Here is a 72,089-nt window from a genome sequence, read left to right on the forward strand (position 1 = left end):
AAAAGGAGGAGCCGGTGTGCTTTGTAACTTTGTCAACGTCGTAAGTGGCCACTATTTATATAGATTGGGTATACAAGCAAAGAATTTCACTGTGCGTAGTCACATGTGACAATAAAGTATTCCATTCCAAATTAACTTTTTGGGAGTCCTGCACCAGCACTCCCAAGTCTCTTTGCATCTCTGATTTCTGGATTCTCTCTCCATTTAGAAAATAATCTGTGTTATGTTTCAATACCAACTTTTGACATATTGAAAGAGTCATGGTGTCTAATATAAGTTGACATCCAACAAACATAAAGTGCTGGAGTCACTCAGCGGGACAGGGAGCATCTGTGGAGTACATGGATAGGTGATGTTTCAGATCAGCACCCTTCTTCATTGACATCCAGCAGGATCCTCGGCTCTAAGCGGAGTGTTTTCCCAATCCCAGTCCCAATAAGGACTTTTCTTGGACTTAGAAGATGGCATCAGAGGGTGGCAACACTCTGTGTGTGATTCTAGATGAGGATCTACTGTTCTCATGTATAGTATGATTTGGCTAGGTAGCATGCAAAATAAACATTTCATTATGTCTGTACACATGACAATTAATAAACTGATTAACCAATCATGCTTGTCCGAGAAGACATGGGCCGGTTTGATGAGGAATCACAAGTTTTACAAGTGGAGACAGATATTGTACCCTTCTGAAAAATAAATACCTAAAACACAAAGTTAGAGGCAGAATAGAAACTACAGAAACGTTATCTAATTATATTATGATGACCTTCAACTCATTCCTCTTAATAATGGGACATTAGACATATGTATTTTATTGTTCAATACTAGTGTTCCCCAACTTTATTATAAAGACTATAAAAGGCTTCAAATATTAGACAAAATGATATTATCTCTTCTATTAGCCAAATTTAAACAGCAGTGAGCTAATTAAATAATTTATTTCAATTTTGCTGATCCAGTACATCAAAATATTGAGATTTGATTTTTTATCAAATAAACATTGCACTAAGAATTCAATATAAAACAAATGATTTTCAATGAGAGATTCATAGCTTAAAACTGAAAATAACATGATGCTTATTAAGCTTATGTACTCTCTCTGTTACTTTCACAACTGAATGAATACCTTTATATTGCAATGCACTGTGTAATTTTAATAGAGCACTGAAATTTGAATATAGAATCAGTCCGAATTATTTTTCAGAATCTATTTTCACTTGATTCCTGTAGATAACTAGGATTATATAACTTTTATAAGGCTCTTCTAACCCCAAATATTTTCGGGATCAACACTCCATTTAATGGTTTGCATGTTATCTCGCCGTTGCTTGGTGTAAACGTTGGCTTCTCCCTTTTGTAAACGTCTTCTGGAGGCACACTTTTGCTGCTTGGTGAGCTGTTGTTTTATTTTTCGTTTGATCACATCCTAAAACACACAAAAGCTCAATAAATACAAACCAGAATAAGTGGCATTCATATTATAGTTAGAAATGTTATCTACATTGATATATGATATAAAAATATTTCAAATGAAATAAACAATGCAATGTTCATTATAAACTAAACATTGCATTACTCTACCCAACATATTTTTGCCCAGTCACAATTAACAGTTAATTCCCAAGAGTGAGTATTTGAATACAAACTTACTGATGGGATCGTTGAAGTACTCCAAAAGCTGCCTGTAGAACTCACACTGGTTGTTCTCTGTCTGTGGTCATGGGAATCCAGCAATTCATCCCTGAAGAAAGGGGAAATCTTCATCGTCAAAAGTAGAACAGTGTAACTGCATTTCATGACACACAAATAAATCTATAAATGTGAAATTTGTTTTTAAAAATGTTAAACTCAATGTGGTTGAAACGTGTTCTGGATTACTTGCGGTGTCAATGAAACTGCATAGCCCCACTAGTATGTAATGTTTAATGCAACAGAGCAGTGACAAATTCTATTGCGATAAGGTCAGACAGGAACTTCTGTTTGCTCAAACATTCAATATTTCATTTTTGCACTTCTAATGATGGTAAATGTCACTTGCTCCTCCTGAAATTCCCTTTAGATTTCTTACGCCACAATATTTGCTGGTAATCAACTTCATATACCATACTTTAGATAGGCAAATATACCAAACAGTTTAAAAAAAAAGCATCAGAAATATTGTGAAAATTTTAGTAATCATCTCCAAGACCTCTCGTCAAGCCAGCGAGTCCATTTGGTCCATGCTGCGCCTAACAGAGCAATCCTATCAGATTCACTCCTTCGCTCCGTTTAACATATACATGATAATATTCTCAATCACATTTCAGCTTCTTGTATATCCTCAAATAATAGTGCTTCTATTTTTCTCCTCGAACTGATAGATATTTTTAAATCAAGATATACTGACATTCATCATTTGCCCTCAGTTTCCATTTGAATTTAGGAGATTGAGGGGGGGATCTTATAGAAACTTACAAAATTCTTAAGGGGTTGGACAGGCTAGATGCAGGAAGATTGTTCCCGATGTTGGGGAAGTCCAGGACAAGGGGTCACAGCTTAAGGATAGAAGGGAAATCCTTTAGGACCGAGATGAGAAGAGAGTGGTGAATCTCTGGAACTCTCTGCCACAGAAGGTAGTTGAGGCCAGTTCATTGGCTATATTTAAGAGGGAGTTAGATGTGGCCCTTGTGGCTAAAGGGATCAGGGGGTATGGCGAGAAGGCAGGCACGGGATACTGAGTTGGATGATCAGCCATGATCATATTGAATGGCGGTGCAGGCTCGAAGGGCCGAATGGCCTACTCCTGCACCTATTTTCTATGTCTATGTATCTATGATACTGAATCTAATTTTTTTGAAGAAAATACTCCTCTAATTTAAAAATCATTGCATATCAAGATCACAAGATTCCACTTTGAACATCAGTACTCACAATAAGGTGGTACACATGTGGGCAGGGTAGAGCAAACAGAAAATATATGTCTGGTTGTAATCATGTAATTAGTAACTCCTGCTACATGCATCAAAATTAAGAATACGATTGTGTTCACAGAACATCCTTTACAAGCACAGAGATAAATGTAAAATCCAATGTGTGTGTAAAAAATTGAATGGCAGAAATAATTACAGAAAACTACAATTTCAAAACAAATGTTATCATATCACTAGTTTCTTTGCCCTTCAAAGTATTTGCAATTTCAGTCTTTCAGAGACTATCTGACGACTTCAGTAATGCAATGATTTGCTAAATGGTCTGCAGTTCACTTATAAGGCCGAAGTCAAAAGAACAATTCAGAATCAACTGCACGAACAATTCATAAGAGAATCATGGAGTTATTACAACATAAGTGGTCATTACATGACCATCGAGTCTATGCTGCTCTTTCCAACAACCCCATCAATCTCATTCCTCAATTCTTTCTTCATTGCTCAAATTTATTTGTCATTTGGAATAGGAGTAGAATTAGGCCATTTGGCCCATCAAGTCTACTCCGTCATTCAATCAATGCTGATCTATCTTATCCTCCTAACCCTATTCTCCTGCCTTCTCCCCATAACCTCTGATACCTGTACTTATCAAATTTACTCACAAATGCCTATCCAAATTCTCATCGTAAGCACTAATTAATTGTATTCTACAACCCATTATAAACACGTTTCTAATTATATTCCAAAGTAAAAAAAAGTCTCTTCATATTCCTCTCATAAATGAGTTTAAATCTGTGCCTACTGATTCTTGAAACTTCCTTTGGAAAAGTTTCCCTTTATTTAATTTAGACATTCTAATCAAGAACTTGCAGCCTCTATCAAAACTCCTTACAATATATTTTCCTTCAAGGACATCAATTTCTCAATTCCAACATACAGCAGAAATTCTTCACCTCTGGAGCTATTCTAGTAAATCCTTTAATTACCAGCTTTAGCACCTTCAGTTTTCCTAAAGTTTGATGACTATAATTGAATCGGTACTCCAACTGTGGAATGTTTATTATTTGGGTTCAGAGTTTTCTACTCTGTCTCTGCTGATGAATCCCAGGATTCTACAGGCTTTGCCAACCATTCTCTCAAGATGTCTTTTAACTTTCAAGATCTGCACAATGTACACCCAGGTCCATTTTCTCTTTAAATCCTTCAAAACTATGACAATTAGTCTATAATGTGAAAGTGTATCAATTAACACTTCTCTGGTTCTTCCACTTATCTGTCCATTCAACTAACCTATGTCTTCTTGCAGGCTATTGCTACCCGCCTCATAGTTTACTATAGTGCCAAACTTGGGAGTCATTCATAAATTTTGAACATTTCAAAATGCACACCCATATTCAAGTCATAAATATAAATAAGCACATCCCTGCGTTGACACTGAGAAAACACTGTTCATCATTATCCAATCTGGAAAGCAGACAATTACTCCCTTTAAACCCATTTCTTATTCCTGCTGAAAATGACAATTTAAATACTTTTAAACTGAATTTGTGTGTGGGATGTCATCATATGCCTTCTTAAAATGTACACTGATGATATCCACTGCTGTGGTTTGATCATCCTTCTATAATACTTCATTAAAAAACCTATATAGAAAGTTAATGCCAATTAGATATTGCTAAATTACTACCTGAAAGGTTTAAATTCCTTGTTTTGAGTGGATAGATCAATTAAGTCAGGGCATTCTTCCTTATCCTTTAGAACATCATCATTCTGGTCTGTTTGTTCTGTTTCAGTCACACATCCAAGATCATGTGTTTTACCATCTCCAGCAAGTTCAACACTACCAGCCACTTCATCTTCCTCGACATTTATTTTCAGTGTGACCAGATTAATACTTTCAATGTCATTATTGTCAGTATCATCACTAGAGGTAGAACCTTCAGAATGTGTTTCATTGTTGGCAAGCAAATCCTTGCTTTCAGTTGTTTCGTTTACATATTTAACTTCTTCATCCAGATTATTTTCTGAAAGTTCATTCTCAGAATCTTCTTCTTCAGAGATTGAAGCATCTAGCAGTGCGGCATTTTCTTGGAGCTCTTTAGTGTATCCACTAACTTCTACCTCCACATCCAATGAAGCCTCCTTCCTAAACATGACGGAGAAGAATCTTTTTAACGTAAAATATGTTCACAATGCAATATTACATCTGTTTTCCATTACAAGATAAGGCAGGACCATGGAGTTGTGTGGAGGGCAGAATGGTGAAAGAAAAAGAAATGAGTGGAATACAAAACAACGATGCCGCCTCAACTGAAGTATTATGTTCACTTCTGGTCACCTTATCATAAGGACGTGAAGGTTTTAGAGAGGGTCAAGAGAAAATTTACAAGAACAGTTCCTGGGATGAGGGACCAGCTACAACGATAGATTAGAGAGGCTGGATCAGTTTTCTTTAAAGAAATGGTAAAGGAGAGATATAACAGTATATAAAATGATATGCATGCCCAGAGCAGATCATGAAAGGGTGTTCCTCGCCCACTCCATCCCCCCCCCCCCCACTTTACCTCCCTCTCCCTAACCATCTCACCCCCCCCCCACATCTACCCCATCCCCCTCCCTCTCTACCCCCCCCCCCCGAGGGGCACTCCAGCACTCCCCCCCCACTCTACCCCCTTCCCCGATTTTACCTCCCTCTTTCTAACCCCCTCCCTCTCTACCCCTCCCCCTCCCACTCTACCCCTCCCTTTCCCACTCTATTCCCCTCACCTCCCTCTCTACCCCACTCACCCTCTCTACCCCCTCCCCCTCCCTATCCTCCTCCCCTTTCTACCCCCTCCCCCTCACTTTCTACCCCACTCCCTCTCCACCCCCTCCCCCTCTAGCCGCGCCTGTGCAGTTGGTGGATATGCGTGTGGATAGGACGGGGGATGGGGGGAAAAGAGCGAATGAAAGCATTACTTGAAATTAAAGAACACTCAAATCCTGGGTTGTAAGTTGCCCAAGAGAAATAAAAGGTGCTGCTCCTCCAATTTGCATTTGGCCTCACACTGACAGTGGAGCAGGCCCGAGACAAATAGGTCAGTTTTGGAATGGGAAGGGGTGTTAATTCATTGACCTGCTCCATTATAATACATTTGACATCAGCACTACATTTGTAAAGGTCCCAGAACCTGTCTGCTGTTAGACAATGCTCCCAGGTTTAATATATTTAGATGAATAATCTGCAGACTTCAATTTGGATTTGTGTCATGATTATAAAACAAGAAATGGAAAATCAGTTTGAAGAGAACCATAGACCAGGTTCCAGAATGTGAATGGAAGCAAGCAGATGGGGAACTGATTTCTTATACTACAAACCTTTAATATACTATCAAGGGGGGGGGTGTTAGTGTGTGTGGGGTGGTTAGTGTTAGTCACGCCGCAGGTTGCCCCCCCCACTCCCCCCGCAACCGCGTGTTGTGCGGACGGGACCCAACGGGTCCCACGGTCTAGTAATTAATTAAAAATAATTTCTGATGATCTAGTGCTGGAAATTGGAAAAAATAGTAACAAATTCAGAATTATGCTATTCTGGATGGAGGTAAAATTTAGTGGTTTCAATGGACGCATTGAGCATGATACAATGGAACACTATCAGCAAAGGACAACCTGTAGCTAAAAGAGGAGGTCAAAGATATATTCCAGTAAACTGTGTTGATACTGCCGTAGGAATCGAGAATTGACATATGGAGGCATTCCCTAATCAATGGCTAGAAGATGAATCAGGAACATCACTCCCACTCAGCTGAGCAACAAACGAGGTTGACAAATTGAGACGGATGAAGGAAAAAAGTTCATTACAATGTCATTTATGACTCCGACAGTTTTGTCATTTCGAACAAGTTAGCCACATCATTCTACGATTAAATTGAATAACAGAAGTATGATCCACAGCTGCTGCTTAACCCAGTTAAAGGACAAATTTGGGAGATATAACAAAGCAAAATATACAATGCAATAATTGTATGGAAAATGTAATCACCGAATAAACAGGAAGACTCCTAGTATTATTAGACCAATGGTTGGTGGGGGTGTGGAAAAGGTAGAGAATAAAGTCCTTTCCACTAAAATCCTTTTGTAGAGGATAGAATGGAGACAATCTATGATATCCCAGTGGGGATTAAATAGCTATACTCATCTATCTATGTTTACACAATTGGCTGTGCAACAATATCAGTAGTAGGGTGATAAAAAACCTTTCAAAAATAAAATGCAAAGAAAAAGTTTGGGAAGCATCCTTAAGGATAGCATGGGCTGGATTAGGCCTCAGTCCACCAAGGCCTACTGGATCACCAAGTTGCTAACCGTTATGACTCCCCTTCCTGAGTGTCCTCCATTGCCGGAGCGAGGCAAACTGGAGGAATAGAACATTATATTCTGCTTGGATAGCTCACAACCTAAAATGTATGAACATTGAATTCATCAATTTTAGATAACCAACCTACAAACAACACACCTCCCCTCTCTTCCCTGGACTCTAGCTGTAGATTCTCACCCATTTCTTCCCTCTCCCTCTATTTCTTGCTCTGGCTTCACAATTTTCAACTCTTCTCTGCTTCTCAATTTTTTGCCTTTCCATCTCTGCCCTTTGTCCAGCCATCTGCCTATCAACCCCCCCCCCCCCCCCCCCCCCCCCCTTCAGCAGTATCCATCTATCACTCGCTAGGCTTTGTCCTGCTCCTCCTTTCTTCCCTCCCCCCCCCACTAAATCTGGTCTGAAGGGTCATGACCCGAAACATCACCTAACCATGTTCACCAGAGACGACGCCTGACCCGCTGAGCTCTTTTTGCTAATCAGTTTACTGAAATATTGATATGTTGAAAAGATATATTCTATTTTATCATGCCAACTGCTCTATATTGAAGTCCCTTAACCCTGTCAGTTTCTGCTTCACGATCTTATTCACTTCAAATAATTTAATAGACTATTCTAAAACTGCATTGTTGTCGAGCAGAAAGGATCATCCTTTGAACAAACAATGAGCATGGTAATGATCAATAATTTACAAATGAAGAACATTACATATCTATATTAAATATGATTTGTACAAATAATGCTAACCTGATGTCATTAAACGTTGGATAAAGCTCACTTTCGTAGTTATAACGCCTGATGAAAAAATCACGGATACACTTCACATCTCTGTTAAAATACCTGGTAGAATAAAGAGTCAGATGTTTATTCATTGAAACATTTTTAACTGATGCAAAGCTGATCTTAAAGCCATATTTTCTCAAAATCTCTTCAAAGATTTTCTTCATAGCAGGAGGAATATCCAAGTTTACAAGATCCAGATTAGTTGGAAAGATGGGCCAAGGAATGGCAAATAAAATGTTACTTTGACAAGTTGAGATGCTGCATTTTGGGATGTCAAACCAGAGAAGGATCTATAAATTAATGGTAGAACTCTAGAGAGCATTTTAGAACAGAAAGATCTGAGGATAGAGGTGCATGGATCCATTAAGAGTATTCAGAAAAGTTGGCACATTATGATGCAGCTGCGTAAGTCGTTGGTGGGGCCACACTTTAGAACTGTGGGAAGTTCTTGTTGCCCATTTGTAGGAAGAATGTCATTAAACATGGAAACATAGAAAATAGGTGCAGGAGTAGGCCATTCGGCCCTTCGAGCCAGCACCGCCATTCAATATGATCATGGCTGATCATCCAAAATCAGTACCCCGTTCCTGCTTTCTCCCCATATCCCTTGATTCCGTTAGCCTTAAGAGCTATATCTAACTCTCACTTGAAAACATCCAGTGAATTGGCCTCCACTGCCTTCTGTGGCAGAGAATTCCACAGATTCACAACTCTCTGGGTGAAAACATTTTTCCTCATCTCAGTCCTAAATGGCCTACCCCTTATTCTTAAACTGTGCCCCCTGGTTCTGGACTCCACCAACATTGGGAACATTTATCCTGCATCTAGCCTGTTCAATCCCTTACAGGTTTTATATGTTTCTATAAGAATTCCTCTCATCCTTCCAAATGCCACTGAATACAAGCACAGTCGATCCATTCTTTCATCATATGTCAGTCCCGCCATCCCGGGAATTAACCTGGTGAACCTATGTTGCACTCCCTCAATAGCAATATTCCTCAAATTAGGAGACCAAAACTGCACACAATACTCCAGGTGTGGTCTCACCAGGGCCCTGTGCAACTGCAGTAGGACCTCCTCCTTGCTCTTATACTCAAATCCTCTTCCTATGAAGGCCAACATGCCATTAGCTTTCCTCACTGCCTGCTGTCGGTGACTGATGTACAAGGACAACCAAGTCTCATTGCACCTCCCCTTTTCCTACTCTGATGCCATTCAGGTAATAATCTGCCTTCTTGTTCTTGCCATCAAAGTAGATAATCTCACATTTATCCACATTATATTGCATCTGGCCACTCACCCAACCTATCCAAGTCACCCTGCATCCTCCTCGCAGCTCACCCTGCCACCCAGCTTTGTATCATCCGATAACTTGGAGATGTTACATTTATTTCCTTTGTCCAAATCATTAATATATATTGTAAATAACTGGGGTCCCAGTATTAAGCCTTGCGGCACCCCACTAGTCACTGCCTGCCATTCTGACAAGGACCTGTTAATTCCTATTCTTTGCTTCCTGTCTGCCAACCAGTTTTCTATCCATATCAATACCCTACCCCCAAAACATGTGCATCAGGATGTTACCTGAGCCAGTGGGTTTGAGTTATGGGGAGAGGATGGATAGGCTGAGTTTTTTCAATGGCGTGTAGAAGGCCGAGGGGTGACTTCATTGAGGTGTACAAGATCATGAAGAGCATGGTTAAACTGCACACTCATGGGTCTTTTTCTCAGGATTGTGGATTCTAAAACTAGAGGGCACAGGCTTAGGTGAGAAGGGAGATATTTAAGAGTGATCACAGAGGCAACCTTTTCACTCAATGGATACTCCATATCTGGATCGAGTTGGCAGAGGAAGCTATATAGGCAGATGTTCAAGTCATATGGATAGGAAAGGTTTAGAGGGCTGGGGTCAAATGCAGGCAGATGGGACTAGCCCAATATGTCAACTTGGATAGCAAGGACAAGGTGGAGTAAACGAGCCTAACTCTATGACCCTATAGTTATGCATTTCTCACATATATAATTTCCCTTCTGAGAAAATGATAAAAAATATTTCTTACAGACACCAAGCTATAACGCATGCTTAATTTAATGAAAAAATTGCTCCCGAGTATTACTTTGATGAAGTGCCTCGATAAGATTACAGAAACAACTGCAAATATATGAATGACCAAAAAATGCAGGTTAGAATATTGTTGTATCTTATTCCAGTGAATCATCACAATTTAAGTGGATAAAACATTCCAGCTCCATAAAGGGAAAATAAATACCTATTTTTAGTTTTGTATTTACCATTCAGCATTTAGATGAGATGTAGATACCATTTGTGGAAAATCAATCATTGTGACACGATCGTCATCATTTAACATCAAATTGAATTCATTGAAGTCACCATGAATTAAACCATGATTAGCAAGCTTCACAATAAGTTCCATTAACTCATTATATGTTTCTCCAGGATTATTAAGTCGATGAACTTGGCACCTGAGGAAAAATACAACAAATTGTGATTTTTAAATGCCGAAATACTTATTCACCATAGTTCATTTTGGAAGTTTCACTTTTGCAGATCAAAATGCCTTGTTTTAGTAACAAATCGGGACCCGCTCCAATCATGACCATTTTATTCTTTGTTCTCTCAATAGTTGTTTGAAACATATTTGACATGTTACTGTAATAAAAACATCAGAACTTTATGCATGTGCCATGTAAGGCATTGATAATGAATTGATTTTTTTGTGATTATTGAAATTTGCCTTTAACCTCGATTTTACATTAGGACTTGAAGCACATGTAGACCATTTGGCTCCTTGCACTGGCTCCACAATCAGTAGGTTCATGGCTGATCTTTTCTTTAGCATATTCTTGATATATCTACATTATCACCTCAGGTTTCTTAATATGCAAAAATCTATCAATCTGTCTTGAATTTATTCAAGATCTGAATCTTTAAAACCCTTTTGTTAAGAATCACCACAATTCCCTGCCCCACTTTGGTGAAGGAACCTCTTGTTTAAGTCCTGAAAAAACTAACTGTGATCCCTAATCCTAGAAACCTAACCAAGAGAAACATCAATGCTATACTTAATGTTGCATTTAACCACTTCAAATACCTAACCTATCCTGGTTGTTTCAGAAGGTCATTAGCATTAAATGTTAACTCTCGTTCATTTCCTTACAGATAATGCCATAGCTGCTGAATATTTCTAGTGTTTCTTTTATATTTCAGATTTCCAGCATCTGTAGTATTTCTTTTATATCCCTGCAGCTATCCTGTGTTAGAATTGTATGCTTCAGTAAGATTACCATTCATTCTTCTAAACGTCAGTAAGTATAGCCCAGTCTGGGTAATCTCTCTTCATGGAACAATTCCCAATGCACCCACCTGGCAAAGCTTTATAGTGTTCCCTCAATTGTAAGTATATTCTTTCTTTGGCACGGAGTCCAGATTCAACATTATCACGGAAAACATTTTTTAAACCAAAGTTCCCAAATTCTCCCACAATAAGGGCTGAAGAAAGGTTCTGACATGAAACGTTAGCTGACTATTTCCCCCCACAGATACAGCTTGTTTTGCTGAGTTCCTCTTGCAGTTTGTTTTTGGTTTCATATTTACCTTCCCACTTATTTGTTGTGCCTACCTATCAAATTTCAGCAATGACTATATCAGTCCCCCTGAACACCAACATTTTCATTGCCTTACTATTTAAATAATGTTTTTTTAATTGCTAATAAACTGAGTAACTTCAAATGCGTTTCACATGATATACATCATTTCCTCACTACTCACATAGATTGTCTATGTAACTTTAAAATGTCCCTGTATCCTACACTGCCCTGTTTTTCAGAGGGTGGTACATAAATGGAACATGCTGTCAAAGGAAGCAGCAGAGGCTGATATAATGACAACATTTGACAATCACTTGGACAAGGATAGGAAAAGTTTGGAGGAATGTGGGCAAGTCACAGGCAAGTAGGACTAGGCCCCATCACCTTGGGCTTGCCACTCCTGCCATCGAGAAAATATAGGAGCCTGAAAACTGTAACGACCAGGTTCAGGAACAACTTCTTCCCAACAACCATTAGGCTATCGAACACTACAAACTCCAACTAAACTCGAACTATGAATTTCTCGGGTTGTATTAGGAATATTGGGAATGGTTTTGTCATTGCACTATAATTTTTATTTATTTATCTTTTTTTTGTTTATTATATTATCTATTACGTACTGTGTTTATAAACCTGCTGTGCTGCAAGCATAATTTTTTTTTACAATTCGTTTCACAATCAAAATCAATTTAGATGAGGGGACTAAGGTCTCCACACCAATTTCTGGGCAATGAAGCAGTGGACACTTTCAGTGCAAAACAGAACTTGCATTCCTACTCTGAGTTTTGTCTGTTATTCAGTCTGAATCCATGGCAGTATATTACTGCCAAAGGCTATGGATGTAGGTCTTTGGATCCCAGAGATTTACTGGCATTCCAATTAATTTCACTGATCTTTCTAATGACAACTTCTTTCAGCTCCTTATTGGTGCAGGCAGGTAATTCACTGCAGGTAGCCTTCACGTCAATAAAAAACAGACATTCACCTTCTTATCCTGCAACTTCCTATGGATTCCATGGGGTTTTATTTTTCTAATATCAAAATTAAACCTCGTATATATCTGAAAAAAAGCATGGCTAAAATCCAAGACGATTAATCAACCTATCCCTTTCTCTGACCCAAGCAGTATTTCTGTTATTATAGCTGTAGCTAGAGGGGTTTGGAAAATCTCTCTAGCTATTGGTAGTTAATGCCTCTACTATTCCCTCCCTTATTTCTTTTAACACACGCGAATACATTTGTTTTTAGCATAGAAGGTAGACAAAAATGCTGGAGGAACTCAGCGGGTGAGGCAGCATCTATGGAGAGAAGAAATAGGTGATGTTTCGGGTCGAGACCCTTCTTCAGACTGAAGGGACCCTTCTTCAGACATGTTTTTAGCATGATGTTACCTAATTTAAAAGATGTTATTTACATTCTCTTTTTATATTTGCCTGATCCAATATTTCACAATTCTCTTCAATTACAATGAAGGTACAATCCCCTATTTTCAGAACACATACGTAAAGTATTCAATAAAAATATTATCTACCTTTTGTCCATATAGATTACCTTTTAAGTCTCTAATAGACTCTATCCTCTTCATCCATGTATTTACACTGATCAACAAAATATTTTAAAATTACCGTAACTCCACATAAATCTCAGACTGACTTTTAGATTTTAGCTACATAGATTACTTACTTGAATCAAGTTTTTGAATAACATTACATGGTGTACCAACTAGTATTTTGAAAATAGCATGAAAAATAATTGTTAACAATGAACACGAGTCTGACCTTGGAGATTAGAAAGCAAGGTTAAGATTACTCGGTAAAGTTTGAAAATCAGGTATTAAGCATCTGAAAACAATTCTTGCACTTACGAGGATGCTGCCAGGACTTGAGGGCCTGAGCTATAGGGAGAGGTTAAGCAAGCAGGGACTCAAGAGCTCAGGAGGGTGAGGGGTGATATTATAGATGTGTCCAAAATCATTAGAACAATACATCGGAGAGTCTCTTGCCCAGAGTAGGGGAATCGAGAACCAGAGGACATGGGTTTAAGGTGTTGGGAAAAATATTTAATGGGAACCTGAGGGGTAACTTTTTCAGGTAAAGGGTGGTAGGTGTATGGAATGAGCTGCAGGAGGACTACCACAACATTTAAGAAACATTTAGACAGGTACATGGATAGGACAGGTTAAGAGGGATATGGGCCAAATGCAGGCAGGTGAGACGAATGTAGATGGGGCATGTTGGCCTATTTGGGCAAATTGGGCCGAAGAGCCTTTTTCCACACTGTAAAACTCTTTGACAAAGCCAAGTATGTTCTTAAAAAAAAAAAAATAATACTCACAGGGGATAAGCATTTAAGAGCTCCATGATTATTGCGTGCCTATTGAAATCCACTGGCTTCGGAACAGGGAATCCTCGATCATATAATGCCTTGACATAAATATATCAGCATATCAGAGTAAAATATATCTTTTTTTACACGCCGGCATAATCCGTATAACTCCAATAATCAAATAACAAATTGATTGGAAATGCAGATGGTTCAGCATCTGGTTTAGAATATTATTCATCTTGTTTCCTGCTCTCCCTTTAAATTCAAAAGGCCTCAATTTTCCATGTTCACATTAAACTTGCCAGATTAATGGGAAATTTTATTATACTACCATGTATCATACAAAAGGCGAATTAAACGTATTGTGGTATTAATAGGAATAATGCCCACTCATCAGGAAAATCTGCTGCTCCAGTATCAAAGTCCCAAAAGTGTCAGATTACCAGGTTTTCTGTGGCTAGATATTCATGAAAAATAACCATCCATCACAAGCAAGTGAGCGTTTTAATGAGATTTACTTAAATCATCTATTTCAGGATGATTGATGAAGGCAGGATGGTGGATGTTGGCTACATGGAATTTAATACAGCATTCAATAAGGTCTCACATGGCAGGCTGATACAAAAGGTTAAAGCACATAGGATCAATAAAGATTTTGCAGATTAGATTCAAAATCGGTTTGGCTATAGAATACAGAGAGTAGGAATGGAGACATGTTATACTGATTGAAGGCCTGTGACCAGTGGAGTTCTACAGGATTCAATGCTGGGACCTCTATTGTTTATACCATATAGAAATGATTTGCAGGTTGAGCGATTAGCAAGTTTGCAGATGACATGAGAATTGACAGAGTTGGGAATCATGAAGAAGTTTGTGAAATGCCACAACAGAACATAGATCAGTTTGAAACCTAAGTGGATAAATAGCAAATGGAGTTTAATCTAGACAAATAGGAAGTGCTGCACTTTGGAGCTCCAATATATGAGGAAAGTAAAATGTAAATCTCAGGAACCATAGGAGTAGTGATGTGGAGAGGGACCTGAAAGTAGCATCACAAACAGACAGGGTGGTTAACAAATTGTATATAGTGCACGTGCCTTTATTGGTAGGGCTATGGAGTATAAAAGTTGGAAAGACATGTTGCAGCTGTATGAAACCCTTGGAGTATTGCGTGCATTCTGGCCATCCTTCCCTTACAAGAAGGGTGCTGATGCTTTGGAGAGGGTGCAAAAGAGATTCGCTGGGATATTGCGTGGATTAGAGAGCTGCAAGGAGAGATCGCAAAACTTTAATTATTTTTGCTGGATTTGCAGAGACTAAGGAGTGATTTGATAAAAATATGTATTATGAGAGACATGGCTAGGGTAGGTAGTCAGTCTTTTACCAGGGGTGGAAATCTCAAATATTAGGGTACAAGGTGTGAGTGGTAGCATTTAAAAGAGATTGGAGACAAAGTTTTCTTTTACATAGAGAGTGTTAGATTCCTGAAATGGACAGAAGAGGAAATGTAGCTATCATTTCTGCTTCCACCAACTGTACCATATTCATCAGGTTGTTAGAATATGACATATTCTAAATTCCTGAACTAGTCTAGATAACATAATGACAGGGAGAGAGAAAAGGAGAGATTAATTTAGTCAACTGCAATTAAGAGACATTAAGACAGATGATACACTTGTGTCAATGAAATAAACTGATTCTTCTTGCATTGGTGGCATGGGATTTACATTCAGCTCAGAGATCGAAAATGGGATTATTGACATGAATCATGATTATTGACATGCATCAATTCTACCTGCCTAGATTATGCACTCAAATCTCTGGAATGGATCTTAATTCTGCAAGATTCTGAGTGACCAGCAAAACTGCTGTCAGTGAACAGGCTTACATCTAGAATGCAAGGCCTTCCACATAAAAACTTTAAACAAGGACATATGAATGTGAAACAACAATTCAACTGATCAACTTAATAATGGTAATGTGAAATAAATAATTTTGATTTCTATTTTGGGAATTAAAGTTGCATGGGTAAAAGCAACTTGAACAATTATACATGTAAAATAATGACAACATGAATCTGGGGGTAGTCGAGGGGATATGGGGTGTATAAAGTGTGATCAGTGTACAATTAATGTAAATAGATGATTAATGATTAAGGCACATTCAGTGATGTATGATTCTTTATTTGTGGATGCAACATTTAAAAAAGATTTCAAATAAATAATTTGGGAAAAACATTTATTAAAAATCCTAGCAACACTGGAAGATATTAAATAAAATAATTTGTTATTTAACTGTATTTTGAACAAACCACATTACATGTACAAGTATGCTAGTATTTTGGATAAAATACACTTTACTTTAATGCAATGAGGCAAATTATTTACACATTAGTAGGACATTTTTAAAAATAGGTCAGTCTTTAAAAAGATCAACTACCTTCATATACGCATATTCCTTCATTGCTGCAAGGCGGGAAAGATAAAGCCAGGACATTTTTTGTCTATGTTTGTGGTAGTCACGTTTATTCTTCAAATTCCGAAATGATGTGCGACCCAATCTATGGAGCTTTAAAGCAAGCTGCTGCTCTTCTTCATTTGCAACTATATAAATATCTGTAATAAATCAATGTTACATAAATTATGTTACTGGTGCATCTTCTTCAAACCATGTTTAAAATTTCTGAGCATCAAAATAGTGTGTTTGTAGTACTCATGGGAACTTCATAAATTGGCCATGATTCCAAACAGTATTTCTACCATTTACTATGAGAGCTGCATGTGAAAAAGGAATTTTATTGGACCCTAGCGTAATCTGACAATAAATTAATCTGAATCTGACTACATTGTTACATTATAGGTAATGTTAAATCCAGCCACAGGAGAGTCTCTCCTCAGAGGTCTTGAACTTCTGCAAACCAGATGCAGTCCTGGTACATATTCCAAATTTATACCGAGAACTCCATCATTGGTTAAAAAAGTTTAATTTATGATGTTTTTATTAGATTTAACTGCACAAAAATTGAGGGGGATGTCGGAGGGTAAGGTGTAAGGGAAAACCAAGTTACAATGAGGCTGGTTTGCAGGGCAGAAACAAGATACATAATCATGCATGGACAAAAACTAAAATATTGTACATCACTATGCATGCTCGGTTTCATCCCCCTTTTGGTGCACCTGACACACATAGAACCTGGAAAGAAATTAATGTACAGGTACACCTTCGATTTTCTGGCACCCTTGTTTCCAGAGCCTTGCCAGATTATCAATTTTGCCAGACCTACAGAGGTCACGTAATAATAATTCAACAATACACCTCTGACCCACTAATTATACCCCTCCCATGTCTCTAAAGCATATTGGACGGCTGGAAACTTAAATAAAGAATGAACAATTAACAGAGTAAATAATTAACCATTTCAAGATGGAAGCACTCGTCCCAAAACAGCATGCATCAAACGCAATGCTCTTGTAATTTTGGCCAGATTAATGGAGGTGCCAAATCATCAGTTGCTGGAAATCTGTGGTGGACCTGTACTTTGTTCAATTCAGGCTGAACTCACTGTTTCTGTTTTATTTTTTGTTCAAATCATTCTGTGGCACAAAACAAGATCCAATTTCTAGGCAAGCTGTTGCAGAAGGATGGATGGATGGATAAATAGACAAATTGATAAAGCATCCTAAAGTTGTTTCCAAAATATTGTAAGATAGTTATGGACATTAATAGCTTGCAAATAAAACAAAATGAATCCTTAATTATAAATCAAGATAATGACTTATCATGCAAGATAAACATCAAACTCCATAAATCTATCGTGAATTTGGTAGTGCTGGACTAGATTTTCGGGGTGGAAGATTGCAACCTTCACGTGGTCTGCCCCGTTTCGACTAATGCAATCGACTCGGCGTGCACAAACGGAAGATCAAATAGAACAAGTTGTCCAACAACTTTAGACTGTGCATGCCACACGAAAGAAGAAGACTAGATTTTCCAGCCTTTTGGATGTCATTCCTACTCCCACCCAAACACTTTTATTTCACTTTTTCTACATTTTACATAGCATTATTCTATCTGGTCTCCAGCTGCAAACCTACCCACTTTTGTGACTCCATTACTCCAGACCCAACTCAGGCTCCAGTCTCACGCCCAGCTCAGGGTGCATCAGGATTCTGGGCTTCGGCCGCTTACCCTGCTTACGTCAACTCTATTACAAATGAGCAGGCCATTTGGGGTTTCTGAACAACTGAATGCCAGATTATCAGAACTTTAATGGAGTTATTTTCTTACCTGATTCTTTGCCAACACCCATTTGGTTCCCAACCGAATTAAGAACATTTCGAGCAGAGAGTGTTTTCAGGGCCAGGTAATCATATCCAGTATTTGTCAAGCGATAACCCTGTACCGCTAAAGAAAGAGTCTGAGATTAATTAAAAAGGACAAGGGACAGACAGAATGTAGAAGGGACTGGTTTATCTATTTCTCGTTCTATCCTTCCACTGGTATACAAGAGAAAATTTGAGCTATTGGTCATTTGAATGTTCCAACACATTCAATATTGACTGCCTACCCTGCTCTAATGAAACTTAATGCCAAGTCTACATCATACCTTTTCTTTTAGGTTCTTTATTGCATTTCATCCCAACCAGAAAGCCCAACAACCGTATTTTCCAATGAATAGCAGTTGCCAGGTTTTGAGAATTTATACAACAAAACCTCTAATTTTGCATTGGCAGAAAGGTCAGTCATATTAGAGAATAGGACACGAGGTCACACAGGGGCACTTTACTCTATACTCAACTGATACCAGCTAAACAAAAAACAAAATATTGCAAGATAAAATGGGAAACATTTTGTTTGTGCATCCATTCATCAATATGGATTATCCAAAACCGTACCAGACATTATAAACCGAATCAGAAATAAAAATAATTTGATTAAGTCAAAAGCAATACTGCATGAACATGAAAAATGTCAACACTGAGTGTTTTGGAAAATATCAATGTGATGATTATAGTAGATTGCAAGTCAAGTGATTACTTCTGTTACTTACTTTTTGTTCGCTCATAAGCTAATAGTTTATGTTTTACCAGTTCAAGCAGGATCTTGTTGCATCCACCATGTTTAAGGTTTGCAATTGAAGCAATAAGACTGGGTGGAACAATTTCATGATTTTTCATTCCCATTTCAACCTGTATATTGAAAGGAAAAGCAAGATGAAAAATATAGTTTTAAAATGCTGTGATTAAAATTAAAAAATAATTTAATGTATTATTGAATAGAAATAATTAAGAGCAAGGTGACAATCAATCCCACCCATCATGACACCTACACATTGAAGGGGAATAAGGGAAAGAAACAGGCCAAATTCGTTAACTAGTAATCTCCCAACTCTGAAAGAAATTAAACAAATCCTGCCATATTATCACCAAGTTGCAGCAATCTTAAATCCAACTTTTATGTGTAGGAAGAAACTGCAGATGCTGGCTTCACACAAAATGTCGGAGTAACTTAGCGGGTCAGGCAGCATTTCTGGAGAAATGGAATAGGTGACGTTTCGGGTCGAAACCCTTCTTCAAACCGAGAGTCAGGGGAGAGGGGAATCTGGATATATCAAAAGGTACATTACAGATCAGAGCCAGCATCTGCTTTTATTACTTGTTATGGTCTCAAGAACTTAAACCAGCTTTCTTCTTAAGCTTTGCAGAGAATTTATAAGGGTCTTTCCTAATTATTCCCAAAAGTTAAGCTCCCATTAGAAGTGGAGACCAATAGCAAAATATTTCACTCCAAGTATAGCCATAATATGGCCTAGAGAAATTCAAACAGTATTACTTGAATTATCTATTACAACACTATGTATTTTTTTAATTTTTAATTTTTCTTTGGCTCATCACATTGCTTGTTAACTTTCAAAATTCCAGTTCTTTGTCTCTTTTCAGTTCTGCAGCCTTTGTAGGAATTACACATGGTGCAGTAAAATATCAAATAATCCAGGAAACAATTGCTCAAAAATCCCAATGATTCAGCATTTGTCTCAAACATTTGTTTGGAGTGTGATCCAGGGGTCTGGACTGCATGCTGATACTTGTCCAGGGCTGGAAACACTGCAACATGGATAGAAAGAGCTGAGGTCGAGTGCTTATTTGTTTCAGTTTGACTTGACGACCGGAAACATGCAAATGGAAACTGTCTCGGTTCTCTTTCTGTTCCCGTTAAACTCATTATGTTTCATATTTCGACTAGGAAAAGGGGAGATGCAGCGAGACCTGGGTGTCATGGTACACCAGTCATTGAAAGTGGGCATGCAGTTGCAGCAGGCAGTGAAGAAAGCGAATGGTATGTTAGCTTTCATAGCAAAAGGATTTGAGTACAGGAGCAGGGAGGTTCTACTGCAGTTGTTCAGGGTCTTGGTGAGACCACACCTGGAGTATTGCATACAGTTTTGGTCTCCAAATCTGAGGAAGGACATTATTGCCATAGAGGGAGTGCAGAGAAGGTTCACCAGACTGATTCCTGGGATGTCAGGACTGTCTTATGAAGAAAGACTGGATAGACTTGGTTTATACTCTCTAGAATTTAGGAGATTGAGAGGGGATCTTATAGAAACTTACAAAATTCTTAAGGGGTTGGACAGGCTAGATGCAGGAAGATTGCTCCCGATGTTGGGGAAGTCCAGGACAAGGGGTCACAGCTTAAGGATAAGGGGGAAATCCTTTAAAACCGAGATGAGAAGAACTTTTTTCACACAGAGAGTGGTGAATCTCTGGAACTCCCTGCCACAGAGGGTAGTCGAGGCCAGTTCATTGGCTATATTTAAGAGGGAGTTAGATGTGGCCCTTGTGGCTAAGGGGATCAGAGGGTATGGAGAGAAGGCAGGTACGGGATACTGAGTTGGATGATCAGCCATGATCATATTGAATGGCGGTGCAGGCTCGAAGGGCCGAATGGCCTACTCCTGCACCTAATTTCTATGTTTCTATATAATGAAAATTTATACATGAAAATGTAATAAAAAAGTGAAATAAACATTCTGTTGTGATGTTAACAATAGTGTGGATATTAGCAGATGAAACCAAAATTAGTGGGATAGTGAGGATGGTATCCTAGATTAGAACAGGATCAGATGAACTGGGAAAGTGGACAGAAAAAGGCCATGGGAATTTGACTTTGGCAAGTGTGAAATTATGCATGTTGGGAAGGTAAACCAGGGCTGGATGTACACAGTGAATAGCAAGGCTCTGTGGGGCGTGGTAGAATAGAGATCCAGTGCTTCTTAAACGGGTGAATGGTTCACCCAAGGGCGAATGAAATTATTTTGGGATGAATGAAAGTAAAGGGGTGAATGAATTAATTTATTCAGATTTTTTTCTCTCTATATACAGGTGCACAACCTTTTATCCGAAGATCCAAATAACGAAAACCTCCGAATAGCGGCCATTTTTTCGGTCCTTGAAGAAAGGTCCTTGAAAACGTTCACCGAGGGCGGCCCGCAGAGGTGACAGCGGAACCTCCGGTCGGTCCTCGAAGAAAGGGGAACTAAATCCCCATTCATAAAAGAGAAGGTGAGGGTATATTGCGCGGGAGGGTTAATAATTGACAATCTGTTGCTGCCTGCCCGCTGAGTTAAAAAGTTCCCACGGTAGACTCACGATATACAGTGTATCGTGAGTCTTGCGTGGGAACTTTTTAACTCAGCGGGGCAGGCAGCAGCAGATTGTCGCTCGCTTCAGTATCACCCCACCTACACCCCTCTGCTTCCCGGCCATGTGTGTGACCCCTTCCCTCCCCTCTCCAGCTCCCCGCCCATTGCACCGGCGCGGGGGCTTTGCACTGTCTTCATGTCGGCGATAACAGCAGGTCAGTGAGTCACCGGAGGCGTCAGGATCAACGGGACACCGACCCCCAGGCCCACTGCAAGCACGGAGATCCCAGAGACCCACAGCCAGCAGCAGCCCAGCCCCGTTCCAACTCCAGAGGAAAACTGCAAACTGGCCGGAGACATCAGGACCACCAGAAGCCGTTCCCCGAGCTGCGCCCCCTCATCGGGACACCGACCCCCAGGCCCACTGCAAGCACGGAGATCCTAGAGACCCACAGCCAACAGCAGCCCAGCCCAGCCCCGCTCCAACTACAGAGGAACCTGGGTTGCGGATGACGGGGCGCAGCTCGGGGCGTCGTAGGGGCCCATCGGGGAGCGGGTTCCTGTTGGTCCTGACGTCTCCGGCCACCTGCCATCCTCCGGGAACTGTACCTCCCTTGCAGGAGAGTGGGGTTGTTTGCAGTTGCAGAGGGAGGGGGCAAGGGCGGTACAGTTTCCAGTCTCAGCTCCAGTCCAGGGGGGTTGCCGGAGACGTCAGGACCAACGGGACACCGACCCCCAGGCCCACTGCAAGCATGGAGATCCCAGAGACCCACAGCCAGCAGCAACTCCAGCCCAGCCCCGCTCCAACTCCAGAGGAACACGTACGGGCAGAAGCTGATGGTGTGCAAGGTACGTCTTGTTCTTGGGGTGGCGGATGAGGGGGCGCAGCTCGGGCTGTGGGCAAACTGCCACTTGTCGCTGTAGCGGCCCATTGGGGAGCGGATTCCTCTGGAGTTGGAGGGGGAGGGGGGTATTGTGCTGTTTGATCGCCCCCTGCTATCCCAGGGACAGGGAGACACAGCGGCTTTTTAGACTGGTGGGCAATCACTTCCAAAGTTCTGCCCACACAGTCAGTACACCTCTCCTACACTGCATTTCATACAAACATTTATTCTGCAAGAAAAAACTACATTGAAGACTCAAACTCGCGACCGAGTTTACTGCCGGGATCAAGGCGCAAACTCGCGACCTTGCGGATATGAGCCGAGCACTCTACCACTGAGCCAGCCATTAAAATCTACGCTAAAAAAATTCCATTCCGAAGACCGACAAATTCTGAATTACGAAAAGTGTCTGGTCCCAAGGCTTTCGGATAAAAGGTTGTGCACCTGTACTTAAAAAAGGCATTGCCATTAAAGTGGTTAGTAAGCTCCTATTGGTTTTAATGGCAGTGGAACTGGAAATTTGGTATGTTTTTTTCTCTCTACCTATGGTTTTCTAATTTAAAAGTTGCATTTATTGTTCCTTTGTTAAAAGCTAAGATTATTTTGTTGTTTTTATTGCTTTATGATTTGGTGAGTGAGCGTGATCGTGCTTGTCCGTGGTCAGTGTCGGGTCCGGGTCTGTTGAGTTGCTGCTGGGCCGTCCGCGTCCTCTCCGGTGTCCGGGGGCGGCTGGAGGTGCGGGCCGGGCTTGCAGCCAGCGCGGAGAGAAGGCTGAGTTGCTGCAGCACTTTGTGTGTATGGCTGATGCACCGTTGGCAGCTGGCGGTTCCCGGCCTGTCGGGAAGCGGGGTTGGGTTGGAGTTGCCGCTTCTTCTCCGCGCTGGCTGTGACCACCGACACCAGCGCCAGAGTTGAACGATGTGTGTCCCGGGTGCTTGCCAAGCCAGGCAAAATGACACAGCTTTTAGGTTGACCGGCGGGACTTTAGGTGGCCATTTGCACCCGGGCAACCAGTAATTTCGAGCCCCGAATGCGTTGCAGCAACTCAGTCTTCACCCCGCGCCGGCTGCAAACTCGGCCCGACACCTCTGGCTTCCCCGGACAAGGACGAGACACCCAGGAGGGGATGGGGACAGCCCAGCTGCAACTCAACAGACCCGGATCCGACACCGACCACGGACGAGCACAATCTCGCTCACTCACCAAAGCATAAAGCAATAAAAACAAAAAAATCTTAGCTTTTAACAAGGGAAAAATAAATACTTTATAAATAAAAAATTTCATAGTTTGAAGCAGTTCTTACCTAGAAGAGTCAAAGCTGGAAAAATCAGAAGAAATGAAGGTCCACTGCTTCACTGCTTTCCAGCAATGTTATGCATAGTGACCTTTAACCTGGGCATACGCAGTCGGAATACTGAACTCGCTTATTGGGTAGAAGCAAATCGGACAGTACCCTTATTAATGGTAGTGTTGTTCAGAAGCCTGATAATAGAGGGAACCTAAGTCTGGTGGTGCATAAGCTTCTGTACCTTCTGCCAGAGTGAACGGGAGAAGGAAGAATGACTGGGTGATTTTGTTGGCTGCTTTTCCGAGACATCATGAAATGTAGATGGAGTGAAGGATGTCAAGTCTCGTCTGTGTGAATAACTGGGATACATCCACAACTCTGCAAGTTCTTGGGCAGGATAGGATTTGTGTACATCTGGAAACTGAGGTAGACAAAATTGCTCGAGAAACAGGTGAGGCAGCATCTATGGAGCGAAGGAATAGGTGACGTTTCGGGTTGAGACCCTTCTTCAGACTGATGAGGGGGGGGGGGGGGCGGCGGGAAGAAGAAAGGATGAGGCGGAGACAGTGGGCTGTGGGAGAGCTGGGAAGGGGAGGGGAAGGAGGGAGAAAGCAAGGATTACCTGAAATTGGAGGTCAATGTTCATACGGCTGGAGTGTAAACTACCCAAGCAAAATATGAGGTGCTGCTCCTCCAATTTGCGGCGGGGCTCACTCTGGCCATGGAGGAGGCCCAGGACAGAAAGGTCGGATTCGGAATGGAAGAGGGAGTTGAAATGCTAAGCCACCGGGAGATCAGGTTGGTTAGTGCAAACTGAGTGGAGATGTTGGGCGAAGCGATCGCAAGCCTGCGCTTGGTCTCACCGATGTAGAGCAGTTGACACCTAGAGCAGCGGATTCAATAGATGAGGTTGGAGGAGGTGAAGGTGAATCTCTGCCTCACCTGGAAAGACTGCTTAGGTCCTTGGATCGAGTCAAGGGGTGAGGTAAAGCGACAAGTGTAGCATTTCCTGAGATTGCAAGGGAAAGTACCAGGGGAGGGGGTGGTCTGGGATAAATTGACCAGGGAGTTATAGAGGGAGCGGTCTCTGTGGAAAGGGGAGGAGATGGGAAGATGATGTCAGTGGTGGATCCTGTTGGAGGTGGCAAAAATGTCTGAGGATTATCTGTTGTATGTGACGGCTGGTAGGGTGGAAGGTGAGGACAAGGGGGGTCTCTGCCCTTGTTGCGAGTGGGGGGATGGGGAGTGAGAGCGGAGTTACGGGATATAGAAGAGACCCTGGTGAGAGCCTCATCTATAGTCGAAGTGGGGAACCCCTTGTTCCCTTCTTCTTCTTGCGTATGGCGTGCACAGCCTAAAGTTGTAGCACAACTTGTTCTATTTAATTGTGCACACCGGGCTGATTGCATTCGTCGAAACAGGGCAGACCACGTTGCAATCTTCCACCCCCCCCAGTTCCCTAAAGAATGAGGACATTTCCGATGCCCTGGTTTGGAACACCTCATCCTGGGTGCAGATGCGGCGTAGACGGAGGATTTGGGAGTTGGGGATAGAGTCCTTACAGGAAGCAGGGTGGGAAAAAGTGTAGTCCAGATAGCCATGGGAGTCAGTGGGTTTGTAGTAGATGTTGGTCAGTAGTCTGTTACCTGCGATGGAGATAGTGAGGTCTAGAAACGGTAGGGAGATGTCGGAAATGGTCCAGGTGAATTTGAGTGCCGGATGGAAGTTAGTGGTGAAATGGATGAAGTCAGTGAGTTCTGCATGAGTGCAGGAGGTAGCACCAATGCAGTCATCAATGAAGCGGAGGTAGAGTTCAGGGATAGGGCCACGAACAAGGATTGTTTGACGTACCCTACAAACAGGTAGGCAGAGTTGGGGCCCATGCGCTTGCCCATAGCTTTGCCTTAGATTTGGAGGAAATGGGAGGAGTCAAAGGAAAAGTTGTTGAGGGTAAGGACCAGCTCCGCTAGGTGGAGGAGAGTATCGGTAGATGGGGATTGGTTGGTTTTGCGGTCGAGGAAGAAACGGAGGGCTTTAAGACCCTCCTGGTGGGGGATGTAGGTGTAGACTGACTGTACATCCATGGTGAAGATGAGGGAATGGGGGCCTGGAAAACGAAAGTCAAGGAGACGAAAAGCGTGTGAGGTGCCTGGAAACGGAGGAGTAATCAGGGATAGTCAGCATGGCTTTGTGCAGGGGAAATCCTGTCTCACACGTTTACTAGTTATAAGAGTAGAATTAGCCCATTCGGCCCATCGAGTCTACTCCGTCATTCAGTCATGGCTGATCTCTGCTTCCCACTCCCATTTTCCTGCCTTCTCCCCATAACCCTTGACACCCGTTCTAATCAAGAATTTGTCTATCTCTTTGTCTCCCTAATTGGATCCAATGGTACCATGGTAATTGAAGGCGGAGCGTAGTAATTGATGGATGCTCAACTGGAACTCTGTGTACCTCAGATATTTCTGGACTTTTGTTGTTTGTGATATATTAATGAGTTGGATGTTAATGTAGGGAGGAATGATTAAAAAGTATTCAGATGACACAAAGATTGCTGGTGTTGTGGATAACAAGGAGTTGTTTAAGACGGCAACAGGATATAGATCAGATGAAAATTTGGGCAGAGTTGATCAATGGAATTTAAACAACAAGAACTACCCCTTTGGGAGAAGCCAAATAGGGGTAGAACACATACAGTAGACTTGATGGGCCCCAATCTACAATGCCACCTGTCCATTTCTCTCGACAGATGCTGCTTGATCTGGCAAGGTCCTCCAACAGTTTATTTATTGCTCGACAATAAACGTAGGCCGAAGGAATGTTGAAGAAGTTTGGGTTTCAGGTCTAGCATTCTCTGAAAGTGGCAACACCAGTAGAAAGGGTGGTGAAGAAGGCATGTGGCATACTTGTCTTCGGAGGTCAAGGCACACAAATATAAAAGTTGGGACATTACATTGCAACTTTAGAAAAACAATGATCAGCCCACACTTGGAGAATTGTGTGCTGTCCTGGCTACACACTATAAAAAGGATGTGGTTGTGCTAGACATGATGCAAAGGGATTTCATCAGGATGCTGCCTAACTTGGTGGACTTTAATTGTTGTTTAGACTATCTCCAGGTTGTTTTCCTTAGAGAAAGGTGGCTGAAGGGGTAACATGATAGGTCACAATTTACATAAAAATGGAGAGCTAAAATAACTGTACTGGCAGTTGTCTTTCAGTTCTTGCATAAAATGCGATAATGAAGCCACTGAAATTTACCAATATTTTGTACTCCATGTCACTGGATCCTGACCCAGATCTGTCAAGGACCGTGTGGTGACTGTCTGTGCACCAGTCTCCCCACGTGAAACATAGACACACACACAGGCGGCCTCCATGAGAGGACAGACATACCGTTTCGAGTGACCGCCGAAGAACTGCTCATTACAGCGACAAAGAGCCGAGAGCGATGGGGGGGGGGGGGGGGGGGGGAGATGCCAGACAGGCCTCGATCACTCAGCACGACAAGAGGTTACAGAGAGAGAGAGACCAGATTGAGACTTACCCCGATCAGCACCCGGAAATCATCTCTGCTCATATACCTGAGCAGCACCACATTGAGTTTGCCCATGGCGCCGGCGGCCCTGGAGCGGTGATCCCTGGAACGGAGGCCGTGGAGCGGAGATCCCTGGAGCAGAGGCCGTGGAGCGGAGATCCCTGGAGCAGAGGCCCTGGAACGGAGGCCCTGGAACGGAGGCCGTGGAGCGGAGATCCCTGGAACGGAGATCCCTGGAACGGAGGCCCTGGTCCGCAGCCCCGCGAGTCCCAACCAAAGATCTGGTCCCAACCGCAGCCGCACGCGCCCAGGTCCGGGCCGCCGCACAACTGCGCACGCGCCGACAGCAACGCCGCACAACTGCGCACGCGCCACCCGCGCCGACAGCAACGCCGCACAACTGCGCACGCGCCGACAGCAACGCCGCACAACTGCGCACGCGCCGACAGCAACGCCGCACAACTGCGCACGCGCCGACAGCAACGCCGCACAACTGCGCACGCGCCGACAGCAACGCCGCACAACTGCGCACGCGCCACCCCGCTCCCAGGTCCTCACTCACAAGAGGAGCAAGATAGACCACTCCTCCGAAATCCAATGGACTGACGTGTAGTACGTGACGGAACGTCACGGCCGCCATTTCTTTAAGCGACACGCGACTTCCGGTATGTAATCCACCCGCTGTGATCCAAAGCAAAGTTTATAGAGCTCCTCTATAACCTTTGATCCAAAGCAAAGATCCTCGAGTATCTTGTAGCGGGAACAGCCCCCTCCTTTGCGTTGTATTGTGCAGTTTCCCTTTAACACACACTGCACAAAATTAAATTTAACGTATATATATTTTATATATTTATATGAATGTGTGTCTGTGTGTGAGAGGCAAGTTAGAGATAATAAAGTTTATTCTCATGGATCAGAAGCAACTTTGATTTAAATAATCACTATTAATTTATTTGTCTTGTAAGATGATGTGCATAAACCATAAAGGCAATTATATATATAATTATATAGTAATAATAAATATATGCATATATATATATTTATACACATACATATATATACACACATACATACACACACACGTATACACATACAAATGCACACATACATATGGATACATTTATATGCATACATACACACATATATAAACATATATATACATACATATATACACACATATACATATATATGCATATATACACATACATGCATATATACACATACATATATATTTATACACATGATCATTTTCCAACAATCAATAGATTTACGATCAGTTCCTGTGGATTGGAGGATAGCTAATGCTATCCCACTTTTCAAGAAAGGAGGGTGAGAGAAAACGGGGAATTACAGACCAGTTAGCCCGACTTTGGTGGTGTGAAAGATGCTGGAGTCAATTATTAAAGATGTAATAATGGGGCATTTGGATAGCAGTAAAAGAATTAGTCCAAGTCAACATGGATTTATGAAAGGGAAATCATGTTTGACTAATCTTCTGGATTTTTTTGCCGCAAGGCTTGGTGTTGGGGCCGCAACTGTTTACCATATATATTAATGATTTGGAAAAGGGAATTAGGAGCAAAACTAATGCATACATACCTACATATTTAAATTCATCTGATAAGTTGGTCAAATAACATGGGCACCTTCTTGCTTTTTTTGAGACATGGATTTTTCAAATGTGAATGTCTCATAGCAACACATTTGTGGCTCACAAGCAAGGATCCTACAGCGAGCTAAGCTACACAAAAATGCTGGAGAAACTCGGCGGGTGCAGCAGCATCTATGGAGCGAAGGAAATAGGCGACGTTTCGGGCCGAAACCCTTCTTCAGACCCTCCTCCTATAGCGAGCTCTCGCTTTTGGATCTTTGCTCAATGACGCTTGAGAATTCAAGTTTCAGTTAGTTAATTTCAACTCAATTATAACGTCCGTCAGTTTCCAAAGATGTGTGTGTGTGCGCGTGTAGAACAGTGCATTGAATTAGACTTTTTGTCTTTAATAAACAAATGACGATGCAATGTTTTACTGCAGTTTGCGTCAAAGGTCTTATAGCGGAGCTTTGTGCTGTGACGGTTGGGCCGAGAGCGCCGCCCGGCGGTGGGGGGCGGAATAGCAGCCTCCGCCTGCAGCCCCGGACACAGCGTCCTCTGCTGGAGACCACCCACCGGTACACACTGCGCCTTATTATTATCACCAGGAACAGAGTCCAGTGGGGAGAGGATGAAACGTTTCAGGTCGTTAATTTCCGGCAGAATCCTAGATAACTAGTCTGAAGAAGGGTCTCGACCTGAAACCTCACCCATTCCTTCTCTCCAGAGTTGTTGCCTGTCCCCCTGAGTTACTCCAGCATTTTGTGTCAATCTTCGATTAAAAACAGCATCTGCAGTTCTTTCTTTCCTACACATCCTAGATAATCCGATAGCATTCCCAGAATTTCATGTTTGATTCCCACAATTCAGGATTTTACTAGTACGACTCTTCAACTAAATCACAAAGGAGATCCTGTATTTCCATGATAAACTACCCTTTCTGGTTCTGGCTGTGGCTTTTATAACATGGTTGATCACATTATAGAGTCATAGAGTGATACAGTGTGGAAACAGGCCCTTCGGCACACTTGTCCACACCGGCCAACAATGTCCCAGCTCCACTAGTCCCACCTGCCTGCGGTTGGTTCATATCCCTCCAAACCTTTATCCATGTAGACACAAAATGCTGGAGTAACTCAGTGGGACAGGCAGCATCTCTGGAGAGAAGGAATGGGTGACGTTTCGGGTCGCGACCCTTCTTCAGACCTTTCTTCTATCCATTTGGACCCTTCTTCTATCCATGTACCTGTCTAACTATCCTCAAACACATTTGTCATTTATCCTTTCCAAATATCTTGAACAGCGGCACGGTGGCGCAGTCGTGGATTTGCTGCCTTGCAGCGTCAGGGATACGGGTTTGATCCTGATGACGGGTGCTGTATGTGTGGAGTTTGCCCGTACACCCTGAGACCGCGTGGGTCTTCTCCGGGTGCCCGGGTTTCCTCGCACATTCCGAGGACTTCCAGAATTTTGGGTTGATTGGCTTCTGTGGAGGATGGAACTGGTGCGCAGGTGATCGCTGGTCGGTGTGGACACAGTAGGCCGAAGGGCCTGTTTCCACACTGTATCTCTAAAGCAAAAACTAAAACTAAAACTGACTTTTACCTTCAAAGACCTTTAAACTATTTCTTCACTGTGAACCACTGCCTCCTGTTACCGTGTTGATGTTATGGCCAGCTTCAGAGCTGTTCAGAAGACTGATTACGTTGGGCAAAATCATGAGTCGCTGGAACTGCGACAATGCCTCGCTCCATTCTCTGTTATTTGCCTGTACAACATGAAGCTTTGGCCATTTTCCCAACTCTCTCCACAGCTGTATCTGATTCTTCTCCTCTCCAGTTTTTACAACACCATTTCCATCTCTGAACTGTGGTGACAGCAAGAGGCCTAGCAGTAGTCTGGGGCTCCCCTGGATTGTGTACCGCTCCAGGAGTGCATGGACTAGACTGGATTTAGGAAATGGCGCCAAAACCTGGCGACTCTTGCATGCGGTCTCAGCGGACTATTTCTGTACACTTTGTATTAATTGGGGATTGTGCTTAGGTATGACAATACCTTACTGAATTACCATGCAAAAAAAGAATTTCACTGTACGTATGTACATGTGACAATAAAAAGCCATTAACCATTTCCTTTTTCATCCATTTGGGTGGAATTGCATTTGGGTGGTTACATTAACTCATCATATGTAACTAATGGATCAACTATAATGGAGTTTCTTCCGGTATGTCCTAATATTCATTCCTATCATATTTTTCATTGACATGTTGTGGCCTCAATTACATCACTTACACGTAACTATTTCCATACATTACATTACATTCCGTTTATACAATTCACTTAACCTAGTGAAAACATCCCAAGGCACTTCATATTCAAGGTCTAGTCTGATATAAAACTAAAACCTGATACAAACTCTACCTGACCACAACAAATCCAAATTCGATCAGAGCACTTACAATTTTTTTTTCTTTACCCACGTTGATTCAACCTTTGCCATAAATATAACAATCTTAAAAATGCTATTGATCTTTTAAGGATGAAACGCCAAATATTGGTCAAGAACAGAATACTGTACATGCAATAATACCAAGCTTATCTTCTGTACTTGGATAGACTAACAAACTGTCAGCAGAGTGCAGCGTAGTTCAGTTCAAAGCTAACTTTTTACTCAAAAAAAAAATGTTTTAAAGGAATATACATCTGACCCAACTTGATGTACGTAGAAGATAGACACAAGAAGCTGGAATAACTCTGGGGAAAAGAAATAGGTGACACTTTGGGCCGAAACTCTTCTTCAGACTGAGAGTAGGGGGCGCCGGAGGAGGAAGATGGCAGCCCTGCCAACAGTCTGTTTGTTTTTTTTCCCTCCTTTTTGTTATTTTTAGCGTTTGTTTAAAGTTTGTTTTAATGTTCTTCTGTTTGTTTTATGTGGGGGTCGGGGGGGGGGGGGGGGGGGGGGGGGGGGGGGGGGGGGGGGGGGGGGGGGGGGGGGGGGGTGGTCGGTGGAAACTTTTTTTTTTCTTCAGGTTCTTACCTTCCCGGAGATGTGATTGATTTTCGGATCACATTCTCCGGGCTCTGCGGCCTACCATCGCTGGAGCTGGTTTCGCCTTCCATCACAGTGAGGAATGTGTAGAAGTCACTGTGGTGGATGTTTATGTTAAATGTGTTTTTTGAGTCTGATGCTTTTAAAAAATTTTTATGACTGACCTGGCCAGTGAATTTCACTACACCAATTGGTGTATGTGACAATAAATGAACTTATGAACTTACGTCGTCGCATGGCGCGAGATACAGATGCATTCGGAAATGCTCCGTCAGGTAAGGTGTTTTTATTGCAGGAACAGTGCAGTGGGTTCGGAGATGCTGACAGGTGCGACCTGTACAGCAACCACCGTTAAAGCTCCAGAAGGGAGCAGGTGGCCCCGCCTGGTCTCGGAGTAACTGGCAGGCGTGACCTGCCCAGTAATCTCCTCCAAGGCTCCGAAATGGAGCAGTCTGTCGAACCGGGCTCGGAGACGCTGGCAGGGGCGATCTGCACAGCAACCTACATTTAAAGCTCCGAAAGGGAGCAGTTTGTCGAGTGTGGGGCCAAAGAGGTGAACAGGCGCGGCCTACACAAGTAACTGCACTGAAGCTCCGATAAGGAGCAGCTGGTTGACCCGGGCTCGGAGACACTGGCAGGTGAGATCTGCATACAAACCTCTGTGGAAGCTCCGAAATGGAGCAGCATGGCGACCCGGGCTCGGAGACACGGGCAGCATAGGCTGTACAGTAATCTCCGCTAGCTCTGAAAAAGAGCAGGTTGGCGACCCGGGCGCAGAGACGCTGGCAGGGTGGCCTGCACAGCAACCTGTGAAAGCTCCGAAAAGGAGCAGCTTGTCGACCCCGGTTCAGGGAAGACCAACTTGGAACTGGCTGTCCAAAAGGACCATATTGGCCAGGGAAGCACTGCCTCAACATCTAAGATTGAGGTTATCAGGCTGCTCACAAGAGTGAGGATAACTGAGTAAGAGGGGGAGGTGCACTGCACTGATCCAGGTAGTTAAATTCAGATATTTGAGGATATCTCCTGCTCAGAGGCAGGGAGTTTGAGGATTCCCTCAACACATGCAAACTACTTTCAGCTCACGGCTAAAAAAGAGCTGCCAGCACTCTGGAACATAATTTGCCATCCTCTTGGGGATAGGTAAACCAGTAAAGGCCAAACTGGCAAGTAGCAGGTCTATGATGTAAAAATAAATAAATAAATGAATAAATAGACAAATGAATAAATAGATAAATAAATTAAAAAAGCTCCGAAAGGGAGCAGTTTGGCGACCCAAGTTCGGGGAAGGCCAAGGCCAAAACGGCAAAATATGTCCAAAAGGACAATACTGGGCAGGAAGGTACTGCCTCAACATCCATTGAGGATATCATCTGTCGGCTCGCAAAACTGGAAAACTTGATTGAGAGGCTGGTCGAAGGGAATGTGCTCTACACACTGGCGACCGATACAGGTAGTTCCAGACAGATGTCTGTGGCAGCAATACCTGGTTCAGGGTTGCATTATGATATCTCCCGCTCAGAGGAGGGGTGTTTTGAGGAGTATTACGTGGTAGACTCTGACTGTGGGGAAGTCGACAGTGAACTCAAATTCCCTCATCAAGTGGATGATATGCTTCAACTCAAGTCTAAAAAGGAGCTGCCGGCATATGTGACTAAATTTGCCATTCCTCGGGGATAGGAGAACCGTTAGAGGAAGAACTGGCAAGTAGCATTGGTTACTTGACTTATCATCAGCTGAATGAGAAGAACATGCAGGAAGTTCACGTTCAAGTTCAAGTGAGTTTATTGTCATGTGTACCTGATAGGACAAGGAAATTCTTTCTTTGCTTCAGCACACAATACACAATACAAATTTATTGTCATTTGAGCCCCAGTGAGACTCAAACGAAATTTTGTTTCCACAGCCATACAAACAAAAACAATGTCCTACAGACATACACACAATTAAGTTCACACAAACATCCATCACAGTGAACCCACTGTGATGGAAGGCAAAGTCTTTTCTCTCCCCTGCTCTCAATTTCTCTCCCGATGTCCAAGCTCCAGGCGGGTGATGGATAAGTCCCACGGACATTTTAGGCCGCGCGGGGCGATTTACGGCCCCGCTCCCGGTCTGAAAGTACAAGGTCGGAGCCCCAGCGTGCGATGGTGAGTCCCACGGCCATGAAGCCGTGCCAGGTGATGTACAGTCCCGGTCCGGGTCGTTCCAACCCCGCGACACGGGCTGGAGAAGTCGCGTTGCGGGAGCACCGGGAAGCGGTCTCTCTCTCCCCCCGGACCCGCGAGCTCCCGATGTCCCAGTCCACCGGACCTGCGGCTGCGTTGCTGGAGCCTCCGAGCCCCAGGAGTCGAGTCGCAGCAGCGAGTCACCACCGCTCCCCACGCACCGAGGCCGGCCAGCCCCACGATGGTGAGTAGTCCGCAGGTCCGCAGTCTCCCGAGCCCCCGGGTCGTTCAGGTTGGAGGCCGCTCCACGGTGCTAGGCCCCAACGACAACGGAGACCCGACAGGGAAAAAGTCGGGTCTCCCGAACAGGGAAGAGATTTAAAACGGTTTCCCCCTCCCCCCCACCCCCGCCCCCCACATATACACATTTAAAACCAAGCTTAAAAAAAACACAAACACTACATTTAACTAGACAAAAATAAAAAAAAGACAGACAGGCTGTAGGAGCCGCTGCAACGAGTCGCGCCGCCACCAGGAATGCGATGGCGTTCCAGGACTAGGACTAGCAAAGTATGCTAGCCCTGGTAACTGCCAGACACTGGAGGTTCCGAAGGTTAATGCCACCATTTGGGGCAATCTGAATGGCAAAACAGTCAAAAGACTTATAACTCCAGCGAGTTCAGAGATTTCTCACAAGAAGGGTTACGGCCTTTGCAAGGTCGGTGCAGGAGACGCCATAGCACTTCTGTGTAATGCACAGTTTGAGCTCAATTGTGTTGCAAAGGATAGTATAAGGTCTGAGATCAACCCAATATGTGCTCATTAGTGTAAAGAAGAGTCACCAACACTCTGTGACTTTACTCCAGTTTATTCATACTGTACATACATTACTGCACTAGCTGTACGTGGTCTGTCACGGGAACTAGAGAGAGATCAGTGTGTGGGGAGGTTGTAATTATACTTGTGATATGGGGAGTGGTTAGTAGTGGTGAGGTCACTATGTTAAAGGTGCATGCACATATCATCTACATCCTTCCCCTTAGACACAAGAGGCAACAAGGTAGTGACAGGGCGACCACGTCTCATGCGCTACGAACAGTTACGCAAAGTCGCCATAACGGACGGGCGGCTTGACAACGTGCCCCGACCGGGTTCGCATCTCGCCATCTCCCCTCCCTGCAGGAAGAAGAGGAACCGGCGCAGGGGCAGGAGACCGAACCGGAACGGGGGACCCGGGAGGAGAGGGAGAAGACGGAGAAGGAGGAGGGGAAACGGGTGCAGCAGCGGGCAGACGGGCAGGTGAGGGAGGATGAGCCGGAGGAGACTTTGGCTGGTAGAGCTGAGAAGGCAGGGTCCGAGGCATGCGGGGGGCGGCGGGTGGTATAGGAGACTGCACCGGAGGAGCAAAAGGGTCAGCGGGTGGTGGTGGAGGCTCGTTGACGAGCCGCAGGTGTTGGCGGGACCGGCGGTAAACGGTGCCGTCATGGTCGACTAGATAGGAACGCGGCGAGCCCGCGGTACCGACGACGGTGGCGAGCCTGGAGTGGCCGGAGGGGGACTGCATTCGATCGACTTGACCGGGGAATAGACGCGGGAGGGGGCGGCAGGACTTATCGTGGGAGCGCTTCTGGATCTCGTGCTTAAGGGCAATGCGCTCCTGGCAGCAGCGGGCTTGAGGACGGAGGGCACGAGGGAGAGCAGGGCCACCGGGATGGGGGGCCTTGTGGTGCGAGACATGAGTCGCTGTGCCGGGGAGCCCATGGCAGGGTCGCGGGAGATGTTGCGAAGGTTAAGGAGGGCCAGGCAAAAGTCTGAATGAGACAATCGACAATGTTCCAGCAAGTCCTTAGCACTGCGGACTGCGCGCTCTGCCAGGCCGTTGCTCTGCGGGTACTCTGGGCTGCTGGTGTAGTGGCGGAAATTCCAGCTGGCCGCAAAATCCCGAAAATCGGCGCTCGTAAACTGGCTGCCATTGTCCGACTGCAGGCTGGCCGGGGAGCCGAAGGTAGCGAAGTGGCGGCGCAGCTTCCCGATAACGGCCGAAGACGTGAGGGAGCACAGCTGGTCAACCTCAAACCAGCTGGAGTAAGAGTCGACAAGGACCAGGAAGTGCTTGCCACGCCACTCGAAAATGTCAGTGGCAACCGCCATCCAGGGCAGTTCGGGAGCAGGCTGCTGCAGAAGCGGCTGTCGTTGCTGGTGGGAAGCGAGGCTGTTGCAGGTGGAGCAGGCGGAGACCCTCTCCCGGATGTACTGAGCCATGCCGGGCCAGTAGAACTGGCTCTGAGCGTGAGACAGAGTGGCCTCGGCTCCAGGATGACCGCGATGGGCGGCCTGAAAATAGTGGTCGTGCAGCGCAGCAGGCACAACAACCTTGTGCCCCTTCACGACCACGCCGTCGTGCAGTATGAGCTCGTCACGGACCAGGAAGTAGGGCACGGTACCTGCCGGCAAGGCGGAGCGACGGTCTGGCCAGCCCTGCTGGATGACGGCAGCAAGCTGCTGCAGGGCAGGATCCTTGGCAGTGTGCTGGACCAGGGATTGCATTTGCTGTGAAGGCACAATATTCACATTGAGCACCATCAGGTCAGACATTTCATATGGGTGGACGGTGGACGTTAGCGGTGCGCGGGACAGCGTGTCGGCCACGAACATGTCCTTGCCCTTGCGATAGACAATCTCGAACGTGAAACGCTGGAGCTGCAGCATCATGCGCTGCAACCGGGACGAGACAACATGGATCGGCTTGTTGAGGATGGTGACCAGCGGCTGGTGGTCGGTCTCGATAATGAAGTTGTTGCCCAAAATGTAGTCCTTGAACTTGGAGCAGGCAAATACCACCGCTAGCAACTCCTTCGCAATCTGAGCATAGCGCTGCTCGGCAGGGGTCATGGTGCGGGACGCGTAGGAAACAGGCAGCTGCAGTCCATCATGGATCTGTAGGCAAGCGGCACCAAGACCGAACTTGGAGGCGTCGCAGGTGATGACAATGGGACGCTTTAGGTCGAAAAATTTGAGCGTGGGGGTGCTGATCAGCCTGGATTTCAGGACGTCAAAAGCCCTCTGGTGTTGCGGGAAGCAGGCCCAGGCAGTGTCCTTCTTGATCAACTCCCTCAGGGGCGCGCTCAGCTCGCTGAGGTCGGGGATGAACTTCCCCAGGTAATTGCCCATGCCCAGGAAACGCTGCAAGCTGGGCACGTCAGTAGGTGAAGACATACCGGAGACCGCAGACGTTTTCTGCACATCGGGCTTCAGCCCCGAGGCTGTAAAAACGTGGCCCACATAAGTGACCTCCGGGACGCGGAAACGACACTTCTTGGGGTTTAATTTGAGGTTGATCTTCCGGGCCTGGTCCAGGACTTGGCGGAGGTTGAAGTCGTGCTCAGCAACATCCTTACTGTAAACCAGGATGTCGTCAACAATGATGGCACACGGTAGACCGGCAAACAGTTGCTCCATCGTCCGCTGGAACACCTCGCTGGCAGAGTTGATCCCGAATGGCATTCGGAGGAACCGGAACCTGCCGAAAGGGGTGCTGAAAGTTGTCAGGTAAGAGGACTGCTCGTCAAGCGGTATCTGCCAGAAGGAACTCTTGGCATCGAGAACCGAAAAGACAGTGGCCGGGCCAACCTGTGCAGCGACGTCCTCCACTTTTCACATGGGGTAGTGCGGGCGTTTGATGGCAAGGTTCAGGTCCTTGGGGTTGATACAAATGCGTATTTCGCTCTTATCCTTTTTCGCAGCAACAACCATGGTGGAGACCCACCGGGTGGGCTCGCTCACCTCTTTCAGGATGCCCATGGTAACCATGTCGTGGAGCGTTGACTCCACTTTGTCCTTCATGGCGAAGGAGACCCGGTGTGGCGGACGGATCACAGGCTCGACATTGGGGTCGACAACAATCTTGTAGCTGCAGGGCAGCTTGCCCAGCTCGTCGTCAAAACGGTCAGGATATTCGATCAGGGGGTTCATAAGGGTCTGCACCTGGTGGATGTCACGGTGGAAAGAGACGAGGCCCAGGCCTTGGCACGCTCGGATGCCCAACAGGGTGATGCAGTTATTATCTAGCAGATAAAAAGTGAGGGGCCGAGAGGCCTTCAGTATCTTGCAGTGCAGGGTGGCCTTCCCCACAGGAGCGAGCACGCCTCCCCCGTAGGCATGCAAAAGGGAGCGGTCAGGAGTAACCTGCTCATTAGTCCTTATCTTCCTGAAAAGGCTTGTTGACATTACATTTGCGACCGCCCCCGTGTCGATTTTTGCGGTGAAGGTCGAGTCGTTTACAGTTACACGAACCGAAGGGTCCGTTATCAGAGCAGGTGCATCCAACAGTGAACATATGCTGGTCTCCCCCTGGGAGGAACTGGAGTCAGACATAGGGAGTTCGTCAGGCTGGTACTGGGAACCAAATTGTTTAACATGCTCCGCTGAGCAGCAACAGGCTTCCCACGGGAACGACAGGCTGCAGAGAAATGGTTTAATTTCTTGCAGAAATTACATGTTTTGCCCAAGGCAGGGCACACATTAAATTGATGAGAGGCAAAGTTGCAATTGGGGCAACGCTGCGGGTTGCTCCCCCCGGGTGCAGGGGGCCCCCGTTGTCGTGGCGGGCCCGTGTTCCGCCGACGGCCAGCAACACTGGCAAAGTTAATGTCATGATCAGCCGGTGACACTGCCGAGGAGACAGCCTCGGCCATACGGGAGGCGTGCAGAGCCTCATCAAAAGACAGGTCGGGCTTGCGCAGAAGTTCAGCCCTCAGCTTTTCATCACGTAGACCATAAACCAGAATGTCCCGGGTCAGTTCATCGGGGGTCAGCATGTCAAGGCGGCACCGCCTGGCCAGGTGTCGCAGCGCAGCGACATAATTATCAACGGATTCGCCTGGGTTCTGACGCCGCCCGAACATTTTAAAACGCTCTAAGATGCAGTTAGTGGGGATGTCGCACATCGCGGTAAACTTAGCCACTAGACATACCGGGTCCCGAGCAACTTCACCCGCAGCATAGACGAATGAGTCAGACCGTTCCAGGGCATCGGGACCAGCCAGGTTGAGGAGCAGAGAAGCTTTGACTTCAGGGGTGGCGGCAGGATGAGCGATCGTGACATAGTGGTCGAAGTCACGTCTAAAGACATTCCACCGATGGGCAATGTCGGAATCGAAGACAAGCACATCGGGCTTGCGGCAAGAAGAGGCCATAACGAGGAAATAGAGAAAGGGGACGGGGAACTGGGTCAAAAGTAAATAAACAACCGATAAACAGGAGGCGCAAGGGAACGATTTATGACACCATGTAAAGAAGAGTCACCAACACTCTGTGACTTTACTCCAGTTTATTCATACTGTACATACATTACTGCACTAGCTGTACGTGGTCTGTCACGGGAACTGAGAGAGATCAGTGGGTGGGGAGGTTGTAATTATACTTGTGATATGGGGAGTGGTTAGTAGTGGTGAGGTCACTATGTTAAAGGTGCATGCACATATCATCTACAATGAGTGCAAGGCAAGTAATGTGCAGTCTGCAAGTATCTCTTTGGAGAAGATTTGAGCAAGCAAGTAAAAGACTTGTAAGAGGAATTCAAGGCTGTGTGGTATGGACATCCTTTGTGGGTAAGACTCCTGGCTACCGGCGTGCATATCATCCCAACCAAGCTAGCGTCAGATACCGCTACACTGAGGCTGGTTGGAGCACCAGGCCTACACAATTAAAACCAAGCCAAAGGCCTTTTTTATGCGCAGGTTCACAGCGCTCACCATGGAGTCAGCGCACTCCACAAACCCAGTATCGTTCCCCAGCAGGCCACGATGCCAGAGCCAAAGGGACAGAGCAAAATCTAGGGTCAGTTGACTCTAATGAGGCCATTTTGGTGGTGTCTCGGGGTTTGCAGGATCTTGGTGGCTGGTGGTGATAATCACCTCTTGCCTATTATTTTATTGACAGCCTTGGTGGTTTTTATAGCAAGTTCTTTCTTAGAAACTGCCTTGATCACACCTACAGCCACCGTCTGTCTTGTCATGGACAGCAAAGCGACCAAGAGGTGGAGGCCATTGAGGTATGCGAATATTATTCCATCAGTCGCATGAGATGTGGTGACGATATTCAAGTCGGAGGTAGATTGAGTGTTCAAAAACAGGTGGGAAAGATATCTGATCCTTTCAATTTACAAATCATAAATGGTTATAAGATTGAGTTTCTGTCAGATCAATTTCCTCCGTGGCAAGAGAAGCCAAGACTCCGGTACATGCGGTCTAAAGAGGAAACTATGGCTATCCAAGTTGAAATAGAGAAACTACACAAAAAGGGTGTGATTGAGCAGTCTGCCATGAACAAGGGGGGTATATTTCTAATATCTTCTCAAGGTTGAAGAAATGTGAAGGATACCGAATCATTCTAGGATTTGGCAAGATTAACACATGCTTGGAATATAAACATTTTAAGATGGACATTTTTAATAGCTGATTACAGAGGATTGCTTTATGGCCTCAGTCGATCTCGAAGATGCATATTATTCAGTACCAATACACGAGAGTCACAGGATATATCTGAAGTTTATCTGGCAAGCCCAGTTGTGGCAATTTTAGGCTCTACCTAGGGGGTTGAGTTCAGCCCTAGGCTATTTACAAAGACTCTAAAGCCAATGTTGCCCTACTCAGATGTAAAGGGCATTTGTCATGGGGTTTATAGATGACATGCTCATTGTAGGGAAGAGATCATGTGTCACAGAATTAGCTGTTTCAGCAACCAAGGCACTCCTAGAATATCTAGGGTTTGGTATTCATCCAGGAAAGTCCATACTGGCTCCGACAAAATCTATTACATATGGGTTTTGTCATAAACTCTGCAGATATGTCTGTGACCCCACCCACAGATAAGAAACAGAATATTGTAGAGGCATGCACAGGGTATAAATATCGGAAGATGCCTCCAAAGTTAATTCAAGACGAGGCAACATGAATTAAAGTACCTGGAGTGCCAAATTGGCTTACTCAACCATGGTTTCCATTGTAAATAGGTCTGCTGAAAGAAGCTCCTATATTTGCTCACAGACACGAGCAGTGGTTGTTCAACCTATCGCTCATGTACCTATCACTGCATGGTTGTGTGGAAAAGTTGTATGTGAAGAGACACATGTGAGCTGCATTTAAACAGAAGTAGCAGCGGTTTGTGGGTTTCTTTCAGTTTGGTTTTATGAGAAGCGACTAAGTTATAGCTCAATTAACACTGCTTGTAGTGCTTTGTCATCGTATCTAGTACTAGAAGTGGGACAATAAACGATTGGCTCTCATCCACTGGTGACAAAGGTTATGGAAGGTGTCTTTTATATTAACCCTCTAAAGCCTAGATACAAAGTAGTGTGGAATGTGTAATCAATATTAATTTTTTAATGCAAATTGACATCAGCTGTATCCCTAATGTTGGAGCAGTTACTCGTAAGTTAGTCATGCTTATGACACTTATTTCAGCACGAAGAGCTTAAGGACCTGTCCCACTTGTGTGTCATTTGAGCGTCATTTACGCGTCACGATGCATGATGCGTGCGTTGTGTTGTGCGCGTGATGCCCGCATGGTGCGTGGTGACGTAGGCAGTGACGCGTGGTCACGCGCAGCGCCCCAGGATTTTGGGATTCACAAAATCTTTGCGCGCCACCTGCGTGATACACAAATGATGCCCAAGTGGGACATGCCCTTAAGGCTTTACGCATTCTCCATCTGGATACTCAGTCATATCTGACAAGAGGGTAGAATTTTATGTGAATGAACTCATAAAGCAGAGCAGGCACGGTTCGGTCAAGTTGGAGTTGACAGCATACCCACCAGATCGGAGATTGTGGGTGTTTATTATGTGAAAAGGTACATTGAGGTTACTAAGAACCTATGAAACGAAGGAAAAGTTTCTTCATAGTTATAAAATAGTCTCACAAGAGATTATTGGTGCAGACTATTTCAACATGGATAGAGTTTAAGCAGCTGAAAGCGGGAGTGAATATAAATTATTTCAAGTCACACTCTACCAGGTCTGTTGGCACGTCAACAGCCAATGGAATGGATGTTCCTCTTGATCACATTCTTGCAACAGCAGGAGGCTCAGATGAATGCACTTTTGGAAGTTATAAAATATTGTTGAACATGTCTGGACGATTGCAGATAGAATTCTGGACAGTGCTACATGAACCGTTGTCTAACTCAAATGCAATTGGGACTGTGGTCCAATTAAGGGTGATCTACATGTATGTAAAGTTAGCATCACGTTGTTAATGGTCCATGTCTTTTCTACCATTGATGGTTTATCTGTGTAGTGTGTTCACATTCAGATTGGTTTACTGCATGAAACCCAGAGCTTCAAAGGCTTCACGTAGTCTCAAGACATCAAAATAAAATAGAAAGATTAAACGAGAATTTACCGTTTGAAGTTTGATCTTGATTTTATGAGAAGTTGGAGTGAGGGACTATGTGCCCTCAACTCCCAACCCCGAATCTCATAAATTTCATTTGGTAAGGATTATTAATCTTTCTATAGCTTGATTCTGGTTTAAGTGGACTATGGTTTCATACAGTAGCTCTGTAGATTGATGCACATGCGGGCTGGCGGGCTCTTCACGTAGTCTCTCACTCCAACTTCTCATAAAAACAAGATCAAACTTCAAACAGTAAGTTTTCGTTTAATCTTTCAATTAACTTGATGTTAATGGTGGAAGGTTATTTCTTAGATTGGAAGCCTGCGACTAGTGGTGTGTCTCAAAACTCAATGCTTGACCAATTGTTTGTTATCTCTATCAATTATTCTGATAAGAATGTATAAGGAATGGTTAGTAAGTTTGCAGATGATACTAAAACAGTGGTATTGTAGGCAGTGAAGAATTAGAATCAAGAATTACAGGAGGATCTTGATCAGCTGCCTATGTGAGCCAAATAATGGCAATGGAGTTTAATTCAGGTGAGTGTGAGGTGTTTCAATTTGGGAAATTAATTCATGGTAGGACTTTCACAGTAAATGGGAGGGCTCTTGGGAAATATTGTAAAATCGAGGGACCTTGGAAAGGAACCTATGTATATGTGACAATTCTCTAAATCGGGCCATACACTCATCTACCCACTACCTTCAGGTAGAAGGTGCAGAAGCCTGAAGATTGCAACGACCAGGTTCAGGAATAGCTGCTTCCCCACAGCCATCAAGCTATTAAACTCGGCTCGGACAAAACTCTGAACATTAATAGCCAATAATCTGTTTATTTGCACTTTATCAGTTTATTTATTCATGTGTGTATATATTTATACAATGGTATATGGACACACTGATCTGTTTTGTATTTGTGCCTACTATGTTCTGGTGTGCTAAAGCATAGCAAGAATTTAATTGTCCTATCAGAGACACATGACAATAAACTCTCTTGAACTCTTGAACTCTTAAATGTGATGCCATGGGTAGAAGGGTGGTGAAAATGGTGGCCTTCAACACTAAGGGTTTTGAGTACAGAAGATGGGCTGCAGTTGTACAAGAAGCTGGTGAGGCAACACTTGAAGTATTCTGTTTAGTTTTGGTCTCCCTGCTATAGGAAAGATGCCATGAAATAGGAATGCAGTAATGATTTAGGAGGATGTTGCCAGAACTTGAGGGATGGAGTTATAGGGAGAGGTTAGGCAGGCTAGGACTTTATTCCTTGCAGTGTAGGAGACACAGTGGTGAACATATATAGGTATATAAAATCATGAGTTGTATAGATATGCACACAGTCTTTTTCCAAGGATGGTGAAATAAAAATAAAAAGTAGACATGGGTTTAAGGTGAAAAGGGAAAGATTTCACAGGAACTTGAAGGGCAACTGTCACATATATGGAACAAGTTGCCAGAGAAAATGGCTGAGACAAGTACAATAACAACATTTAAAAGACATCTTGTGGGTACATGGATAGGAATAGTTTAAAGGGATATGTGTCAAATGCCGGAAAATAGGATTAGCATCCGGGTAGCATGGACGGATTTTACCAAAGGGCCTGTTTCTATGCTCTATGGCTCTACCTGTTATTTTGGGCTCAGTTTAGCTGATAAGCTTAGCTGATTAAGTACTTAAGGAAGTAGCCCCAGAAATAGTGGATGCATTAGTGATAATTTTTCAAAACTCTTTAGATTCTGGAGTAGTTCCTGAGAATTGGAGGGTAGCTAATGTAACACCACTTTTTAAAAAGGGAGGGAGAGAGAAAACGGGGAATTACAGACCAGTTAGTCTAACATCGGTAGTGGGGAAACTGCGAGAGTCAGTTATTAAAGATGGGATAGCAGCACATTTGGAAAGTGGTGAAATCATTGGACAAAGTCAGCATGGATTTACAAAAGGTAAATCATGTCTGACGAATCTTATAGAATTTTTCGAGGATGTAACTAGTAGAGTGGATAAGGGAGAACCAGTGGATGTGTTATATCTGGACTTTCAGAAAGCTTTCGACAAGGTCCCACATAAGAGATTAGTATACAAACTTAAAGCACACGGTATTGGGGGTTCAGTATTGATGTGGATAGAGAATGGCTGGCAGACAGGAAGCAAAGAGTAGGAGTAAACGGGTCCTTTTCAGAATGGCAGGCAGTGACTCGTGGGGTACCGCAAGGCTCAGTGCTGGGACCCCAGCTATTTACAATATATATTAATGATTTGGACGAGGGAATTGAATGCAACATCTCCAAGTTTACAGATGACACGAAGCTGGGGGGCAGTGTTAGCTGTGAGGAGGATGCTAGGAGGCTGCAAGGTGACTTGGATTGGCTGGGTGAGTGGGAAAATGCATGGCAGATGCAGTATAATGTGGATAAATGTGAGGTTTACAGGAAAGTAGACTATTAGTGGCGGCGCGGCCCTGGCTGCAGCGGCTCACCTGCAGTCCCGTTTGTTTCTGTTTTTTGTGTTGTTTATTTTGTTTTGGTTAGTCTAGTTTTTGTTTCTTAGTTTGTGTTTTGGGGGGGGGGGGGGGGGTGTAAAGGGGTTTGCAGTCTCTCCCTGCGGGGGAAGCGACTTTTTTGTCGTATTCCCCTTCTCTGCCTCCGTCTGCGCTGAGGCCTAATGGAGCTGATGACCTCGAGGCTCCGGAGGCAGAGCCCGTCAGGACTCGACGTGAGCTCGCTCCCGTGAGGGTGGTCCAGCTCAGGGCTGGAACAGTGCTCCTGTGAGGGCGGCCAGCCCAAGGGTGGAACGAGGCTCCCGTCGGAGCAGCCGAACTCGGGGAGGTGCGGCGCTCGCAGCCCGAGGGAGGTTCGGCGCCCATGTCGGGGCAGCCCGGCCCGAGGGAGAAGCGATGCCCAAGTCGGGGCGGCCCGGCCCGGGGAAGAAGCGACGCCCATGTCGGGGCGGCCCGGACCGGGGAAGAAGCGACGCCCATGTCGGGGCGGCCCGGCCCGGGGGAGGTTCGGCGCCCATGTCGGGGGCGGCCCAGCCCGAGGCTGAAGACGGCACGATACTCACGTGAGGGTGGCTGGGACGGTGTTCTGGCGGTGGTGGCCTGAGTCCGGGGTTCAGCCATGGGCCAGCGGCTGCGTCTGCAGGACTGGTGGGCGGCAGCTTCGACCACTGTTTGTGCCATCGCCCGGTGGGGTATCGCCTCAGCGCAGAGGGAGAAGAGGAGGGAAGAGACTGCAGACCTAAGATTTTTGCCTCCATCACAGTGAGGAGATGCTGGGTGGACTCACTGTGGTGGATGTTAATATGTGTTTATTGTTGTTTTTATTGTATTATATGTATGACTGCTGCAATTTCGTTCAGACTTCGGTCTGAATGACAATAAAGGCATATCTATCTATCTATCTATCTATCTATCTATCTATCTATCTATCTATCTATCTATCTATCTATCTATCTATCTATCTATCTATCTATCTATCTATCTATCTATCTATCTATCTATCTATCTATCTATCTATCTATCTATCTATCTATCTATCTATCTATCTATCTATCTATCTATCTATCTATCTATCTATCTATCTATCTATCTATCTATCTATCTATCTATCTATCTATCTATCTGAATGGTGGCCGATTAGGAAAAGGGGAGATGCAACGAGACCTGGGTGTCATGGTACACCAGTCATTGAAAGTAGGCAGGTACACAAAAATGCTGGAGAAACTCAGCGGGTGCAGCAGCATCTATGGAGCGAAGGAAATAGGCGACGTTTCGGGCCGAAACCCTTCCTCAGACTGATGGGGGGTGGGGGGGGAAGGAAGGAAAAAGGGAGGAGGAGGAGCCCGAGGGCGGGGGGATGGGAGGAGACAGCTCGAGGGTTAAGGAAGGGGAGGAGTCAGCAAGGGCTAGCAAAACTGGGAGAATTCAACGTTCATGCCATCCGGACGCAAGCAACCCAGGCGGAATATGAGGTGCTGTTCCTCCAATTTCCGGTGTTGCTCACTCTGGCAATGGAGGAGACCCAGGACAGAGAGGTCGGATTGGGAATGGGAGGGGGAGTTGAAGTGCTGAGCCACCGGGAGTTCAGGTAGGTTATTGTGGACTGAGCGGAGGTGTTCGGCTAAACGATCGCCCAACCTCCGCTTAGTCTCCCCGATGAAAATCAGCTGACATCTAGAGCAGCGGATGCAGTAGATGAGGTTGGAGGAGATGCAGGTGAACCTTTGTCGCACCTGGAACGACTGCTTGGGTCCTTGAATGGAGTCGAGGGGGGAGGTGAAGGGACAGGTGTTGCATTTCTTGCGGTTGCAACGGAAAGTGCCCGGGGAGGGGGTGGTACGGGAGGGAAGGGAAGAATTGACAAGGGAGTTGCGGAGGGAGCGGTCTTTGCGGAAGGCAGACATAGGGGGAGATGGGAAGATGTGGCGAGTGGTGGGGTCACGTTGGAGGTGGCGGAAATGGCGGAGGATTATTTGTTGTATTTGCCGGCTGGTGGGGTGAAAGGTGAGGACTAGGGGGACTCTGCCCTTGTTGCGAGTGCGGGAATGGGGAGAGAGAGCAGTGTTGCGGGGTATGGATGAGACCCTGGTGCGAGCCTCATCTATGGTGGCGGAGGGGAATCCCCATTCCCTGAAGAACGAGGACATTTCCGATGCCCTGGTGTGGAAAGTAGGCATGCAGGTGCAGCAGGCAGTGAAGAAAGCGAATGGTATGTTAGCATTCATAGCAAAAGGATTTGAGTATAGGAGCAGGGAGGTTCTACTGCAGTTGTACAGGGTCTTGGTGAGACCACACCTGGAGTATTGTGTACAGTTTTGGTCTCCTAATCTGAGGAAAGACATTCTTGCCATAGAGGGAGTACAGAGAAGGTTCACCAGACTAATTCCTGGGATGTCAGGACTTTCATATGAAGAAAGGCTGGATAGACTCGGCTTGTACATGCTAGAATTTAGAAGATTGAGGGGGGATCTTATAGAAACTTACAAAATTCTTAAGGGGTTGGACAGGCTAGATGCAGGAAGATTGTTCCCGATGTTGGGGAAGTCCAGAACAAGGGGTCACAGTTTAAGGATAAGGGAGAAATCCTTTAGGACCGAGATGAGAAAACCATTTTTCACACGGAGAGTGGTGAATCTCTGGAATTCTCTGCCACAGAAGGTAGTTGAGGCCAGTTCATTGGTATATATTTAAGAGGGAGTTAGATGTGGACCTTGTGGCTAAAGGTATCCGGGGGTATGGAGAGGCAGGTACAGGATACTGAGTTGGATGATCATATTGAATGGTGGTGCAGACTCGAAGGACCGAATGGTCTACTCCTGCACCTATTTTCTATGTTTCTATGTTTCTAAGCTCAATTTCATGGAGCCTTAAAATTCTAGATGAGATATCAGGCAGATATCTTGGAGAGTTAAAGGTCTATAGAAAAATACAAAGATTAAGAGTGGTGAAATCATAGTGAACAGGATGGGACATTTAAAAAAAGAAGTCATTATTTAAAATAGAATGGAACAATGTAAATAAGGGCTTGCAGCATGTTAATTAGACAACCTCATTTACAACCTCATCATGAGAGAGACCAGCCCAAGGTGTGTTTGCATTGTCACGTTTTGAGGGGTATCAAAGGGCATGATTGATGGTTTGATCAGCAGATGCAGTAGAGTATTGGTGGAACCAGTCAATTTTGCAGAGGTGGGAATCAGCCATAATTCAACTTAGGATCAAGTATGGCACACATTCCAGCACCCACCATTTCTAGGTTCTGCAGCAAATAATGTAGCAGATTCTGTTACCTATCAAAAGAGACAAAAAGGAATGAGCAATTCAATAATTGTAAGTATGAAAATCATTGATAAGTGCAGGGAATGAAAGGATTACAAGGAAAGAGGCATGAGGGATATGTGATGGGACAAATAATGTGTGAAAGATAGAGTCTGATCATAACCACGAATGTGAGAGGAAACAAAGGGGAGAGATTGGGAATAAAAGAATCAGTGAAAGAGAAAGAATGAAAAAATATAGAAAGAGGAATAAGATGGCACAATCCAGGTTTCAAATAAATAGCTGCAAAGAAATTAGCATGGGTGTACTACAGCAGATCACATTTTACAATGCAATAGGATTAAATTTATCTGAAACCATGTGCTCATATCAAGTAATTCCATTTTCAAATGAGTGAACACTGCTGAGCATGCCCAATAATGTCAATGGCATGTGATGTGCAATTGTTAATGCTTGCTCCTTTTTTATAACCGTATACAAATGATTTATTTTTTCTTCGGCTGTCCCTGACCTGCTTCTATTCCAGTTCTATGGATTCAGAGGTAACTGATGAAGTTATTATGGGTCCTGTACACTGTTAGAAAAATGGGGTGAAAGGTATTGTGAGGGATGGGCATTTTGAGAGATGGTGCACTTCTTTCACTATTCATGTGGGTCACGCTAAGGAAGGGCAAGGGGCAGAGGCAGGAACGAGTGAGTACTCCAATGTCGGTACACCTTGCAAATAAGTACTCCTGTTTGAGTACGGATGGGGGTGACAGCCTACCCGGGGGTAGCGACAGCGGACGGGCCTCCAGCACAGAGACCGGCCCTGTTGCTCCGAAAGGTAGGGAAAAAAAGAAGAGGGCAATAGTAATTGGATACTCTATTGTTAGGGGGTCGGATAGGCAATTCTGTGGACGCAGTCGGGAGACCAGGATGGTGGTCTGCCTCCCTGGTGCCAAGGTCTCGGACGTGTCTCAACGCATCCAAGATATCCTGAAATCAGAGGGAGAGGAGCCTGAGGTCGTGGTACATATAGTCGTCGTACAATGACATAGGTAAAAAAAGGGAAGAGGCCCTGAAGGGAGGATTTAGGGAGTTGGGAGGAGAGTTAATAATAATAATAATAACTTTATTTATAAAGCACTTTAAACAACTACAGTTGCCACAAAGTGCTGTACATGAGAACTCATGAACAAAAAGCTATTACAAACAATTAAAAACCATTAAAAACCGTAAAACGAAGGACTATAAAAAACACACTAAAAATTAAAAGACATTAAAAGCACTAAAAACAGGAGCAATGCCTCAGCCAGTGTCGAAAGCCAAAGAATAAAAATGTGTTTTTAGGGAGGATTTGAAGATGGACAGTGAGGGGGCCTGTCTGATGTGCAGCGGCAAGGTGTTCCAGAGTGCCGGAGCAGCAACAGAAAAGGCTCTATCCCCTCTGAGCTTCCGCTTAGACCTTGGTACCTCAAGGAGCAGCTGATCAGCTGACCTGAGGCACCGGGCAGGAGCATATAGGTGGAGCAGCTCAGAGAGGTAAGGCGGGGCGAGCCCATTCAACGATTTAAAAACAAATAAAAGAATTTTGAAATGAACTCGAAAGTGCACTGGGAGCCAGTGTAGGGAGGCCAAAATTGGCGTAATGTGCTCCCTCTTTCGAGTTCCAGTCAAAAGGCGAGCGGCAGCATTTTGAATAAGCTGGAGACGAGCCAATGAAGCTCGTGCGACTCCAGAGTAGAGTGCGTTACAGTAATCCAGCCTAGATGTAATAAAGGCATGGATTACTGTTTCAAAATGCTCCCGCTCGAGAATGGGCTTCACCTTTGCCAGCTTCCTTAGGTGAAAGAAGCTGGACTTAACCACCGCGCCTATTTGTTTGTCTAGTTTAAAATCACCGTCCATCCTAAAACCCAGGTTCAAGACGGTTGGCTTTACAGACAATGCCAGTGGACCCAAGTCAACAAAGGGAGGTTCACGGCAGCCATTGGGGCCAAACAAAATCACCTCTGTCTTCTCTTCATTAAGTCCCAGAAAGTTTAAGGCCATCCAGGACTTAATGTCCTCAAGACAAGACAGAAGTGATTTTAGAGAATAGTCGTCTTCTTTCCTGAGTGGCATATATAACTGGCTATCATCTGCATAAAAGTGAAAGGAGATGCCATGCCTTCTTAAAATTGAGCCCAGAGGAAGTAGGTATAAGGAGAAGAGCAGGGGCCCTAAAATTGAGCCCTGTGGAACCCCATATACCAAGGGAGTGGAGGAGGATTCAAAGCCAGCAAGGCTTACACGCATGGTTCTGTCTGCCAGATAGGACCTGAACCATCCCAGGGCACTTTTTAAGGAAAAGGACCAAAAAGGTAGCAATCTCAGGATTACTGCCTGTGCCACGCGACAGTGAGAGTAGGAATGGAGCGAGGTGGAGGATAAATGCGTGGCTGAAAGACTGGTGCAGAGGGCAGGGATTCAAGTTTCTGGATCATTGGGACTCCTTTTGGGGAAGGTGGGACCTGTACAGAAAGGATGGGTTGCACTTGAACCCGAGGGGGACCAATAACCTGGCGGGGAGATTTGCAAAGGCCACTGGGGAGACTTTAAACTAGAATGGTTGGGGCGAGGGACTCAAATAGAGAAAGCTAGTAGACAGAATGGGAGGCAGGAAGCAGAAAAGGGAAGCACTCGGACACAAGAGGAGAAAGAAAAAAAAGGAAATAAACAGAGAATAAGAGACGGGGGGGTTCTTAAATGTGCATATTTTAATGCTAGGAGCATTGTAAGAAAGGTGGATGAGCTTAGAGTCTGGATAGACACCTGGAAGTATGATGTTGTGGCGATCAGTGAAACATGGTTGCAGGAGGGCTGTGATTGGAAACTAAATATTCCAGGATTTCGTTGCTTCAGGTGTGATAGAATTGGAGGGGCAAGAGGTGGAGGTGTTGCATTGCTAGTCAGGGAAGATATTACAGCAGTGCTTTGGCAGGATAGATTGGAGGGCTCATCTAGGGAGGCTATTTGGGTGGAACTGAGAAGTGGGAAAGGTGTAGCAACACTTATAGGGGTGTATTATAGACCGCCAAATGGGGAACGAGAATTGGAAGAGCAAATATGTAAGGAGATAGCAGATATTAGTAGTAAGCACAAGGTAGTGATTGTGGGAGATTTCAACTTTCCACACATAGACTGGGAAACACATTCTGTAAATGCGCTGGATGGTTTGGAGTTTGTAAAATGTGTGCAGGATAGTTTTTTGCAGCAATACATAGAGGTACCTACTAGAGGAGGCGGCAGTGCTGGACCTCTTGTTAGGAAATGAGACGGGACAGGTGGCGGAGGTATGCGTTGGGGAGCACTTTGAGTCCAGTGATCACAATACCATTAGTTTCAATATAATTATGGAGAAGGTCAGAACTGGACCTAGGGTTGAGATTTTTGATTGGAGAAAGGCTAACTTTGATGAGATGCGAGATGATTTAAAAGGAGTGAACTGGGACATTTTGTTTTATGGGAAAGATGTAGAAGAGAAATGGAGGACATTTAAAGGGGAAATTTTAAGAGTACAGAATCTTTATGTTCCTGTTCGGTTGAAAGGAAACAGTAAAAATTGGAAAGAGCCCTGGTTTTCAAGGGAAATTGGACATCTTGTTCGGAAAAAGAGGGAGATCTACAATAATTATAGGCAGCATGAAGTAAATGAGGTGCTTGAGGAGTATAAGGAATGTAAAAAGAATCTTAAGAAATAAATTAGAAAAGCTAAAAGAAGATATGAGGTTGCTTTGGCAAGTAAGGTGAAAGTAAATCCAAAGGGTTTCTACCGCTATATTAATAGCAAAAGGATAACGAGGGATAAAATTGGTCCATTGGAGAGACAGAGTGGACAGCTATCTGCAGAGCCAAAAGAGATGGGGGAGATATTGAACAATTTCTTTTCTTCGGTATTCACCAAGGAGAAGGATATTGAATTATGTGAGGTAAGGGAAACTAGTAGAGTAGCTATGGATACTATGAGTTTCAAAGTAAAAGAAGTACTGACACTTTTGAAAAATATAAAAGTGGATAAGTCTCCAGGTCCTGACAGGATATTCCCTAGGACATTGAGGGAAGTTAGTGTAGAAATAGCCGGGGCTATGACAGAAATATTTCAAATGTCATTAGAAACGGGACTAGTCCCCGAGGATTGGCGTACTGCGCATGTTGTTCCATTGTTTAAAAAGGGTTCTAAGAGTAAACCTAGCAATTATAGACCTGTAGTTTGACTTCAGTGGTGGGCAAATTAATGGAAAAGATACTTAGAGATAATATATATAAGTATCTGGATAAACAGGGTCTGATTAGGAACAGTCAACATGGATTTGGGCCTGGAAGGTCATGTTTGACTAATCTTCTTGAATTTTTTGAAGAGGTTACTAGGGAAATTGATGAGGGTAAAGCAGTGGATGTTGTCTATATGGACTTTAGTAAGGCCTTTGACAAGGTTCCTCATGGAAGGTTGGTTAAGAAGGTTCAATTGTTGGGTATAAATGCAGGAGTAGGAAGATGGATTCAACAGTGGCTGAATGGGAGACGCCAGAGAGTAATGGTGGATGGCTGTTTGTCAGGTTGGAGGCAGGTGACCAGTGGGGTGCCTCAGGGATCTGTGTTGGGTCCACTGTTGTTTGTCATGTACATCAATGATCTGGATGAAGCGGTGGTAAATTGGATTAGTAAGTATGCAGATGATACCAAGATAGGGGGTGTTATGGATAATGAAGAGGATTTCCAAAGTCTACAGAGTGATTTAGGCTATTTGGAAAAATGGGCTGAAAGATGGCAGATGGAGTTTAATGCTGATAAATGTGAGGTGCTACACCTTGGCAGGACAAAGCAAAATAGGACGTACATGGTAAATGGTAGGGAATTGAAGAATACAGTTGAACAGAGGGATCTGGGAATAACCGTGCATAGTTCCTTGAAGGTGGAATCTCATATAGATAGGGTGGTAAAGAAAGCTTTTGGTATGCTAGCCTTTATAAATCAGAGCATTGAGTATAGAAGCTGGGATGTAATGTTAAAATTGTACAAGGCATTGGTGAGACCAAATCTGGAGTATGGTGTACAATTTTGGTCGCCCAATTATAGGAAGGATGTCAACAAAATAGAGAGAGTACAGAGGAGATTTACTAGAATGTTGCCTGGGTTTCAACAACTAAGTTACAGAGATAGGTTGAATAAGTTAGGTCTTTATTCTCTGGAGCGCAGAAGGTTAAGGGGGGACTTGATAGAGGTCTTTAAAATGATGAGAGGGATAGACAGAGTTGATGTGGACAAGCTTTTCCCTTTGAGAATAGGGAAGGTTCAAACAAGAGGACATGACTTCAGAATTAAGGGACAGAAGTTTAGGGGTAACATGAGGGGGAACTTCTTTGCTCAGAGAGTGGTAGCGGTGTGGAATGAGCTTCCAGTGGAAGTGGTGGCGGCAGGTTCGTTGGTATCATTTAAAAATAAATTGGATAGGCATATGGATGAGAATGGAATGGAGGGTTATGGTATGAGTGCAGGCAGGTGGGACTAAGGGAAAAAAGTTGTTCAGCACGGACTTGTAGGGCCGAGATGGCCTGTTTCCGTGCTGTAATTGTTATATGTTATATGTTATATGTTGTGTTTCTATGGCTTAAGAATAGCACAAGCCTCAAACATTGCAGCAAATCTACAAAGGATGTTGATGTCTCCTATCTACGTGAGCCACCAGATACTTTTCCGAGGGTGGATCTTGTTAAATAAATTAGGTCTCTGTTTTTCCTAAGTTTTACTAACATTACTCCGGACATGGGACTCCATTCACTTCCACAGCCCCATATCCTCCATTGTCCTTTAGTCCTTCGTCATTGTCCTCCCTCACAACCCCCCAAATGATCTTCAAATAATTCTGGTGACCATCTCATTGCCTTATCCTCCATCCAGTAACTACAATTTTTTTTGACAACTATGAACTCCTCCCTAAAATTAGGAATTAGGAGAAAATTGTTTCTTGACCCTTTTCTGATTTCCTTTGTACTCTCCAATCATTTCTCAAGTCTTCATTTTCTCTGGTCTATAATAAATTACCATATCATGCCACTACAATATTTTCCCTTTTCTCAGTCTTCTTACTGCAACTTCTACAATGTATTCACTCAAACATCTCTGCACACCCCACTCAGATTAGTTTTAAATACACAGCTCCCAAACACTTTTCCTCCTCCAGATGATTCTGCTTCCATACCTTAATCTGCTTGATCTTCTTTTCCTCTGTCTTGACAGGCAATTGCAGATGCAATGGTGTCGTACAGTTCTTGGGATTGCTGGCTGCAATGTGCATAATAAGTTAGTGCATTTCTATCCTGGAATTTCATATGAGCTGAATGCCAAAACTGAATCTTTATGATTATGGTCAAAATATCAATGAACAAACTAGCCATTATTAAACTTTAGAACTTATGACTCAGTGTTGGGATGCATTTCTATTTTCATCTCTTGAACTGAAAAGCGAGTCTCATCAATTCCAGCACAATATACCCACTTGGACTATTAAACTATTTCCCTCAGAAATTGATAGATCTGAAATTAGTGGGTTATAAGATTGGTACTTACTTCATGGTATGCAATTAAATACTGAACAATTAAGATAGACTCGGCTTAGTGGACATTGGGCTACTTTAAGAACAAAAATAGCACCATAATCACAAACCTGAACGATCATATCATGACACCAGAAATGCAGGATTCTTTTAAATCTTAAATTTACGATGAAAAATTCTTTAAACTAAATTTTACAGGAATATGAAAAGTTGTTACATGTGCTGAATATGTTATTCAGATCATGGTAATGTGCCAAAGGTAATAATCCTGGTGAGCTTGAGCTAGAACTTGATTTGTATTTGAGTCTTATCATTTAATTGCCACTGAAGCTATTCTATGTATGTGAAGTTTAGGTATCCAATAGGGGCAGGAAGCCTGCTGTACCAGCCAAAAGAGAAACAGATTGATTTTTTTTGCTTATCAGATTCTTCTCACCCCATCACCCAGAAAATGAAAACTCTCGTGAAATATGGATTCCGAGTCTTTTTCGTTCTCTTGTGTATTTAAGTAGCTGATGGGCATGTCTCCACGTTGATGTAATTGTCATTAGATAGATAGATAGATATAATTTAATTGCCACACAACCAAGGTCGGTGGAATTTGGGTTGCCAGCAGCGGTACAGTAATAAAGAACACAACCACAATAAAAAATTTACACAAACATCCACCACAGCATTCATCACTGTGGTGGAAGGCACAGAGCTTGGCCAGTCCTCCTCCATTTCCCCCCGTGGTCGGGACCTCCACCCTCCACAGCCGTTGCTGCGGGCGTCCAGATGGTAAGGGACAAAGTCAAAGTCAAGGTGAGTGCAGGATCGGCTCTTCCCAACCAGAGACCGTGGCTTCAGGCTGGTGTAGGCCGCAGGCCGGCGGTCAAAGTTTTAAAGTACCTGCCGTGCTGCAGCCGGAAGCACCGCAGTCTGCAGTGCCGGCGGTCGAAGCTCCCCTCCAGGGGAGATGGTAAGTCCATGCCGCACCCGCGGTAGAAGACGGCCGCGGGCCGGCGGTGGAAGCTTCTTCTTCCCCCCGGGTCCTCCACGAGGGATCCCGGGCTGTAGACGCCGCACCAGCTGGAGTTCTGCAGACTGCGGCTTCAGACTTCCGGCTGCCGGCTGCCGCGGGCCAGCGTAACGGAGCGCTCCCCTCCAGCGAGGTCTCACCCGCTTCGCGCCGAGAGTCCACGCTGCGCCCGCCGCTGAAGCTCCGGGCGCGTCTCCGGGAAAGTCCGCGCCGATCCTTGCTGTTAGGCCACGGGGGAGGCGACCTGAGAAAGTCGCCTCTCCATGGAAGAGGCGGCCGAAACGGTTTCCCCCTCACCCCCCCCACACCACCCCCACACATAACACACAAAGAAACATTAAAAACAGACTTTTAAACATACTAAAAAAATAAAAAAAGTTGAAAAAAAACGGACACGCTGCCGTCAGGCTGCTGCCAGTGCAGCGCCCCCTTTGACCTGCCTGCGGCCTACTCTAATTACGCTATTCTGCTAGGATTTTAGAACCTAAACTCAATTTTAGTCTCAAGCAACATCCATACCCATGTGATTTGCAAGGCCTGCTAGATATCAATGTGGAAGAGGATCTTCAGATGACTTGTTTTTTCTCCTTTTGCCCCTTCTCCAGAAGAGAATTAAAAAGGAAGTAACAAATAGTTATCAGCAACACTGGCAACATATGTATACTTCAAACATATTAAACTGAGTGTGGTTGATAATGTCTTGTCAATGGCAGAGGAAGAAAGCCTGTAGAGTTTCTTGTTTTGGAATTAAAAGTTGGGTTGGTGGTTGAACTACTGCTCAATAATAGTGGGATTTGCAACAGAGGGCAGCGCTTATATTTGACCATTGATTCCAGTGCATCATATTTTATATACACTTTATACATTGTTTACAACTGGTAAAAAATGTAGCAAAGTAATCAGAAGTTTAACTTGTTTCTGGTGGAAATAGATTTTGTTCTTGGCTATTTTTTTTAACTTCTTATCTGCACTTATGAGTGTATTGTGGGGAGAATAAAGAAAATAATTCTCATGCCTGCAGACTACATGTTTGTTTCGGATCTTACCACCCAATGCAAAGAAATGCCTGAATGAAATGTAGGTGTTGAGCTAATGGCAGGTGCTGAGCTAATTTTTGGCAGGCAGTATCTGAGGATAGGTGATTTGGATTGGGATATAAGTGGGTAAATGAAATGAGGTGCTGGAGGGTGTGGTGGTGCTGAAAGTGATGGGAGAGGCAGGTACAATTACAATATCCATGGATAAGGAAGGTTTGAGGGATACTGGCCAATTGCAGGCAAATGAGATTTGCGTGGATAGGCATCTTGTTCAGCATGGAGATGTTGGACTGAAAGACCTGTTTCTGTGTAGTACATATCCATGAATCTATGCTAATGAACCCAGATCCTGGAAAATGTTGTGTGTTAAAATATACAAATGTATCGATGGTAGAAAGCTTAGTCCTAAACAATGAGATGCATAATTGTGAGCTACAAGAAGATAATGTGGTTGTAGGATTGTAGAGGTTGTAGAGGGGTTTGCAGAGATGGAATGGGTGATGTTTCAAGTTGAGACCCTTCTTCATACTGGTTAGGGATAAGGGAAACGAGAAGGGAAAAAGGAAATTGCACTGATGGGTTTGCTCTAATAGGAGCCAACATAATGAACCACATGGTTTTCAGCTGTGCCATAATCCTATGATTGGAGCATCGCCTGGGAATTCTGACACTTCCAGAACAACAAGGTTTTCATTATGTTAGTACCTCCTGAATTTGTCCCTGGCCAATTCTGATTTCCCAACCAAGATAGCCCCCCTGTCATTTTTGTAACATAATAATAATAATAATATAATATATCTTTTATTGTCATTGCACGTCAGTGCAACGAGATTTAGTGTGCAGCTCCACTGATGTACAAGAGAGGTAAATAAATACAATACATAAATAAACAAGCTGAATTGATTGACGTGACCATCTGAGGGAGACTGTCCAAAGGGGGTGGGTGGGGGGGCACTCATTAGGGCCGGTTCAGAGCCGCTATAGCTCTTGGGATGAAACTGTTCCTGAGTCTAGAGGTTCGGGCGTAGAAGGCCTTGTAACGTCTGCCGGAGAGAAGTAGTTGAAACAGACCGTGGCAGGGGTGTGATGAGTCCTTATGGATGCTGAGGGCCTTCCTGAGGCACCGCCTGTGGTAGATGCCCTCCAAGGCTGGTAGCTCTGTCCCGATGACCCTCTGCGCTCTGTTGACGACGCGCTGAAGAGCTCTCCTCTCCGCCTCCGTGCAGCTGAGATACCACACAGAGATGCCATACGTTAGTATGCTCTCTGTGGTGCAGCGGTAGAACGTTGTCAGCAGCTGTTGGGGCAGACCAGTCTTTTTTAATGTCCTCAGGAAGAACAGTCGTTGCTGTGCCTTCTTGACCAGCGCGGCGGTGTTTGTGGACCATGTGAGGTCTTCTGAAATGTGAGTGCCCAGAAACTTAAAGCTGGACACTCTCTCCACACTTTCCCCATAAATGGAGATTGGGGCGTATTCTCCAGAATGGGACCTCCTGAAGTCAATAATCAGCTCCTTGGTCTTGGAGGTGTTTAGTGCCAAGTTGTTATTGGCGCACCAGTCCGCCAGGTTCTGCACCTCCGCTCTGTATTTTGTTTCATCACCGTTGGTGATCAGCCCAATCACTGTTGTGTCGTCTGGAAACTTCACGATGGTGTTGGTGTCGAATGCAGGGACACAGTCGTGAGTGAAGAGGGAGTAGAGCATGGGGCTTAGTACACAACCCTGTGGTGTGCCGGTGCTCAGGGTGATGGTGGAGGACAGGTGCGGGCCCAGTCTCACTGCCTGCGGTCGCTCCGTGAGAAAGTTCAGGATCCAAGCGCATATCGGTGAGCTGAGGCCTAGCTGGTGGAGTTTGGTGGTGAGCTTGGTGGGGATGACCGTATTGAATGCAGAGCTATAGTCAATGAAGAGCATCCTCACATACGTGCCCTGTCTGTCCAGGTGAGTCAGGACAGTGTGAAGGGCCAGAGAGATGGCATCCTCTGTCGATCTATTTGCCCTGTATGCAAATTGATGGGAGTCCAGTGAGGCAGGGATGCTGGATTTAATATGGGAGAGGACCAGCCTTTCGAAGCACTTCATGGGGATTGGAGTCAGGGCAACCGGCCGGTAGTCGTTGAGGTTGGTGATTTTGGACTTTTTCGGCACCGGCACTATGGTGGCTGTTTTCAGGCACTTGGGGACCGTTGCCAGAGATAGAGAGAGATTGAAGATTCCCGTGGGTCTCTGCACCCTCTCTGTCTTGTCTTCCAGCTCTCCACCCACTATCCCTTCATTCATTTGTTTCGCTCCAACCCCACCTCAACAATCCACTTTCTGATCAGGCCCTGATTATTGACTTGCTTGTCTCCGCATGCCCTAATATACAGCCAATCAATTGAGTCCAGGTTTGCGATGCACTTTTAATGGTGTAAATCAATTTCTAGGACTGTGTTCCATATTTACCTCTTAATTCGCCAAAGCCTTTATAGCATTTTCAATGGCTGTCACGAGCGTGATGGAATACTCTAGCTCTGACTATGTTTAACAAACTTAAAGACAAAGCAGCAGACATCTGCCACCGAAATTTTCACCCCTTAATACACTAACACAACTTGGTTAGAGTTAACGGCAGAAACTCTTCTAGGTTTCTTCAACAGTACTTTTGATCCACTAAAAAAGAACTGAAGATTCCCCTCCAAGCCTCACAATATACCAACCAAGCATTTGCTTCGAATCTTAATACTGTAACTCCAAAACCAAGAGCAAATTTAAAAATGTTTTAAATGCTTTTTTTCCTTCCCCCCCCCCCCCCCCCCCCCCCCTATCCTCACATCAGTCTGAAGAAGGGTTTCGACCCGAAACGTTGCCTATTTCCTTCGCTCCATAGATGCTGCCTCCCCTGCTGAATTTCTCCAGCCTTTTTGTCTACCAGCACATTCTAAATACCTTCCACAGCTAGACTACGGCAGTTCAAATTGGGGACCTACCACTATAGATGGGCAATAAAGGGTGACTTTATTAGAGAACTGAAACCTCACAAGGAAATAAAAATTGAAGTGCAATATGAACATGAAATTGGAAGGATCCTTTACTTGTGGGATCCATTAAGGATCCTCACAGCTTAAGGATAAGGGGGAAATCCTTTAAAACCGAGATGAGAAGAACTTTTTTCACACAGAGAGTGGTGAATCTCTGGAACTCCCTGCCACAGAGGGTAGTCGAGGCCAGTTCATTGGCTATATTTAAGAGGGAGTTAGATGTGGCCCTTGTGGCTAAGGGGATCAGAGGGTATGGAGAGAAGGCAGGTACGGGATACTGAGTTGGATGATCAGCCATGATCATATTGAATGGCGGTGCAGGCTCGAAGGGCCGAATGGCCTACTCCTGCACCTAATTTCTATGTTTCTAGGATGAACACACTGATTGTGTATTTAAAAGTAATGAGGTACACACTATTATTTAGTATTTTTGTATCTATTTTGGAGAAACAAAGTAGAGTAAGAAGGATAAACAAGGAGGTCATTAAGCCATTTTAGGAATAAATATTCAGAGGAAAATATAAAATAAATTCATGGAACTATAAATAGGGAAAACACCAGGGCCATTCACAATAAAGCAGAATACCAAGTATAATGAATTTGAAAAATTAGGATAAAGAATTGGAAGCTTTGAAATTTTATATCCTGAAAATTTTATTGGATCATTATAACATCATTAATCATTCTTGGGTGTGGATCCTCACATCTTCTTGGAATCAAAATGTCCTTCACCTGTCTGCCATCATATTCAAATGATTTCCATTGAAAGCAGAATATACAATCTGGTGGACTAGGTCTAAAAATCAGCATGCAAGTTTACTGACCGCTCATTAGATCTTTGAATTAATCTTGTTTGTATTCTGTACATATGAAATATTATTTTTGAATGTTAAGACAGCATGTTTTTTTAATCTAGTGCTGACTTCAAACATAAGGTGACAGAGACTATGGTCACTTATTTCTTACCTAACTATTTGTAGCAGAGAATCTTTTGTACAGTGTATTACTACAGACTGCTTGGTGCCCATAGAGGCTGCTGCTGTTACATTGGGCAGCTAAAAAGTAACAAACCTTCAAGGGCTAGTTCCCATGACAGCAGAGATTCAGAGCTTCATCTCAGATTGGACTGTCAAACGAATCTATTATTTCACAAAGATCCCCAGTTCGTCAGTCATATGGGATCTTAAATTAAATGACTTAACCCCTTTCCAGAAATGTATATTGATCTATTTCAACCACATTGTTCAACCTGAGATTGTAGGAAATCCACATACTCACAGACACCACAGCATTCAACAAACAATAGCATATTTAACTATCATTTGTTTTGCACAATGACATATTTTAAAATCTTCTTTGCCTATTTCCTGTGTACTTGGACTTTAGAGATACAGCGTGGAAACAGGCCCACCGAGTCCGAGCCAATCAGTCTTCTTGCGTATGGCGTGCACAGCCTAAAGTTGTAGGTCAACTTGTTCTATTTGATATTGTTTGTGCACGTCGGGTTGTTTGCATTTGTCGAAACAAGGTGGACCACGTGAAGGTTGCAATCTCCCACCCTGCGCCACTCAGTGATCGCCCTGTACATTAACCTACACACACTATGGACAATTTTACCAGAGGAGGTAGGTGAGGCAGGTACTATAACCAGGCAGAGCGCAGCGGAGGCCTTCTGAGGTGCCACGTGGCAGAGACCTTCCCGCTCGGAAGGGCCGATGGCGCACCAAACCCGCACAAAGGCTAGATGGACTGCGGTACTGGGAGGGAGTGACTGGAGACGTCGGATGCGAGGAGTGGATGGGGAGTGATCACCCTACATACTTGCACTATCCTACACACTAGGGACAATTTAGATTTTTTTTAACCAAAGTCTATTAACGTACAAACCTGGATGTCTTTTGAGTGTGGGAGGAAACCGAAGCACCTGGAGAAAACCCACGTGATCACAGGGGGAACGGCCAAACTCCATACAGACAGCACCTGTAGTCAGGATGAAACCCGGGTCTCTGGTGTTGTAAGGCTCCGGCTGTCTCTATCAATCACAACTAAGAAAAAGACAGGGCCACTCGAGGAATATCAAGCAAGCAGGAAGGAATTCAAGCAGGCAATTGGAAGGGCCAAAAGCAGCCATGAAATGTCACTGGTGAGTCAGAATAAAGAAAATCCTAAGGCTTTTTATGCATACATTAGAAATGAGAGGGTAACCAAGGAGAAGGCAGGTCTGTTCAAGCATTAAGGAAGGAATTTATGCTTGGAGTCAGAGGATGTAGGTGAGATACTAAATGAGTACTTTGTCTCTATTTCCCCCAGGAAAAGGACATGGGGGACAGTGAGATCAATTTAGGGAATATTATCATCATAGTGCCAAATAAAAGTAAGGTCGTGTGCCTTAATGACCACAATTTAGTGGCTCTGATATCCACCAACATGAATTGCTTTGAGAGGATGGTGATGGTGCACATTAACTCCAGCCTCCCAACCAGCTTTGATCTACTGCAGTTTGCTTATCATCGCAACAGGTCCCTAGCAGATGACATCTCTCTGGCCCTAAACTCATCTTTGAACAAGGACTTCTATGCTAGACTCCTTTTATTGACTACATCTCCTCCTCCAACATCATAATCTCATCCCAACTTAACTCCAAACTCCTGGACTGAGGAATCAGCATCCCACTCCACCACTGGATCCCTGACTGTCTGACCCATAGATCACAATTATTGAGGATAGGTGACAACACCTCCTCCACAATAATTCTCAAAACTGGTGCCCCGCAAACCAGCCTTCTCAGTTTCCTGCTAAGCTCCCTCTACTCTTACAACTGTACATCCAAATTCATCTCTAACTCCATTGACAGGTTTGCACATGACACAACCGTGATGTGCAGATCACAAATAATGACGAGACAGAGTTTAGGAAGGATTTAGAGAACTTAGTAACAGGATGTCAGGAATACAACCTTTCCTTCAATGTCAGCAAGACGAAGGAGTTTGTTATCAACTTCAGGAAGTGTGGTGAAGTACATGCCCCAATCAGCATGCGGAAGTGAAAATGATTGAGAGCTTCAAGTACCTTGGCAATAATATTACAAATGAATTGTCGTGGACCAACCCCATTGAAGTGACAGCCAGGAAGGCACATCAATGCCTTTACGTCTTTTGGAGACTGAAAATCTGGCAAGTCTCTGATCACTATTACAAACTTCTGCAGATGCACAATAGGTTGTCAGGTTGCACTGTCAGGCCCACTGTCAGGTTGCATGACGGCTTGGTTTGGGAATAGCTCTGCCTATTTACGCTTCACGATGCCTTGGAAAAGCAGCCAACATAATCAAAGACCTGTCGAACCCCAGTCATCCCTTCTTTTCTCCGCTCCTTTCAGGCAGAAGCTTGAAAGTGTGCACCACCAGATTCAGGAACAGTTTCTTCCCCTCTGTTATCAGACTTCTGAATGGTCTTTCCATATGCTAGAGTACTATTCAATTCACCTCTACCCTTTGCAGACATTGCATTTTGACTATGGATCTGATCTGAACTGGAACCATTAGTTAGACTGGTAGGGCCTTCCTTTTATTAATTCATGTTAGTTAACATTATATAATTTCATTTTTCTACATATGCTCCTTGATCATACCTACACTCCTGTGTTTTCCGAGGAGCTTTAAAACATTAAAATACTGTAGACATAAATTTATTAGCGAACCTCCCCAGGGAAGTTTATTTTGCCTTGAGTTGCTAATAGAATTAGAAATAACTAGACCAAGCGTGGACCCGTTGGGTCTCCCTCCTCAACGTAATATTCTACCATTCACCTACATATACACGAGGCGATGTTCAGTCAAATTGGCGATCCTGGCCCGGCAACCCTCCCACGACTGCACAGGCACGGCTGACGGGCCTGCACTGCGCAGGCGCGACTGCTGCATTCTAACGTGTCGTTGATGGATAAACCCTCCCCCAACTATGCAGGCGCGGCTAACGGGGTCCCATTATGATGCCAGAGATCCCCGTCGCGAGTCAAAATGGCAATCTTAAAATGGCGGCGGACCGGCAACCCTCCCCCCAACTGCGCACGCAAGGATAGCGAGCCCGGCAACCCTCCCACAACTGCGCAGGCGCGGCTGATGGAGCCGTCAAGTGGGAGCGCAGCGGGCCCGGGGGGATAGGAAGTAACTTACAGTTTAAAATACTTTGTCAAATCAAAGGAAACTTGCTACTGCACATATTGTAAATGGCGAGTAAGATGGGCCTAAAATTGTTGCGCTATCGTGTACCATTTTAGCTATATTTCGGGAACTTGTATACATAAAAACAAACAAACAAATATACATACAAACAAGATGAGAGTTTTGGTGTTAAATTAGACCAAGTAGGACCCATTGGGTCCTGGTCACATGGGAGGGCTGGTCCTCGAATGCAATATTCCACCACTCACCCATAGCCCCCAACTGCGCAGGTGCGGCTGACGTGTTCCAGTTGTGACGCCAGAGATCCCCGTTGTGACGTGAGCCATGGCAAACCTCCCCAAGTGCTCATCGCCATCCCTCTTCCTACCCCTATATTCCTCCATTCCCCCTCATCCCCAGCACTCACTCCCCCTCCTGTTCACTCTCCCTCTTCTCTCCCCTTTCCTCCTCCCCTCCCTCACTCCCCCACTCCCCCTCTCAACTCTCCCTCGCTCTCCTTTCCCCTACCCTCAGTCACTCCCTCCCTAACCCCTCTAACCTTCCTACCCCCCTTGACGTCATTGTGGGTGGAAGCTGCTGTGTTTTTTTAAACTGTATTTTTTTTAAGTAAATGAGATCCCATGTGATGTCATTGTGGGGTTGAACATTGCTGACAGGCAGTTTATGTAAATGAGATCCCATTGTGACGTCATATTCTGCTAACAGCTAGTGCAGATGGAAGAGATGTTTGTCAAAATGGTTTTTGTAAAGTTTAAAATGTGAATAACTTGCAAAATATACCATCAATCTGAACAAAACTTGATACAACACACCAGCATTTTTGTTTACCAACAATGTAAAAAAATCTCTCATTGCACTGGGAGTCCTGTCATTTGTTAACATTGTAACAGGCTTCCCATTGTGATGTTATAAGCTGCTAACTGCCAGTGCAGATGGAAGAGGTTTTTGTCAAAGTCCTTTATTCTAAATTTTAAAATGTGAATAATTGGAAAATATATCATCAATCTGAACAAAACTTGCAACAGTACACCACAGGACAATGGTGCATAAGGTGGGGCAAAATTTGTAGCACTATTGTGTATCGTTTTGGTGTAATTTCAGGATCACAAGATGAGTGTTTTAGTAATATACTGGACTAAGTGGGAACCGTTACGTCCCAGCATCACAAGGGAGGGCTGGTCCCCCAATGCATTATTCCACCTCTCCACCAATTCCAATATTGGTGGCCAGGGGGGAGTGGGGGGGCTTGCAGCTGTTGTGCTGGCAGCTCACTCACTCATGGCTGGTGGGCTGGCAGTTGACTCACGGCTATTCCTTGAAATTCCATTTCAAGCAGGGTGCAAGGCCTCCAAATTCAAGTGCAGTTTCTTACCACTTCAAGCAGGGTGCAAGTCCACTAAAGACAGTGAGTCGTGACCTCTCCCTCCTCCATGTTGCAGAGACTGATCCACGCCCACACTTCTGGGTTTATAATCCCCCCCCCCCTGTCCCACCAGAAGGGTCGTGGCCTTCATCGCGTGATTGACAGGATAGAGCACACACCCCCTCCCCCACACACACTCCTTCTCCCATGGGGAGAGTTTCAGGCAGGGGGAGCATCCTGCAGCTGGGGATGGGACAACTTCCGGCGGGGGCCGGTGGGTGGGGGGAGGGGAATGTCCTGCAGAGGGGGAGGCTTCAGGAGGAGGCTGTCGGGAGCCGTGGGAGGGTGGAGGGTCTTACAGCGGTAGGCCACAGCAGAGCTGCCCCCACCAGCCCTCGTCAGGCCTTGCCTGAAGCCATCCCCCTCCACTGGGTGTAGGATGCTCTCCCCTCTCCCACTGGCCCCTCGGCAGCCCCCTGTGTGACTGGGACCCAATGCGTCCCACTTAGTCGAGTATATTACTAAAACACTCATCTTGTATCTAATCTATCTATCTATCTATCTATCTATCTATCTATCTATCTATCTATCTATCTATCTATCTTCCCTGAACTATGCCAAAACAATACACAATAGTGCTACCATTTTTGCACCAGGTTTCTCAGCATTGTGCCATGGCGGTTTGTGTCAAGTTTCATTCCGATTGATGTTATATTTCACTGGTTATTCATACTTTTTAACTTGAGAAAAACAAAGTTGCAATCGAGGAACACTCAGTCCTTTCAGCAAGTTTTTAGCAAGTATCATATATTCCTGGCAGCATGGAGGGAGAGTGAATGATTTTCAATATTTTAAAGTCACAGCACACTGAATTTTGAATAAAGGGTCTGTCCCACCGTACGAGGTAATTCAAGAGCTCTCCCAAGTTTAAAAAAAAATCAAACTTGGGCAAAGCACGTAGAATGTACGTAGCGGTTACGTCGGAGTTCGGGACATCTCTTAGCGGCTCGTAACGCTAATGGCAGGTACTCGGGAAACGCGGTAATCTCGTGAAGACTCGTGAAGATTTTTGAACATGTTGAAAAATGTCCACGAGAGCCCCGAGTACCTACGAGCGGCTATTACTGTATTTCTCTGAGTTCGAATCAGGGGACACTCGAGAGAAATCTTGAATTATCTCGTACAGTGGGACAGCCTCTTAAGGCAAAATGAGCAGTGGTGGAATATTCTTTTGGGGGAATGGGTTGCATTGGGGAATCGGGTGAGTGGTGGAATGTTGCCTTGGGGAACACGTTGCGTTGGGGTACCAGGCCTCCCGTTGGGGAAACGGGTGAGTGGTGGAATATTGCCTTGGGGAAAGGGTAGTGTTGGGGGACCAGGCCTCCCATGGCGGCTATGGGTGAGTGGTGGAAATTTGCGTTGGGGACCAGGCCTCCCGTGTGAATATCTATATTACTAAAAGTCTGATCTTGACCACTTCCTGTTGTTCTGTATATTGATTTTAGAAAAAACGCGGCCACTTGCGGCTGTGATTTTTGGCCATCTTACTTAGAGTCCCCCTCCGCTGTGCAGGACAAGAGGTTTTTTCCCATCGATGAAAAATAAAAGAGTTATTAGTGTTCAAAAGATGGTGAGATTCTCTCTCCTGAAGGCCACGCCCCTTCCGGAGGGACTATAAAACCAAGAACTGTTGAGTGTCTCAGTCAGTCTCTGCAAGATGGGGGAAGCAAGAGGGTCACATCTCTCAGTCTGAGCTATGAATAACACTGAACAGATGTCTACTAAACTGTGAGTGTGGTTTTACTGACCTTGAGTGCCCTTAATGTGGTTTGAAAATGAAAATGTGGTTGGTTTGAAATAAAGCACAGCAAATGGTTGTTGGTGGTGGTTGGTTTGAAATAAGGCAAATGATTAAAAGTCTAAACTTGACAACTTCCTGTTAGCACTGTATTTTTTTTTTTAGATAAAACGCTACCACTTACTTGGCCATCTTACTCAGTCCCCCTCCGCTCATCAGGTGCAGAGGATTCTTCCCATCAATGAAAAATAAAAGTGTTATAAGTGTTTAAAAAATGTTCAGAATCTCTCTCCTGTCAATCATGCCATGAAGGCCATTCCCCTTCAGGTCAGAGAGGAGAGGGATTATAAAAACCGGAAGTGTGGGTGTAGCTCAGTCTGCAAGATGGGGGAAGGAGAGGTCACGACTGTCTGAGCTGTGAATCAACTGAACACACTGAATGTCTACTGAACTGTGTGTGTGGTGTTTATGTGGCATTTTATGGTGTTTTGTGTGGTTTTATGCTGGTTTCACCCTGCTTGAAATGGTATGAAACTGCCTTTGAATTTGGTGGCCTTGCACCCTGCATGAAATGGTTTGAAACTGCACTTGGATTTGGTGGCCTTCAACCCTGCTTGAATTGGTATGAAACTGCACTTGAATCTGGTGGCCTTGCACCCTGCTTGAAATGGTATGAAACTGCACTTGAATTTGGTTGTCTGCACCCTGCTTGAAGTGGTATGAAACTGCACTTGAATTTGGTGGCCTTGCACCCTGCTTGAAATGGCATGAAACTTCACTTGAATTCGGTGGCCTTGCATCCTGCTTGAAATGGCACGAAACAGCACTAGCATTTGGTGGCCTTGCACCCTGCTTGAAGTGGCATAAACTGAACTTGAATTTGGTGGCCTTGCACCCTGCTTGGTGGCATTAAACTGCACTTGAATTTGGTGGCCTTGCACCCTGCTTGAAGTGGCATAAAACTGTACTTGAATTTGGTGATCTTGCCCCCTGCTTGAAATGGCATGAAACTGCACTTGAATTTGGTGGCCTTGCACCCTGCTTGAAGTGGTATGAAACTGCACTTGAATTTGGTGGCCTTGCACCCTGCTTGAAGTGGTATGAAACTGCATTTGAATTTGGTGGCCTTGCACCCTGCTTGCAGTGTTACGAAACAGCACTTAAATTTGGTGTCAAGTCAAGTCAAGTCAAGAAGTTTATTCGTCACATACACATACGGATGTGCAGTGAAATGAAAAGTGGCAATGCTCACGGACTTTGTGCAAAAAGACAAACAAACAACCAACCAAACAAACTATAAACACAATCACATATTCTTTTACATATTAAATATTGTGGGCGGAAGGAAAAAACGTTCAGTAAAGTTAGTCCCTGGTGAGATAGGAGTTTACAGTCCGAATGGCCTCGGGGAAGAAACTGCTTCTCAACCTCTCCGTTCTCACAGCATGGCAACGGAGGCGTTTGCCTGACCATAGCAGCTGGAACAGTCCGTTGCAGGGGTGGAAGGAGTCTCCCATGATTTTATTGGCTCTGGAGTTGCACCTCCTGATGTATAGTTCCTGCAGGGGGGCGAGTGAAGTTCCCATAGTGCGTTCAGCTGAACGCACTACTCTCTGCAGAGCCTTCTTGTCCTGGGCAGAGCAATTCCCAAACCATATGGTAATATTTCCGGACAAGATGCTTTCCATAGCCGCTGAGTAGAAGCACTGGAGGATCCTCGGAGACACTCTGAATTTCCTCAATTGCCTGAGGTGGTAAAGGCGCTGCCTTGCCTTACTCACGAGTGCTGCGGCGTGTGATGTCCATGTCATATCCTCAGAGATGTGGACTCCCAGGTATTTGAAACAGCTCACCCTATCCACAGTATCCCCATTTATCCTCAATGGTGTGTACGTCCTCGGATGATGTGCCCTCCTAAACTCCACGATCAGCTCCTTAGTTTTTTTGATGTTCAAGAGGAGGCTGTTGTCCTGACACCAGAGTGCTAGATCAGCCACCTCCTCCCGGTAGGCCTTCTCATCGTTGTCTGAGATCAGGCCCACCACCACAGTGTCATCAGCAAACTTAATTATTGAGTTGGAGCTGAACCTAGCCACACAGTCATGTGTGTACAGGGAGTACAATAGGGGTCTGAGGACGCAACCCTGGGGTGATCCTGTGCTCAGGGTGAGGGACTTTGATGTATTCCCTCCCATCTTGACTACCTGGGGCCTGGCGGTGAGAAAGTCCAGGGCCCAGGCACGAGTGTTGAGCCCTAATTCCAGAAGCTTCTCGGCCAGTCTGGTGGGGACTATTGTGTTGAAGGCTGAACTGAAGTCTATGAACAGCATCCTCACGTAGCCCCCCTTCTGGCTGTCAAGATGAGAGAGAGCGGTGTGCAAAACCTGGGAGACCGCATCGTCCGTGGATCTGTTCGGACGGTATGCGAACTGCAGCGGGTCCATGTTGCGAGGGAGGAAGGCACAGATGTGTTTCTTCACCAGCCTCTCAAAGCATTTCATGACTACCGAGGTAAGGGCCACTGGACGGTAGCCATTCAGCCTGCTTGAAGTGGTATGAAACTACATTTCAATTTGGTGGCCTTGCACCCTGCTTGAAGTGGCATGAAACTGCACTTGAATTTGGTGGCCTTGCACCCTGCTTGAAGTGGTATGAAACTGCACTTGAATCTGGTGGCCTTGCACCCTGCTTGAAGTGGTAAGAAACTGCACTTTAGTTTGGTGGATTTGGACCCTGCATGAAGTGATATGAAACTGCACTTGAATTTGGTGGCCTTGCACCCTGCTTGAAATGGAATTTCAAGGGATCAACTGCCAGCCCACCGTGAGTCAACTGCCAGCCCACCAGCCGTGAGTGAGCTACCAGCACATCAGGCTTGAGTGACTGAGCTGCCACCCCAAGAATCCATTTGGCCCACAATGTCCACACCGCCCTCTGGAAACCAGTCCCTGCAGCCCACAACACCCATACTAGCGCTCCAGAAAGCCCCCCCCCCCCCCCCACCCCACTGGCCACTAATATTGGAATTGGTGGAGAGGTGGAATATTGCGTTGGGGGATCGGCCCTCCCGTGTAAACATGGGACCCAACGGGTTCCACTTAGTCTAGTATATATATAGATATATACAGATAGACAGGCAGACGGACAGACAGACAGACAGACAGACAGACAGGCAGGCAGGCAGGCAGGCAGGCAGGCAGGCAGACAGACAGACAGACAGACAGACAGACAGACAGACAGACAGACAGACAGACAGACAGACAGACAGACAGACAGACAGAAGATGACATGAACGTTTAATTTGTTACTGTTGCATTTAATTGTTCTTATTGTTATTGTGTATTTGCTATTTGCCACACTTCCACTAGATGGCTACTTAGGCTTCATTTTTCTTCACTGTTCTAAATCATTAAAGTGCTTTGAAATAATGCAATTCATGGATTTACAATAGTTTGTCAGATTGCATTATACTTATGCTGTAATCTTGCTGATAAGAGTTTATTTGCAACATATTTGTTTTCTATTTTTTGTGTTTTCTAATTCTTTTGGGGATGTCTTTTGAATTTGAAAGTTGATTTTTTTAGTAACCACAAATTGCTATTTTCCCAACAATTTTAAGGTATATGTAAATGTTGGATCGTTCTTGTTTCATTTTTGTAGGTTAATTACATGGTGAAGCAAAAATCATTCTGAAACCATTAGTTGATTTTTAAAGAAAATACATCGTATGTTTTATTTTTTAGTCACACACCGAAAGAATATGCTCATTTGAAAATATGTGAAACAACTAATACAATTTAGATAAAATTTAGATACCCCGAGAAACATTAAGTTTAAAGTAGTGATTCTTCAACTAGTCTAGAGCAAACATAAGGTTACTAGACTAAGTGGGACCCGTTGGGTCCCATGTTCACACGGGAGGGCTGGTCCCCCGACGCAATATTCCACCTCTCCACCAATTCCAATATTGGTGGCGAGTGGGGGGGCTTTCTGGAGCGCTGGTATGGTTTCTTGGGATGGCAGCTCAGTCCCTCAAGCCTGATCTGCTGACAGCTCACTCATGGCTGGTGGGATGGCAGTTGACTCGTGACTATTCCTTGAAATTCCATTCAAGCAGGGTGCAAGGCCACCAAATTCAAATCCATTTTCCTACCATTTCAAGCAGGGTGCAAGGCCACCAAATTCAAGTGCAGTTTCCAACCACTTCAAGCAGGGTGCAAGGCCACCAAATTCAAGTTCAGTTTCATTCCATTTCAAGCAGGGTGCAAGGCCACCAAATTCAAATGCAGCTTCATACCATTTCATGCAGGGTGAAACCACCGTAAAACCACACAAAACACCAAACTCACAGTTCAGTAGATATTCAGTGTGCTCAGTTGATTCACAGCTCAGACAGAGTCGTGACCTCTCCCTCACCCATCATGCAGAGACTGAGCCACACCCACACCTCCAGGTTTTATAACCCCTCCCTCTCCCACCGGAATAGGTGTGGCCTTCATGGCGTGATTGACAGGAGAGAGATTCTCAACATTTTTAAAACACTAATAACACTTTTATTTTTCATTGAGGGGAAGAATTATCTGCACCTGCTGAGCAGAGGGGGACTGAGTAAGATGGCCAAAAATCACAGCCGTAAGTGGTGGCGTTTTATCTAAAATCAATATACAGTGCAAACAGGAAGTAAGTGCATTTGCAGTAGTGCCTTTTAACTTCAAGCCAAAGCACCCAAGCCACCATTTGCAGTAAGTAGTGCCTTTCAACTTCAGCCAAAGCACCCAATCCACC

General features: G+C 44.6%; 1 protein-coding gene across 2 annotated transcripts; it reads right to left on the reverse strand.

The window, feature by feature from the left end:
* Positions 1-809: 809 nt before the first annotated feature.
* Positions 810-27,655, reverse strand: riok2 (RIO kinase 2). Of its 2 annotated transcripts, XM_033017359.1 has the most exons (11): positions 27,462-27,595; positions 27,339-27,417; positions 19,028-19,166; positions 18,265-18,381; positions 16,417-16,592; positions 13,987-14,075; positions 10,336-10,527; positions 8,008-8,100; positions 4,594-5,052; positions 1,651-1,741; positions 810-1,426 (listed from the first exon to the last, which is right to left on the reverse strand). In XM_033017359.1, exons 2-11 carry the CDS (start codon positions 27,402-27,404, stop codon positions 1,265-1,267), a joined length of 1,584 nt encoding a protein of 527 aa, XP_032873250.1. In that variant the 5' UTR covers positions 27,405-27,417; positions 27,462-27,595; the 3' UTR covers positions 810-1,264. The 2 variants fall into 2 exon arrangements, with proteins under 2 accessions (XP_032873250.1, XP_032873249.1); XM_033017358.1 differs by having other exon boundaries at positions 834-1,426; positions 27,339-27,655.
* Positions 27,656-72,089: the final 44,434 nt, after the last annotated feature.

This window comes from Amblyraja radiata, chromosome 3 (assembly GCF_010909765.2).
Source record: "Amblyraja radiata isolate CabotCenter1 chromosome 3, sAmbRad1.1.pri, whole genome shotgun sequence".
Classification (NCBI taxonomy): Eukaryota; Metazoa; Chordata; class Chondrichthyes; order Rajiformes; family Rajidae; genus Amblyraja; species Amblyraja radiata.

What these genes read in the sequence shown, in the direction of transcription:
- riok2 (XM_033017359.1), bottom strand. Translation starts at nt 27,404, where the DNA reads ATGGGCAAACTCAATGTGGTGCTGCTCAGGTATATGAGCAGAGATGAT. An exon ending in ATTTCCGGGTGCTGATCGGG is followed by an intron (nt 19,167 to 27,338) that starts GTAAGTCTCAAT and finishes TTCAATATACAG; the next exon opens with GTTGAAATGGGAATGAAAAA. An exon ending in AGGAATATGCGTATATGAAG is followed by an intron (nt 14,076 to 16,416) that starts GTAGTTGATCTT and finishes ATTTATGTCAAG; the next exon opens with GCATTATATGATCGAGGATT.